We start from the raw sequence: 50,957 nt of genomic DNA, 5'->3' as shown, positions 1-50,957 counted from the left end.
AGCGGGAAGATGGCAGGAAATGTGATAGCATCCTTAAAAAGCACCCAGTTCAAAGCACGTAGGATGGCGTAGAAGCAGCTAACCCTATCTGAGGGCCAGAGTCAACTTTATGTAACTCTTTGGGATTTCTCAACTGGAAGATTCCCATGAAATTTTATGTTGGATTTAGCCTGAGGGGGAAATTAAGTTGTTTTAATTACTGCTGCCATTTGGTGTTTTATGAATTTTAATTAGTTTTCGTATTTGTACTTTGGTCTGAGTCAGTTCCACCAAAGGCGCAATTTTGAAAATAATCATGATAAAGACATATCAATTTTTCTAGTAAATGTTGATTATATGTTCATCATAGAAGTGGAGAAATCTGATAGGGCCAGACCATGATACACAAAGGTCTGCCTGTTTTACGACTGTGTGAATTCAGGAAGTCTGAGCTGTCCAAGACAAGCGTTGCGTTTGTCCAGGCTTTAGACCGAGCTTGACTTTTAGGGATTTCCACACAGCCATTCGCTCTAGAACAATCGTGCACCCGAATTGGTATTTCAAGGGTTGATCTGCAATGCCAGAGTAGGGTGTGCCAAGGGGCTGGAACGTATTAGCCGGCTGGTAGGGAATGGAGGGCTGACGAGTGGAAATGAACATATAAGAAATTTCCTAAGATAAGTTCATTTGGAGAGCTGGGGCTCAGCATGGAGATGATGCACTTGCCCAAGAACAGGCTTTTCGTAAAAGACTTCCAGAAGCGTGCATTATTATTGACAAGCACGTGAGTTAGCCTCAAGCAATTTCTGCCCGGTGCTAAGGCGCTAAGGCAACAACGTAATGTGTTTGTGTACGTGAGGAAGCAGGAGCACATGGTGCCCGGGTTACTTATGGTGACAACGGCAAAGAGTATTTGAAGTCCAAGACTGTTCCAGAAACCGAGTCACCATAATCAGATTTTGAACAGATTGATTTTCCAAGTCTGAAAAAAATGTGGCATTAGGAGATCTTTCATATTCAAGACTTGAAAAATCCACAAGGGGTGTTCACAAAACACCTATTACTTGATTTTTGACAGTGAATGTGACACCCAGGCACTACTGGGGCCCCAGACTGGGGCAGCAGAGAATAATGGGAACAAATGCTCAGAGAGCTCGTTGTGCCCACGGCCTGCCCTTCACAGGGACTCGAGGTAGGTGGGCCCTGCAACGGTTCTGCTGAACAGACAGGGAAGGCTGAGTAAAGCGACTTACCCAAGATCACACGTTAGTGAGAAGCATGGTTGGTATTTAAGCTTAGAAAATGACCTAACATCCTTTTTTCTCTATTATGATAGTTTTTTTCTCTTACATTAAGCTTTCTTTTTGCTATTTCCCTTTTCCTCTGCCCCTCACCGCTGTTCGCTCCTCCTCTATTTTTTCTCTTCCTACTTCTTTGAGGATCTTCTCTGGTTTCCCTCTCTACCTTTGCTTCTTTTCTCTGTCCTTGTTTTCTGTTTCCTCCCTTACTTCCTTTTTTTACCTGGAGTTTGTCCCCACCCTCACTCCAGTCTCTATTTATGTTTTTCTCTCCTTTAATTGGCTTTGCCACTACATATTCCTGGGCTTGCCTTCGGCTTCTATGTCCCTAATATTCCTCTTCTGTAAAATAAGGTGGAGGGGAGGGCAGATATACATATATGTATATACATATATGTGGTATATACACTAAATACTACATTATATGGATATAGTATTCTTTGATTTGATTTAATTTAATTTAATTTAATTTAATTTAATTTAAATGAGGCACCACAAATGTCTTATATTGTTTAAAAAAATACTGCTATTAAGGATTACTATATGATACTTCATAGTTATATTACCCTCCTATTTTTTTTCCCTGTTTTCCTTTAAAAGGGAAAGAAAAAGAAAAGAATTCTCATTCATGAACTAGAATTGATTTAGAAATCTGAGTATGGGTTTTATTTGACAACAGAGGATTTCTCCCTGAGATGGGAATGGAATATGTGCCTTTTACAAGAGTGGAGAGCCACTGCTGCCCAGGAGGGAAAAAAAAGCATAAGTGTTTTCAGAGGATTTGTATGATCAGGTAACCTTGAAAAGCTCCCGTAAATCTGAGGTTCTGTGAATCTAAGCAAAACAACCTAGTGTAGGAACATCAACATTTAGCTAGACTTGCCCAGAAATGCTTCCCACATAGACTGGTTCTAAATAAACCTGCCTACCTCGGTCCTGAAAGGCAGCCGGAGAGACGGTCATCCTTATCTATTCCCTCGGCCTCAAATCCATTTCCCAGGGGCATTCTCAAGGGCAGGCTACAGGGAGGAAGTGGGTTAAACCCTGCGGGGACTGGAGAAGGAGCCCAGATCCCTGCCACAGAAGAGCTCGAGGGTCAGGGCACAGATAGATCCCTGAGGTCCCCCCCACCCCCCAGGGAGAGACAGTGAGGCTACATTGCCTGCTGAGCTGTCCACCCCGCAATTACAGGGGCATGAGAAGCCTGCACGTTGACAACCGCAAGAAAGTCATCACCGTGAGTCATCTACAAATATATCCAACTTTATGTCAGCATCTTGCTTCAGCAGGTGGATCATTTATATTTTCCCTGGAAGCCATCTGCTGGTCTGAATGTTGGGTTGATTTGTTTTTCTGTTGAGGGAGGAAGGTGGCTTTCCCAGAAGTTACCAGAGGATGCCTGGACTCTGGCAGAGGTCCAGGAACAAGGAGAAGGATAGGGAACTTTTGAAATCTTCTCTCTTCTACTGTAGGCAAACTTTCTTGGCCAGCTAAAGGCCTCCACATCTTCCAAACATTCCAACCCTGAGAGAAATGGGCAGCTCACAGTGGAATCACCACATGGGCAACTCTATTGGCTGGGCAAGTACAAGGGCTGCCCACCTTTTCTTGCCTTGTACCCTGGCCCAGGACGGCTTTGGGGCAGTAGCTCCCAGCTCCTGTACAGAGTTTGTGTCCCCAGATCCCTGTCCTGGTGTCCCCAACCCCACCCTCATCACTTCTGCTGCTGGCTGTCAGTGGAAATCAGAATGTAGCTAAGCAAGGTGGATTCACAACACACCTGACCTTTTCTCTCCCATCTAATGTTTAATTGGAAAGCATCTAAACCTTTTTGAAAGAGAAGAGTAGAAACTATTGACCATTGATTGCCATGCATGTCTTAGTCTGGGAAAGAGAGATTCTGGTACGGCAAATCAAAGGAAATAAAAGTTTGAAAATGTAAATATAAGGGTAGGGAGGCTTAAGGGCAGGTGTCCTTTATCTAATTGAACACAAATGTTCCAGTGCTATGTCAAAATGGGATTTCTCATATATCTATTCACTTTCCTTTAGAGCTGAAGTCAGATTTTCCTGGAAAGTTCTATGGAATCTGGGTGTAATGAAAGAATAATTAATATCACAGTGGGCTTTAAAGTCATAAATATAAAGGAAACCTAATTTTCTTGTTAATGATGACATCGATTAGACTAGCAATGATGCTATACTATTTTCTCAGATGCCAAAATACATTTTTGAAAGGAAAAAAGGAATCATCTTGGCAGAGTGATTACCTACCTCAAATAACATTTACTCCCAGGTTGCGATTGCAAGGCTTGGCAAATTCAGACTTTCAATATCTGGCAACCGTTTTCACTGAGGCAAGAGGACAAAGTAGCTGGCCGTAAATCAAGCCTCACATGATCCTGCAGGCTGGAGCTATAGGAAATAAGCCTACCCCCTACTGCCTTCTGGAGGTCCTTAAGATGTTTGTAAGCAGCTGGTTATCAGTCCTGCACTCTTTCTTCTCCAGGCACAACTTCCTGAAATGCTCATGCAGCTCGGCCTTTCCTGGAACATCATTTTCAGTTTGGTCTTGACATCGACACTTTTGTTTGGCATCATGCAATGCAAGCTGCCAGCAAACCCAAAATTTGTGAAGTCTTCTGGACTTCGGGAATAGGAGATGGGGTAGGAGGAATGGAGCACCCCACTGAGTGGCTGCAGAAGAGATAGCAGGCTCCTCCCTGGTGAAGAGCGTGTATGCTTTATTTCTGTGGCCAGCAGTGGGAGGAATTCCAATTCCTCTCGGCCAGCCTTGATTTATAACCAGCCTTTTCTGCATTTTGCTTCAGTGAAAGTGGCTCCCAGGTCGTAAACCTCTGACTTGGGCCGAGTTTTCAGATAAAGGCCCACTTTCAAGAGTCTGCCCAGCTCTTGGCACGGTTCTAAGAGCTGACTTTTCATGTTCCTTTCTCTTACGTATTTGCTTGTTATGCTATGAGCGGCAGACACGCAAGAAAAGGAACCATCAAATATGGGTTTATCCAACATTTAAGGGTAAATCTCTGGTCTGTCTGTGGACTGGAGGAACAAACACTGACCATGTGCATGAGACGGGCCTTTGCTCCCCAGGATCTTGCCCATGCTTCTTAACCCTTCCTGGGACTGGCCAGCAGCTAAACACCAATCAGACTAAATGTCAGCTCATAAATATCTAACTGGGCTGGCCTCTTTCTGAGACTCTAGGTACAAGTGCTTCTATTACTCACCAGATATAGCTGCTGCAATTTAGGAAAATGCTTTTCTTTTCCAGAACTCGAGAAGTCATAACTCATGTCCAAAGGCCTCTTGTGGCCAGATGAAGTGGGATCCAAGCTGCAAAGCCCCTCCACGGATGCCCCCACTGTCCAATCAGCATCTGAATGAGTATACTCACACGCGTAAAGCTGATTGTAAAATAGAGGCTCTTGGTGTTGTTTTGTTTTATGACAAAGGAAACCAAAAACGTCCCGTATCAGTGTGTTTCCTGTGGGTACAATTGGTAAGTGGGAAATGGGGAGCTTTAGCATAAAAATGTGAGCACAGTACTCTTAAAAGTTACACATCTATGATTTTATTCAAATATAGGTTTTGAGTCCCATTCTAGAACTGATTTAATCCCTCCCATTCTGAACCCCTTTCCCAGTGTTGGGAAAGTCACAGAAGTCAGAAGTAATCTCTACCAGGGCAGTGGTTTTGAAGAACTACTGCAGTATCTTGGTTGTATATAAGGAGACCACAAGGATAAAGACTTTATGTCCCACAGCCAGTGTGAGCTGAGTGAGGGAAGTAGAAAGGGGCCCTGGTGTGCAAAGATGTCAGGGTTGGCACTTCTGCTTTGATTATGGCAAACGTGGGGGGAGTTTGGGCTCTGTCCCAGTTTTGCTGCCTCTGACTTGCTTTATTATTTTGTATTCATCCTGTGAGTTCTCTGGGCCTCATAATTGTTCATCGTAGGGCTGCATAAGCCAGGTATTGTGACAGAAAAACTGCACAGTAACTTTGCATATTTGAGGGTTTATTCTCTGTGGACCTTAGGCTGACATGTGGGGAAAAAAAGGATGGCCACATTTCTCTTTTCTCTTCTTTTCCTTTTCTTCCACCAGAGACACTTCTACTTGCTGTAGTTGCAGGAGAGGTCATCTAGGAAACAATGGATCTTCTCAGCCTTCTGAAACCCTCTGTTTAGTCTTCAGAAATACTGGGGCATGTTTTCCTGAGCCTGCTTTCTCTCAAAAAGGGGCACCAAAGGAGCCTACATGCCCTGGTGGAGACCATACCACTGGGTGTACGTGAGGGACTATTTCCTTGTGGGCAGGTCTGCGTACTTTGCTCAACCAACACGAGCCTCCTCTTTCCTTATGTCACCATCTCCCCTCTTCCCTTGTGCCCCACCAATACCAACCTTCTTTCTCCTCCTTGGGAAAAGCTCCTCCTGGTTTTAAAATCTTCAGTTAATGGGGTTATATCTGCCAGGAATGCTCCTTCTCACTAATTTTCACCCAGGAAAGTCCTACTTACCTTCAAGCCTTGATCTGAGGCCCACTTCCTTAAGGATACTTTCCACGGCACCCCACCAGCCACAGTCCCAGGTTAGGGACTCTATGACAGACTCTTTACAGTGCGTATTGCAAACATAATGGTATGGTCTTGTATGTGTGTGTGATCACTTATTTATTTAAAGTCTGTTTATCCCGGACTATTCCGTGATAGAAGGACTACACCTACTGTATTTGGTATAATTTCCCAACACTTAGCAAAATGTTTGCCACAAAGAAGGTATTTAATCAATATTAATTACATGGATTTTTAATTTATTTTCCAGCAAATTTCTAGACCAGTCACTATCTGATGTATATATGATATAAGCCATAAAGATGAGTCACATACATAATTTAAAATTCTTAATAGAAGTCATACTAAATAAGGTAAAAAGAATAGGTGGAGGGTCCTCGTTCTGAGTGAGATGAAATAAGCACATCCTACCCTTTCTGTCCAAGTGATTACAGCTATAAAACCAGGACAAGACACGTGGGCCAGCTTTCTAAGGACCCTGAAAAGAAAATTGCAGTGGAAAGATTGGGAAAGAGCCCAAATTTGAAGTACCATTGATTTGGCAGTGAGCTTACTGGTTTTTCCTCCAGTATCTCCTGACCCATACTCAACACATCTCAAACCCTGAAAGCTGACTTTAAGGGATAGCCAGAAGAGGAGCCTCATAGCTCTGGCTCAAGGAGCATGAACTTCTAATGCACAGAGGGGAAAACTCATTTTATTTGTTTTTCTTTCTTTTCTCTATTTCATCCTAATACAGCCCCCAAACAATCCTGTGGTGGCTGGGAAATGGCTGTTTACAAGAAGCTGAAAGAGCCAAAACTCTGAGGAAGTGTAATTTGCAATTATTGTGAGTATTTCTTTCTTATTTTGTTATGAATGTTTTGTTATGAATTATTGTGGGTATTTCTTACTTTGTTATGAATGTGTATGAATGTCTTGTTTTGTTATGAAGAAAATAAGGTATTTTCTTCTTTCCTCTATCCTTTTATTACATAACATAAGGTATGTTGGCTTTACATTAGAGAACTTATTAATGTTACATTGTAAGATTTAAGTTATGGGATATCAAGAGTGACCATCACCCACGTACTTTGTATCCTCCTCTGGAGAAAGGGTTAGCATGTTCTCAGTTTTATGGAGGGTAGCTGTACCATGTAGGGAGGAGTATTATTTTGTTATTTCATTAGATTATTAAGTGTGGCTTAAAAAGATGTGTGTGGATGTCAAGTTGACAAGGGATGGACTTATGATGGTTAATTTTATTAACACAACCACACTACCCAGGCATTTGGTCAAATATCACTCTGGATGTCACTGTAATGGTAATTTCTAGATGAGATTAACATGTAAATCCGTTGACTTTGAGTAAAACAGATTACCCTTCATCCTGTGGGTGAGCCTCACCAATCAGTTGAAGGACTTAAAAGAAAATAGTCTGATGCCCCCCAGGAAGAGGGATTTCACCTTTCAGAGGGAATATTCCCTTCAGATTTGAACTGTCACATTAACTTCCCTGGCTTTCTAACCTGCTGGCCTGCCTTACAGATTTTAGACTTGCCAGTCTCCACAGTCACATGAGGCACTTCTTGAAAATAAAGCAATCTCTTTCTCTGTTTCTATGTACATGTGTGTGTACGTGTGTGTGTGTGTGTGTGTGTATGTGTGTGTGTCTCCCTTTATCCCTCTCTCTGTTTCTTTGGAGGACCCTGACTAATACCAGATAAAAACCTACCTCTCCATTCAGTGGAGGAACAGTTCCAGTAGTGAGATGCAGATTCCCATTGCTTTTCCCCCTTTCTGTCCTCCCATTGCTTGGCCATTTTTTGGTAGAATCATGGAAGTGTGTACAGAATAGGGTATAACTAGAACTCCAAATTCCTGCCTACAAGAGTGAAAACAAGAGCCTCTTGGAAACTGAATGTACTAAAGAGACCATCATGAAGGAGGAGCTCAGGAAAGCTGTCCATAAAGTTGTTTAGGAACCCCTGAGCTGCACATATGTGAATCCAGTTCTAATTCTGATACCAAATACCTTGAGAATTAAGCTGACAGACCACTACCCATGCCACAGGTTGGCCATTGGGTGGCCTACACTGTGATAGATCTAGAGAACTGTACAGAGGCTTCAAAAACTGAACTGACATTGGAACCACAACAACAAAAGATGGGTTGGAATTTGTAGCCTGAACTTAGGCCATTCAGTTACTGTCTATAACTAAAATAACATTTCCCATGAAACTGAAGCAAAATCAAGAGTCTCACAAGTTAATATCAAATGTCCAGGATATAAAATTACTCAGCACATAATGAATGATGAAGACTAAAACTCATGTAGACAATGACAATCTACAGAAGCAAACGCTACGATTACTCAGATGTTGGAAAATAAAGTTATTATAAATATGTTCACATTGATATTTGCAAACACTTGAAAAAATATTAAAATTGAAACTCAAAACCATGAAGATACAAAGAAGAACCACATGAAAATTTTAGAACGGAAAAATATAAGTAAAAAACTCAATGATGGGTTCAAAAACAGTAGGATATAACAAAGGAAAGAATCCATAAACATGAAAAGAGGCCAACAGAAATGATCCAATCTGAGCAACAAGTGCAAAAACCCTGAAGACAATTGAAGAGAACTTCAGGGGGCAATAACAAAAGGTCTAACATACTTATCTAAATTTCAAGGTAAGAAGAGAAAGAATGTGATGCTGAAAGGATGTATTAAGGTATAATGGCTAAAAACTCCAAGTTTGCTGAAAGACTCAAACCTACAATTTTTTTTTTTAATTAAAAGAAATGCTTTCAGTTATATTGAAGTATGACTGATAAAAATTGCCTCTCTTTGGGTTGTAGGATGAGATTTTTTTGAAAGCTTAGAACGTGATGGTTTAATATATGTACACATTGTGGAATTGACACTATAATCGAGTTAATTAACACATCTATCACTTCATATGCTTAAAATCTTTTTGAGTGTGGCGAGAACACTTTAGCAAACTTCATGTATATATTGCATTATTATTAACTATGATCACCCCCCCATACATCAGATACCCAGAATTTATTCATATTATAACAGCAAGTTTGTATCCTTTGGCAAACATCCCCATTTCTCCTAACCCCCGTCCCTGGGCAATCACCCTTCCTCTCCATTATCTGTGAGTCCAAGTTTTTTAGATTCCACATACATAAGTTAGATCAGATAGTGCTTGTCTTTCTGTATTTGACTTATTTCATTTAGCTTTAATGTCCTCCAGGTTCACCCATGTTGTCCCAATGGCAAGATTTCCTTCTCTTTATGGCTGAATAATATTCCATTGTATGCATATACCTTATTCTCTTTACCTATTCATCTGTCAGTGGGCACATATCTTGGCTATTATGAATAATGCTGCAATGAACATAAGAGTACGGGTAACTCTTGAGATCCTGACTTTATTTCCTATGGATATATATCAAGGAGTTGGATTGTTGCATCTTACAGTAGTTCTATTTTTAATTTTTTTGAGGAAGCTCCATATTGCTTCCCATAATGACTACACCAGTTTACATTCCTACCAACAGTGTACAAGGGGTCCCCTTTCTCCAAATCCTTGCTTACACTTGTTATCTCTTGTCTTTTTGATATCAGCTATCTTAATAGATGTAAGGTGATACCTCATTGTAGTTTTGATTTATGTTTCCCTGCTGCTTAGTGATGTTGAATATTTTTTCATATACCTATTGGCCACTTGTATGTCTTCTTTGGAAAAAAAGGTTTGTTCAGATCCTTTGCCCATTTTTTTAATTGAGTTAATTATTGTTTTGTTATTGAGTCATAGGAGTTCCTTACACATTTTGGATATTAACTCCTTCTCTGATATATGGTTTGCAAATATTTTTTCCTGTTCCATAGGTTTCCTTCTCATTTTGCTGATTATTTATTTTGCTGTAAAGAAGTTTTTACCTTTGACATAGTCCCACTGGTTTTGTTTTATTGCCAATACGAACATGGGATATCTTTCCATTTATGTGTGACTTGCTCAATTTATTTAATCATTGTTTTATAGTTTTCAAGGCCAGATCTTCTGCCTTCCTGGCTAAATTTATTCCTAAGTGTTAAAAATTTCTTGATGCTATTGTATATGGGATTGTTTCTTAAGTCCTTTTACAGATAGTTTGTTGTTGATGTACAGATATGCCACTGATTTTTGTACATTGATTTTGTATCCTGAAACTTTACTGAGGTTTTTTTTTTTATTAGTTCTAAAGTTTTTTGGTAGAGTCTTTAGGCTTTTCTATATATAAGATTATGTCATCTGAAATGTAGACAGTTTTAATTCTTCTTTTCTGATTTGGATATCTTGTATTTCTTTTTCTTCTCTGATTTCTCAAGCTAGGATTTCCAATAAAATGTTGAATAGAGATGGTGAGAGTGAAAAACCTTGTCTCATACCTGATCTTAGAGGAAAAAGTTTCAACATTTTCACCATTGGATGGGATGTTAGCTGTGGGCTTATCAAATATGGCCACTATTATGTTGAGGTACATCTATACTTTATTTGTCAAATTTTTTTATCATGAAAGGTTGTTGAATTTTGCCAAACACTTTTTATATGGTTATATTATATGGTCTTTAGCCTTTGTTTTTTATTTTTCTTTATTTTGTTAATGTGGTGAATCACATTTATTGTTTTGAATCATCCTCGCATCCCAGGCATAAATCTCAACTGATGATGGTCTATGGTCCTGTTAATGCACTGCTGAATCTGGATTGCTAGTATTTTTGGAGTATATTTGCATGTATGTTCATCAGAGATATTGACCTATAATTTTATTTTCTTTTTTTAAAATTTTATTTTCTTATAGTGTTTTTAATCTAGCTTTATTATGAGGGTGATTTGTGCCTTGTAAAAGGAGTTTGAGAATATTTCCTCTTCTTCATTTTTTTGAGGAGTTTGAGAAAGATTGGTATTCTTCTTTAAATATTTGATAGAATTATTCTGTAAAGCCATCTGCTTCTGAAATTTTTAATCTACTCAACCACTCTGTTCTAGATTGGAAAAATTAATCCATTTGCATTTAAAGCAATTATTTCATAGAAAAAGGCTTACTATTGCCATATTATTAGTTATTCAGTCTCAACTTACCTATTCAGCATTGTCTAATTGTGTTAGAGCTATAAGGCAAAAAAGAAGAAAATAAGGGGGAAAAAAGGCATACAGATGGGAAAAAGGAATAAATCTATCCCTATTCACAGATAACATGAATGTCTTTATAGACAATCCTAAGGAATAGGAGAAAAAAGCCTTCTAGAATAAAAGTGAGTTTAGCAAGGTTGTAGGTTGTAAGCACAATACACAAAAAGCTGTACTGTATTATATAGAAATGTATTTCTATACATTAGCAAGATACAGGCAAATCAAAAATTTAAATAAATAAATATATATATATACATATATATATAATAGGGTCAGAAATGAAATATTTAGAGAAATTTAATGAAACATATACAGATTCTGAAATCTGAAAACTATAAAGTGCTAATGAAAGAAATCAAATAAGACCAAAATAATTGGAGATAACATAACATGTTTATGAATTGACTCAACATAGTAAAGTTGTCAATTCTCACAAAATTGATTCAATACGTTCCCAATTAAAATCCCAGTAGTGTTTTCTTTTTCGCAGATCTAGGCAAACTAATTCCAAAATTTATGTAGAAGCAAAGGAACTTAGAATAGCTAAAGCAATTTTTAAAAAGAAGATAAAGTTCAAGAGATTATAATATTTTAAGATTTTACTGTAAAACTACAAGAATCAAGATAGTGTGATATTGGCAAAGATATTGCCTCATAATGAATCATCCCACTAGCTCTGGGGTGGCCATGATTAATAAGCCTGCTGGTTTGCCAATTGACATTTCCTTTTGTTTGAGGTGGTCCTCATGAATGAACATTTTGCTGTAAAAGCATTTCCTTAGGTGGGTGGTGCACTTTGTCTTTCACAGGATCCAAATCTAAGTTAATTCTAGAAACTCAAAGTGGAGAAAAAGAACTAGTGGATCAGCTCTGGAATAACAAGTTGGCTCTGGGATCTATAGCTTCTGGAGCTGGTGAGGCAAATATTCTAAATCCAGCACGTGGAGATCTGAGCCATTTGACATATATTCTGCAGCCCTCCAGATTTTCTTAAGAAGTGAAGTGAAGCTGAGCATTGTGCAGTGATTCTCAAACTTGATCATGCATCAAAGTCGTCTAAAACACCATAAGTTTCTGATTTAGTGTATCAGGTGGGAGATAAGAATCTGCCTTTCTAACAAGTGCCTAAGTGACACTGATGCTTCTGGTCCAGAAACCACACTTGGAGAACCACTGGAGTAGTGTGTACTAGTAAATCCATATGTGAAAATGTACAGAATGCAAAGATAAATAAAATGAAGCTAATTATCAGTAAAATGAGAATGCCTGTAACATTCACTTCTTAGGATTATTATAAAGCCCACAGGCATAGATAATGCACGTGCACTTGTACAAATTATCAAGTGCTGTACAAATATAAAATATTTTATATTACCTTCAAAATACAGGACTCTTTTGAATAGCGCTGTACCACAGTCCTTCATCTTAAAGAATGAAGTAACATTTGTCCATGTAAATCATTCCATTTAGGAAGTACAGCTAAGCAAGGAGTAGTTGGCATCTAGGATTAATAAAAGGTGTATTTTGTGGTGGAATGGATGATGTATTTGATCTTGTCTCAGTTTCTAGGCTACAGCAATATCATGAAACTTCTGCGACTGACGTTGGAAGAGTCTCAGATTTACGATTCAGCTGTTCAGTATTGACTGCCTGGAGCCTCACATTCATGCGGAATGGCAGCCCTGTACGGTGCCTTCTTGCATTTACTTCTATTTCAGAGCTGCTACTCTGAAGATGTGGCTCTTCCCGTACTCTGCTTCTTTACTCAGCATCTCTTTGAAGCTCCCACTGCTGGTTTCAGTATCTTTTGGGAAAAAGCCTGGACAGCAGCCTTTAACTGCTGCCTTGTCAAGAGACTTCGCTGGGGCCTCTTACCTGCAACTACTTGGGAATCTGGCTCCCCTTTCCCTCTCCCCAATTCCCACCCTCCCATTTCTTTCTTAGAAAATGGAAACCATCCTAGGTAGTTAACAATCCCAGAGATAGCCTCATGCTGTTATTTTTGAAGCCTCTGTCTGCACAGTAGTGAAAGCTACTTCCCCAGTTGCCTACTAGCTAGGCTCCAACCATTCTGCTCCTTTTAAGCCACTTCCTACGAGGCTTAGTTTCTTTTCATTTAGAAGACTTAGTATGTAGAGTAATGAGAATTCCTCCCTCCTTAGGACTACCTGGGACAGACTGATCCTTAGTGATGTCTGCCCTCGGTTCTTTTAGTCTCAACTCTAGGCTTTAGCCAAGGTGAAGGAGGAAGGCTTGACCCAATGTTCCCATCCAGGAAACCCAGCCATCGCTGGTCAGTGAGGGTTTCGAGCCCTAGTAGCTCCAGTATGGAGATAGGTAGGGTAAGTCTGCACCCCTTCCCTCCCTTATCTCCACCATCAAGCAGGTGAGAACAGAGTTATTTGCTCTCTCCAATGTTTCAGGAGGCCCCCTGAGCACACTTTTCCTCTGTTAAGAACCATATTGTTGATAGGGCTTTTTCATCAGTGACATGGACAGATTGTAGATTGATTCATAAATATCCTGAAGGCAACCCTTTTTAATTTCACATCCATTACGTTTACTGAAATGTATGGTCTTATACAAGTATTAGCCTCTTGAGGCCGCATTTCTCAAACAGAAATTAAGGGACTAGGATAAATATTTTTTAAAAATGTACCCGACTCTTCAGAAATTTCCAATGAGAAAAATAATGCATGTATTTGAGCTTCATATCACTGATTCTTGACCCAATTTCATTTTATTTGTTTTAATTATATAGTTTATAATGGGATATTTATCAGATTGAATCATATGAAATTGGGTTTTGTAGGTCAAAAATGGTTGAATACTTGCTATGGCTCAACTTAATATAGTCTAGTAAAGATAATAAATGGACTTAATATTTTTTACTGAATACCATGGGATCAGGTTCTAACTAGGCACGATCAGTTAGGATCTAAGAAATTTTTTACACTCCAATTTAACATCAAAGAAATCTCTTTGTCCTACTTCTTTTTCTTCCTTTCCATCCTTCTTCACTTCTGGGAAACCAGCTCCTGGCTCCTCTACCTTGAGCTGTTAGCTTGAAAGATCTGCTAAGCCTGGGGATCTCAGTCAGTACCTGGCTTACAGGTGCATGGAACTTTATCAGACTTTTTTTTTTTTGCATGAAAGTTCAACCAATGGAAGTACTCATAATTTTCTTTTTCCAGAATTTGTACCACTATAGCACAAAAAATCAGGAACTGACCAAAAATTGTTTTTATTTCTTTACTTATTTATTAGAGGGAGAGAGCAGGCTTGAGAGACCACAAGGGAGGGGGGAGGGACAGATGGAGAGGGAGAAGCAGGCTTCCCTCCAAGCAGGGAGCCCAACATATGACTTGATCACAGGACCCCAGGATCATGCCACATGACCTGAGCTGAAGGCAGATGCTTAACCGACTAGGCCACCCAGGCGCCCCATGGAACTGACCAAAAATTGTAATAGCATTGGGCTCAGCTTTCTCCTTTGCTAGCCATCTGTTTCTCCCTCTCCTCGTGTCTTCACCAGGACATTGTGCCCTGGTGAGTTGAGGTGCATTCATGGCAGCCATCCAGCCAACTCATGTTCACTTTGGCTCCTTTGGCTTCATCTCCTTCTGCCGGAAAGACTTGTTTTGAAGTTTGTTGTGCTTTTTTTTAAAAAAGGAGAAAGTAAGGGCTATCGTATAAGGTGTGGTGATGAATACCTGATATAACTATCAAAGGATATAAGGTGTCAAAGCCAAGTGGGACTCACAGTTTGAGACACTGGAAAAGATACAATCTGTGTTTTTCAGGGATTCCTTTTGGAGTCATTCCTCAGGTACAGATTTTAAGGAATGTCTCACGCTGATTTATTACTATCTCAACTTTATTGGCATTTGAAGAGGAATAGTGTGACATCCTTGGAATATTTCAACCGGAAATCTCAACTCTTATATTGCTCAAGTCGGTTCCAAATGGTTTTTTAAAAAAATGGAATTTTGAGAGTAATCGTCTATTACTGGTTTCTTTTTGGTTCCTGCCACATCTTGTGTACTCTAGTTTCTGGACCAGTGCTTATTGAAAGGGTTGATTTTAAACAAGAATTATTTCCCTAGCAACTAAAAAGAGTTCATTACTTTGGGGAATAACACCAGCTGAAATCATACACAGCAAAACAGGTGCCCACACAGAGCCAGGGCCCTCACTCAGAAGAAAGGCATAAAAAGATGGGCTGCCACCTGAAAGGCAATGCTCAGAGCCTTGGAGCCTGGACTATCACTCTGCCTCTTTGGTTGGTTGCACCCTCACATGTCCAGCCCCAAGCAGCCCACAGCTCCTTCCTCACTTCATCTTCTCCAGGGACCTGTGTTTCTTCTCATTCCACAGCCTGCAGCCCCATCCCGCTTCCCTTTCCAAGTGGGAAAAAGCACTAATGGGCCTCCCAGGAATAAACACTCCTGTGGATGTTTCATCATCTCACTACTTCTATTCTTTTGTTTTGTTGTTTCTTCACACTTTGCCAGCTTGGGTCGTCCCTATTCTTATTCTAGACTCCATGTCTTCTGTCCTACTCCATCTCTTACAGAAGAGAATATTTTAACTCACCGAGGTCCCATTCCCAAGTCTCCAATCACAATCTGCATCTCCTGCCCTCCCCTGATGTAGAGAATGGATGACCCCCGTCTGGCCCCTTTTGCATGTCAGCATCCAACTGTTCCACTTATCCATCAAGAATCTGGGGCACACGGACCTCTCTGTTTAGAGATGAATACCTACTTCCAGAACAATTCAGGAAATGGACCTCACAGTGCTCCTGCCAGAAATATTGCAGAAACTGCTATTGGTTAGTAGAAGTCATTTAAGACTTATACCCTCCCTTTGTTTTTGCAAGTTCTCTACCCTCTGGTAAGTTAAGTCACCCAAAACTGGCAGACTTACTTAGCTGCTCTCTCAAGAAGGCTTTCTCAAAAACAAACAAACAAACAAACAAACAAACAAAAACAGTATTATATTTGCATTCAACTGAAGAACTCTGTGAGATCAATATTTGAAGAATGTGCCTGGGAATCCTACAAACGTGCAGCTAAAGATAATGCTCACTGTCCTCCACATCTGTTACGGAGCGAGTGTGTTGGACAACTTTCTGCTGCACACGTTTTCTGTATGAGAAGTGCTGCTGACTCTGATTTGGCTTCTTCCACGTACTTTTACTCATTTATTCTTCACCTACTTCTCACCTAATTACCTTGCTGTACTTTTTTTTTTTTTTTAAGATTTATTTATTTCAGACAGTAGGTGTGCACAAGCATGAGAGTGGAGAGGGAGGGAGAGTGGAGAGGGTGAGAGGATCTTAAGCCCAGCAGAGTCCAAGGTGGGGCTCTATCTCTCCACGCTGAGATCATGACATGAACTGAAATCAAGAGTTGAACGCTTAACCAACTGAGCCACCCAGGCACCCCTAACTTGTACACTTTAAATATTATTGCAAATCATCTTAAATTCTTTCTGAAAAATGGTAGGTTACTGGTAAGTACTCCAGACTGACTGTAGGCTAAGAATGTGGAGAGGCAGCGAGGCCTCAGATGTCACAACATGCTCACATAGCACGATCACAGCTGACGCCTCCAGGACTCAGCGCCACCCTTGATGCCCTGAGCCTTCAGGCCTAACGCTCAGGGGTGTGTATGTCCTGTTTTGTCCACAGCTTCCACGTGGAACCTGTACTGCCCTCAAATTCCTTGTTTGTTTCCGCCTCTGTGGTTAACTTCATTTTCAAATCAGATGCTTTCCAAATTGGCCCCTCAATTCAGGCACTTCAGGGTATTTGAACCATCCAAACTAGCCTTCTGGAGAAAGGCCTTTCCCCAGTACAGTACTTTTCAGATTTCAGTTCGCTGCATTCTTCTGCACACCTGCACCATTATTTTGCTCAGAATCTTCCTTTCAATGCTCTCGTTTTTCCTGTTGGACCTCAAATGCATGGAACTGAGTTCATCATAGTATTTGGTTGCTGATAGCCTCTCGCCATTGACCCTGTCACGGCTTCTTTTTCCTCTTTTTGTTAGTTACTTAATTCCTTTGAATAGTGTAACAAGTGTCTGTAACCTACCACCCTCAGTGAAAGCCAGGAGGTGACAATCACCTAAAAGGCAGCTGTGTGATCCCTTCCGCAAACTATCTTCCTGCATCGTGCCACCTCAGAATCATCTTGAAGCTTCTGTTTATTATGTTGCTTCCTTTTCTATTTTTTTAAAGATTTTTTTATTTATTTGATAAAGAGAGCACAACAGTGGGGAGCCACAGAGGGAAATGGATAAGCAGACTCCTTGCTGAACAGGGAGCCAACTCAGGGTTTGATCCCAGGACCCTGGGACCATGACTTAAGCCGAAGGCAGACACTTATCTGAATGAGCCACCAAGGTGCCCCTGTTGCTTCCTTTTCTAAACAGTCTCATTTCATCAATATGTATATCTAAAAATGTGCATTTTTACTTCAGTTGCTCTCAACCTTAAGAAGAGAATCTATGTGTGATATTTTGAGTCTTACTTTTTCCACTTTACATTACACTTTATTGGTTTCTTTGTTTTTTATTTATTTATTTATTTATTTATTTATTTATTTATTTATTTATTTATGAGAGAGAAAGAGCATGAACAGGGAGCAGAGGGAGAAGCAGACCCCCTGCTAAGCAGGGACCCCCCCCCCCAATGTGGGGCTCAATCCCAGGACCCCAGGACCATGACCTGAGCCAAAGGCAGACACTTAACTGACTGAGCCACCCAGGTGCCCCATACACTTTATAGAACTTAGATTTATCCTTGTTCTGCATGGCTATAGTTCACTCATTTTGACGATTGTGTAATATTCCATTATGTGAATTTATCAGTTTTTTCATCCACTCTTCTACCTACATTGGGGATGGGGTGATTTCCATAATTTTGCTATTGTTCAGAGGGCTCCTATGAACCTTTTTCTGCATCTGGCCTGTTACTCAAGTATAAAAATGTATGTCGGGCATGGACACACCAGTGGTTCGTGGGGGCAAGCAGATGTTCAATTGTTTTCCAAAGTGGTCACACCAGTTTACTCTGCCTCCAGTCACATTAAGGTATCTCACGGACCCATACCCTCCTCGACCATTGCTAATGTTAGATTTCTGAATTTAGACCACTAGGATTACTAATCTCACTGGAAAAAAAATAAATTTATTTTAGAGAGAAATACCTAAAAACTAGTCTCACTTGTTAGAAATAGAAGGAAACCATGAAAACAAATAAATAAAACCACATTTTAAACTGTCACTGAGATTCTCTCACCTACAGAAGGCATTTAGCTGCAGGTCATTGTTCCCTTTGTTAGAATGGAAAGCTAGCAGATTTGGAGAGTATTAGAGCCAAGGACTTAGATCTGAGATATTCTGACCACTGAAAAGGAAGTGACTTTCTCACTCTGTGATTAACTGGATGTGATTTCACATATTCTTAATTCTTAAAAATCATCCGCACTGCCACCCACACCTTTGTCCTAAATCAGATCTCAGGGGACTTCCTCAAATAATCTCTGTTACTTACAGTCAATTCCTGGGTGACCTTCGGAGGCTCTGATGCATATGTATCTATTTGAATAAATTCTTTTTATATTTCATATCTGGAAAGAGTGCATTTCTCAAGTGGAACTAAAGAGGATAGCCAAGTCCATTTGGATCTTACACTTTGCTTCAATATTTAGAGGTTCCTGCTGTATCTAAGGCTCCTGGCTGAATGTCCTCATTTATCCGAAGTGTTTCTGGCCTTCCGGTCTTACTTTAAATGTTTTGTGTCACCCAGGTTTTAACATTAAGCTCCCTTAATTGCTTTGGAAGTGTGTTTTAATAAATTATGCTTTAGGAAAATGAGCTTTCGTTGACTGTAAATGACAGAAGGAATAAATAATTGGAGGCCATGTTCAATACAACTTTGCATGGTTATTAAACTTGTACATGGGTCCCTCCTGTCTTTCCATCTAGATCACCAGCTTCTAGAATACAGGAATTACCCTACATTTCATGTGTATATTTGTTGGTCCTCAGCAAAATGTTGAATGGTGGGCATTGAATGAATACTCGCAAGGGAGTATCACTTTAGTGATGGCAGGAAAATTGGAAGTGATGATGAGCTCAGTACGGTTTGCCAACTTTTGCTTAGGTCTCAAAACTGAAACTCAAGACTCTATGTAAGGTAAAGGAGATAACTGTGTCGTCAAGGGGGGAACCTGGGTTCTAGTTCAACTCTGCCAATCATCAATTGTGCAACCTTGAGTGTGTTCCTTAGTTTTCCTGTTTTGAGTGGTTACTCTGTAAAATGTGATCCATGATTCCTTCCAGCTTTATTTAGGTTTAATAAAGGCAAGGCATGGACCACAGAGCAGATGCCTAAATGTTGCTAATTCCCCTCCCCAACTTCTCCGAAGGTGGTGTTCTCCATGTGGAATTGAAACTCACTTAGAGCTTCTGCTCATACATAATAATTAGCATTAATTTTAGCTACAGCTAGATTACATACAATGGATTCGTGTGTGTTGAGTTTCCATTGCCTTGATATATGACATTAGGCAAGTATTGTCTTATGTCAGCTATCCTTAAATGACATCTGAGTTATCTGTCATTCTCCTGAGATCATTCCTGTAAAACAGAATGGGAGAGCCTCTCTAAAATCATGTTGCCTTCCCATGCGGTAGACTACTATAATACTGTTTTTCTTTATAAAACCGGTCTGATGGGTTGATGAGTGATAATTCTGCTTCAGCTCTGAGCACTAAACGTTCTCTCACCTCATACATAATCAAAAGGAAAGATATTCAGGGTTTTGTAGACACTATATCTCTCCCAAAGGATTTTACTGACCCTAAAGAGTATGTGCTAGAAATGAGGGATAACATTTGGGTTTCATGTGGGATAGGGCCTTGCATACTCCAAGACACTGGAGGGAGAAGGCTGGAGAATGTTATTCACAGGAGGCCAGCATCAGATTCTGGGCAAATCAACAGGGGTGCTTGTAATATATGAATCACGTCCATTATCTGGCCCACACTTAAGATTCTGAGTCTGTCAATGAAGTTGGTCAAAATTGGCAAAAATGTTCATTCTAGTCTCCATGAACACTGGAGAGCTATAAAATTGCTCTGAGTGGAAAATTCAACTCTAGCAGAAATTACAAGTCTGCAGCCAACACCACCAAGCAAACTGAAAACCAACCAGAATATTAAAAAAACAAATGACCACAAACCATACAAAATGTTCAAGTCAGTGGTATAAAGAAAAACACTCCAAGGACTCCAAAGGTCTGATTTATTAAAGACCTGAGTTCTTGCAAATGCATAAAATTGCACAATTACTCATAGAAAATCAGTCCTCAATGCATTTTGCACCAGGTAGAAGATATATGAAGAAAAACCCCATTTATATAAGGAGCCCAAGATCACTATGATTTATTAGGCAATTTCCCCACGTGCAATTCTGTGTGAGCACCAGGCCCAGCATGGAACCCTAACCAGGAGAAGAAATCAAGATGTGGCCAGAGGGCCCAGAAAACGTCTGGATTAAAGGGCGTGTTTGTGTGCAACTTGGCAGTAATGGGATCAAGTAGGGAGGCTGGAAATCTTAAAGAAAGAAAAACATATCCCTTGGGCTCCAGCAACTAACTAAAGAAGGAAGGTTTTCCCCAAGGAGAGTCTTTCACTCCCAGCTCACTCTCCTCTCTTCCCAGGACAAGGAAGGCCTGACCAGAGCCCCCATTCCTCTTTCCAGAAGGCAAGGGTGGCCAGATCACTGTAGACCGGCTCCCACCCCCCTCTTCCCTGAGGGCTCCTTCTATTGTGCTCATCCAGAAGGTTAAATTTTGCACTGAGCTGGACAGAATTATTATGCCTCAGGGATGCAAAGGCAGGGAAGAGGATACTGGACGGTAATCGTGAAGTCATGTTTGTTGCTGAGAACAAAGTGTATATTTTACTCTAAAAATGCCTAAAATTGCTCTCTCTGTGATCCTGGCTGCTACATCTAAAACAGATTGTTTGGGATGCTGGAAGTCTTAGGGAAAGTTCACCTAAACAGATGACTAGGAATAACGCTGAATCTCTTCCCTGCTTCCATCTCATGAATTCCCTCAGGTAGTTTCATGGAATATTGCCATGTGGCGCATTTCCATCTTCAGGCACTCACAGAATATTTAAATTACACAGCTGGAACTCAACATGAGATTATATTAAAAAGTTTAATTAGAAAATACATGTACATATATCAACCCAGGCGTACGTGGAATATATATATAGAGAGATGTGTGGGTGTACTCACACATACGTATTTTTAATATATATACATATTCCACAGACAGAATTCCAGGAAAACTTTGGTCTGGAAAACCCATTCCCTTTCTTTTAAGAAAGCTCGAGGTATATGCAGCCTTCTTTCAGGCAGTTTGAGTGTGGTGGATTGCAGTCTAACGTGTGTACCCCACCTGCAGAAGGTGGTGGGCTTCCGTGTCTCTTCCTGCACTGAGTGTTGGCGCGGAAGCTGCCGTCACACCATCCTCTCTTCTCTCCAACTAGATATTTTCTTCTGCAGAAGGTTTTTTTTTTTTTTTTTTTTTTTTCTGCAGAAGGTTTTTACCTGGTTTCTTGGGTTCTCTTTCCCCCACCCCCCCAGTTTCCTTACTTGGCTCTCTGACTGCATTAAGGAAAACAAACAAGCAAACAGCTAACTTATCAAAGCATCCCTTTTCAAAGCCACCATGCAAATTCAGAGAGATGCAGGTTCTAATCTTGGCTTCACAATTTGCCAACATCTGTCTGCACCTCTGTTTCCTTCCTTACCAAATGAGGAGACTGATTAACCAACTCAAAATGTAAGCTAGGGCCTGAGCCATGCAAAGTGCTTAATAAAAGGTTAAAATCATCATCATTAATATTAACAGCTGCTTGATGATGTCAATAAATCATTAGCAGTTCAAACTCAGATTTTTTTTCATATATACGTGCTTGTGTAGATATCCCAGATGTAGCCTTGGGTGTCCTCAGAAGTCTATCCAGGATGTTGACATGGAAAATCCACTAATTGAGCCCTTCCCTGCTGAATCAGTTATTATTCCATTGTCTTTACTTAGCCTCTTGCTTATACATCAAATGTATGCATTATTTTTTATTCTTGCACTTGCTCAATGTTTCTGTAGTTCTACGTGTGCTGTAACTCTTTGCAGCATGATTTTTTTATCCTGCTTCATGAACAAACCAAAGGTCATGGCCGTGTCCTCACACACTTGGTATGGCACTTGCTCTCTATAAATGTTGTAGGTAATCCTGAATACAGTGGGTTCATCACATTTTAAGAGCTTTTCTGTAAATTTGGTTGTTGGTGATGTTCATGTTGCTCTTTCACGTAAGTCCGCCTCCAGTCAACACTGTCTTGAGAAGCAAACCCTTTGCAAACTGCATGGTTTTTAGGAGGAAACTCACAAAAGGGAAATTTAAGTTAAACATACTATTCATATATTTTGACCCAGGACATGACCAAAAATGTAAAGGCAACCATGTATCTTGTTAAAGATACTTTAAAATAGATCATAAAAAATAGATCAGAGCATCAAAAATGAATAAGTAAGTAAATAAATTAAATAGATCAGAGAGGGCGACTGTTCTGATGTCAGAATGTGGTTAGGATGATGGTAGTAAAAGCACACTTGACCAGTACTTTGGCCAGCCTACCAGGATACACAGGTCATCGATTCAAGCAGAATCGATGTTTCTACGGAAGCCTGAGTGATGCCAGGATGTTATCACCATCCTCAAAGCAAAGATGTCTGCTTTTCAGTTTCCCAACCGATGACAACTTACCAGCGATGACTATCAATGGACCACGTTAGGCATTGTGTTTATCACTCCGCATTTTCAGAGCCTTGTGAAGCTCAATTGTCAAAAGGTAAATATATAAAGTTCCACGGTTAAATGCAAAAAAAAAACCGTATCTCAGCTTGAAAATAAACCTATATTTGGGGACTGGCTCAAGTGTTATATTTTAAGGAGATAAATTGAATAATTACTGCAGTTGATGAAGTGGCTAGGGGTATTAAACGCCTTGCTCCCATGCTTTTTTGAGTGAGCCTACCAAATACAGCCCTTGGCATTCGTAAGGATGGGAAAGAGAATTTCACGTTAAAAAATCCTCAAGGGGTACCCCCCAAATAAATTTGTGTCCCACTTGGTTTTACCAATGAAAGTTTTAGTGACTAAGTGGTTAATTGCAGGGTAGATAGAATATTCTACTCATTTTATTTTTTTCAGTGAACTAAATGATGGAAAAGAAGTATAAAGTGTAAGGATTGATGGATTTATGGCCTAAAGTGAGTGGAACCATGCAGAAGTTTTGTGTGTGTGTGTGTGTGTGTGTGTGTGTGTGTGTTTTGTCTTGTTTTGGGGCCCATCCTGATTCACTATGAATATGTTTTTAAAAATCAAGGAGGAACTTGTCCAAACCTCAGTTCATAGGAATGGAATTAATATTGCTGTAAAAACAAGAGTGGGGGGGAATAAGCTCTGGAACTCTGGCTAATAGGAACCACTGAGCTCAGCAGCCATGTGGACGGTGTGACTCATTCCGGGAAAGAGCTCCCCTCGGCTGCTCTCTGATGGGCACCCCACCACTTCCAGCAGCCATGAGCTCAGCTCTGTAAATGAAGCTTATTACGACCCAAAGTTGCCTAAAAACGATGTGTGCGATGCATCATCAATGTACTTGAAGACACTGACCAGGATTGTGAGAGATGAGATGTGCGGATTTTTCCCCCTTTTTATGGCCTTTCTTGTAAAGTGAAAAAAAAAAAAAAAAAAAAGAGTTGGAAAAATAAAGTTTTGCAGAAAAATGTCAGAGTCTTGTTCAAATGAAAAACATTACGGGGAATTATTTATTTGTTTGTTTATTTTACCCCGATTGGTCCTGTTTTCAAAAAACACGACACATGCCATTTAAAAACTTCAAGATGGGAGCAGAGAAGTCATACGCTTCCACTTAAAGTAGGTTCTTCTAGTCTCCCCAAGAGTATTTAAATTGTCCAGGGAAGCCTGAGGAATAAATGCAGTTTTCGGCTTTTTCAGACGGGGGTTGCTGCTTTATCTTCCCAACCCCTGCCTGCGGTCTGGCCTTGAACAAATTTCCCAATTAGCTCAGAGGAGAAAGACTACTTACCACCTGGTTGAAACAAACTTCTACTTCACATATTTTATCAGATTATGCTGCAGTGATGAGACTTCACAGCTCAGTGGCAAATGCACCATGGTCTCTTCCTCCATGACACTACGCAACTACCTATCTGTGGGGACTTGGTGACCGGCTGCTGAGAGTTGCACCAGGTGGAAGAGAGCTCTAGAAGGTCTTGTCTTAGCAATTCAGGGCTTAGCTCAGAATAGACCCTCACCAGCTTTGACCAGAACTAATTCCATGATGCCAGGACAATCTTCCTGTGTGCCAGATATATTGGATGGGCCACATGAAACACAGCCACACATGGAATTGCACATCAATGTTAATCATTTGGAGCTGGGCCTCCAATTATTCCTTCTTGGCATGGAGGTGTCTATGAATTCCAGAATGACTGCAACTCATGTATTGTAAGTTGTCCCGTCTCTTTCTGCCTACCTCCTTTCTCTTGTGAGCTGATATCAGAGTAGGTGAAACGCATTGACCATTTTGAGTTTAGATATCATCAAGCTAGACATTGAGCATATATTTACCTTAAAGTGCCCGTATTTTCATAAGCCACATAATTCATCAATTGTTACCCAATTGAGAATTTATTTGTGTTCTCTTCTTCATTAATATCAGACTTTACATTTTTCTATTACAACACAGTAGAGAAATCACTAATTGGAAACTGCTTCCCCTCCAGGAATCCAAAAACTATGACTCAGCTTTCTGATTAGGAAAACAGTGCTGTTTTCAAAAATTAATTTCAATAGTTGCCATTCAATGACTATTTTGAAGATAGCTCGAGGATTTTGCAGCTATCTTGGAAAGCCCATCAAATATATTAATAATAATTGTATGATTATGATTAACTCTATTTGCAGTGTTACCATCTAGTATGTGAAGACATCTGGCAAATGCTTTGGAATTATATTGTTTTGAGTCCCTAAATAAAAGACATTAATCATGAGAAATTGAGAAGCTGCTATAATGAGATACTACCCTTGGAAAAATAATAAATTAAGGGAGTTAAATAATTAATAATTAAGGGAGTTAAAGAATTCTGAGGTGAAAGATCGAATGGTCCTGAAACGTTTCACTCCTCCAAATAAAATTTTACTCCAGACTTTAAAATATTGGAAAGGAAAGAGCAGGTTTGCTTTTCTGGACACAGAGAATGCAATGGGCAGCGCGGAGGCTGCTCTGTGGTAGAGGGCTTTCTGCCCCCTGATGGGTCTTTTCCTTGCTCCCCTCTACTTATGATGGTTTTGGGGCACTTTCAGAAATCTCTGGGGCTCCAGGAAGCACAAGCTCAAACCTGCTTACCTACCCCAGCTACTTACTTCACAGACGGTGCACTGGAGGTACAGGGAGATCAACCATAAACTTAAGGGACCTTGAAAATTGAAAAGCTGGATGTCTAGAAATAAAGACTGAGGTTTGGGGCTCTTAGAGTATTCTATGACTTTTTTAAGAATGATTTTATTTATTTATTCATGAGAGACACAGAGAGAAGCAGAGGCATAGGCAGGGGGAGAAGCAGGTGTCTGATGGGGAGCCCGATGCGGGATTTGATCCTAGGACCTGGTGATCACAACCTGAACTAAAGGCAGACGCTCAACCACTGAGCCACCCAGGGGCCCCTCTTACAGTATTTTATTAGCAGACTCCAAACCTGAAACAAATTTGAACAACACTTGCTAAATAGACATATAACACCTCAATTGGCATGCATTTATTACGTCTCTGCTTATTACTGGCATGGGCAAGATACCCTAGGTGCCAGGGGATTTAAAAAAAAAAAAAAAGTCCCATCTCTCACCCCCAAGGAACTTGTCTAGTTGAAGCAGAAAATTTTTTTAAATCGATTTTTTCTGAACCTAGCAGCCATCCATCTCTGCATTCCACGAGCACTCACTCAATAAATATTTAACAAGCATCTTAGTTATCAGACATCCACGATGTCGGCTTCCACCTGCCTCCGTTACCTCTTCTGTGCTACCCTCTCCCGCTTCACGGCCCATCCCTTTTCCCCTCCTGATTTCTGATTTCTTGCTCCTTTTCTCTCTCCTCGTCACCACCACCATCTACAACATCGCTGTAAGCTAGTGAAAGTCTGGAATTTCTTTCAGCCTAGAAAATCGCCTTTCATTCCACACTGGAAGATAAAAGGATTAAATGCAAATGAAGGGTTGAGAGCACAGGTGATACTTGTGCGACTGGATTTCAGTTAAAGTGCAATTAATCAATCCATCATCAAGCATAAGTGACTGATAAGGAGGCTCTTTCCTGTTTTCAGAGGTGCGGCGGGTGGGAGGGGGGCGGGAGGGCGGGCAGAGGCATGGGCCTGCAGCAGCCAGGAGCCAGGGGGCCCGGGGCTCCCAAAGTCTGGGCACTTTGGCCCGGGACCCCCAGAGAAGCATTCCCCCGAAGTACCTGTGGAGTGCAGCTGCGACACCACCGCCGCTCTGCGTGATTTATGAAAGGGTTCGCATGATTTATGAAGACTTAAAAAAACATCAGCACACAGCTGACTTTCTCTAAAGGAGCTCCTTTCCCCGGGGATTCAGGGAGCTCGGAATTTAATGAGGGAAACGGAATCTACAATGAGAGACGATAAGGAAATGGGCCTGTTTCTCACACCGACATACCAGAATTTATGTGTCCTGATCGTCGGGCCTCACAGGCCTCAGCCCAGGCCGCCTACTCCTTGTCCGCCCGTTGGAACCCATCCACTCTGCCCGTGGCCCTGACACTCCTTCTACCGTGCTCGCCCCCAGAGGATTGTCCCAGAACCTTAGTTGGCTGATGGCTGCCAACTAAGCCACCGCCCTGCTGCGGTGGCAGTCCTGCCCGTCCTTTACCTCCAATCCCAATGTCACCTGGGACCTCTCCCACCTCCGAACTTGTATGGCACTCTGTCTCAACCACAGCGTGTGGTACATTTTACTTTGCTCTTGTCAAACATATTTTTCAGCTGCATCCCAGCAAGCATTCCCATCGCCTGGCCTTGGGCAGAGCAGGGACCAGTGCTGTGGCGAGGCCTGGGCAGGACCCCTTACTTGACTCTCATTTGCATGGACACAATGATTGATCTAAGACACTGGCAGGTGTCTCAAGTCCAGCTAATGAGAATTTTTGCCCAGGATCTCTTCATCTGAAATGAGATGAAGAGCACTTTGGGCTCTGACTTGGGGCTGCTGGTATTTGTCAGATAGACTCATGAACATGGAAGAGATGGAGGAAGAGAGGCCAGTTCCAATCCCCCAAGCTTATGGTTCCTCAGGTCTTTTGTCTCTGTGTATTTCCTATCTTCTTTTTGGTTAGCTCATTTAAGTTGGGTTTCTATCGATTCCAACCAAATAACTTTGCTACAGTGATCTCAATGAAAAGAAGTGACCTTAAGACCCAAATGGGTAGGGGCTCTTGGATGGCTCAGTGGTTGACCACCTGCCTTTGGCTCAGGTGGTGATTCTGGGGTCCTGGGATCGAGTTCTGCATCAGGCTCCCAATGAGGAGCCTGCTTCTCCCTTTGCCTGTGTCTCTGCCTCTCTCTGTATCTTTCATGAATAAATAAATAAAATCTTAAAAAACAATGAAAGACTCAAATGGGTAGAGGAGTGAAATAAAAAAAAAAAACCATCAAAATATAGTCACTTAGTGGGTACGTGATTCTAATAGAACATCTTGTTTTATAAAAATCGCTTTTATGACCTGGTCTCAGTCCAGACACCTATTGTCGATGCTCAAAGAGGAAAAACAAGAGAAAGAAGAGGCATAGATACTTGCAGAGATAGGTACAATATTCAAAAAAGGAAAAAAGGAAAGGGTATGGTGGAGATGGCCAGCTACCCACCAAAGTTTATGACCCCCTTGCATAGGTAGTTTAGAGTTCAGCTGGAGAGAAGCTGAAACAAACTTCCATTTGACAGAGCGCAAGTCTGCCTAAGAGGCAGGTGTGCCTTCTCCACCTCCTCTTTTCCTTCCAAAGGCTTCGGGATGACAGAGCCATGAGTAATTAAGTCCTGAAACCATGATCTGGAAGTTGTAAGAATCGTGAACTCCGAGACTCTCACCGCATTAATCCCACTACAACTGGGGGCTTACCTGGTATAGGAGGGAGCGGTACCCTACCAGTACAGAGGGGCTTCTCAAGCTCAGGCCATGGAGCAGCTGCTACGTCCTAAAAAAAAAAAAACCTGGTGCCAAATCTTGTATGTTAGAAAGGGAGACTAGCACCCAAGAACAAGTTGGGTTAGACTCACTTCAGGTCCTGCTGAAACAACTGCTAAATGAGAACCGCAGAGAGACATGTTAGCTCCCCTGGTGTACGTGAACGTAAGCAAGATCGTCGACACGACTTTCTTGATATCCTTAAGCGTGAGGCAAATTTATGAACTGAACCAGGGGAGTTGTCCTGCACTGATTATTAGATTGAGATTATCTGGCGGATGGCTCTAGAAAGTAGGGAAGTACGTCATAGGACCTTATGCTATCCTTAACCCTGTCCTGGTCTATGTACATTTTTTTGAGATTTTGTAAAAGATGTAAAATGTCATCCTTCTCAGATTGGAGCCCCTGTGAAAAAGGGATGGGTTAGTTAGTCTATGTTCAACAACAGAATTAAAATTCAGACCAGGGTTTGGCAAGCTTTCCTGTCAATGGCCACACCGTAAACGTTTCAGGCTTGGCAGGCCAAGAGGTAAGTTGAGGACGGTATGTAAATACCTTCACGTAATTTTCATGCACAATTAACATATTTTCGTTTTGATATTTTCCAATGACTTACAAATATGGACAATTCTTAGCTGTGGTAGACAGTCCTAAAGGAGGTGTCGGGCCGGGTTTGACCCAGAGGCTCCATTTGTCAACCCCTGTCCTGGAATGAAATATTGGAGTGAGTATAAAAAGATGAAAGTTATTATAGATTAGAAACAAGATGATAATACTAGACCTAAAGAATCAGCCTTCCACATGTAGGGTGAGAGACGGGGCTTAGGCGTAGGTTGCGTTCTGGTGGCTTTACAACATTCTTCCATGGACCACACCTCGGAGGACTCTAGAGATCTTATAAAGAAGGACAGAGGACTTCAGGTTTGGGATATTCAATTAGCTGCTCCCTGGAAAAGGAATCGAAGCCTTCAGGGCATGGGGAGTCCCAGGGGTGCTTGTCCTGAGCTCTAACTCTGCCCGATAAGGAGACAATCGAGGACACCCGGGCTCCCAGGGCTGGCTGGCCTGCATGACCCTTCATCCCTTTGCAGTTCCGAGAGTCTGTTTTCCTTCTCTTACCATCAGGCTTCTTAAAGACACGGGAGGTATCTGTTTCATGATTCTATCTCTCACCGTAAATGTTCCATGAATATTTACTAGTGAGTGAACCTACTAGAATTTGCAAATCACTTTGATATGTGAGACAAAGAAAAATAAATTCTCTAAGCAGAGGGAGGTGGGCTGCCTGAGTGTGGGGCTCTGTGGTATGAAAGACTCAGGGGTTCCTGGACTCAATGCAAAGTTTGGCTTCAGTTCTCTCTAACCCTGGCCTTGAGGAGCAGATAGCAGCGCTGGGGTTTTCTTCCCATTCTCGGGCTGCATTACATTAGTGCTTTCAACACCAGAACAAACGCTCGTCCGGCTTTCAGGCCAAGCTAATCCCGGATGCCCTCCAACACCCACCCACACATTGCAGGCGGGAATCTTCCCCAGGAAAGGCTGACTTTTCCAGCTTGGCTCATAAACAGGCAGTACACAAGTCCTCGGAAACCCATTTAACGAGTGTCATCCAGGACTTACAAGCTGGCTGCAAAAATAGAGAGAGAGCTCAGTAAAACACCCAGTGGTTGCAGAGCTCCTGGAAACCGAGTGCAGGGGCAGGCACAGGGGATCTTTCAGGGGAAGTAATTTCCAGAGCTCAAGGCCAGCGCCTGGCACTTTGATAAGCATTCAGAAGGGGTCCTATTACCACTGCAAATTAAAGGGCAACTGCCTCGGCTGGGGTTTGCCCCAAGGAGGGGGGTGTCAGCAGAAGGTCACCCCAGCCAACTGCTGAGACCAGGGTGGGTGGGGGGCCTGGGGTGCAGCCAGGCTTGGGTGCCAAGGTGAGCAGGTTAGTTCCGGGATGAAAGGCCTTGCCCGCTAGCTGCCTCCCGGTGAGGGTAGGCCGGAGCCTGAACCAGCAGGCCGCACGTCCCACCTCCTAGGGCCTCACTGAAACACAAGCTGGGTAGGTGGCTCTTTCTTTCTGTGTATCAAGTCTCGCCCTCTTTAAACGGACGCTGACGAGCTTGCTGTTTTAAGGAGAAGTTTGCTTAAGAGACAAAGCCCACCTGTCCCTCCCGCTCCCACGGGACGGCTCCTTTGCTGCTCGGTTACTTCTCCGGGAAGGAAAGTCGGGAAGGCCCAGATTCAGCCAGGGTTGGCACTCAGCCCCTGGGGTGCTGGGCCGGCCACCCGGAGGGCAGCACCCGGGAGGCTCAGCGCAGAGGCCTCTGCTCTGCTCTGGGCCCTGGGATGGGGCTATTCCAGTAGGGGTTCCAGGCCCTGGCTCTGTGTGTTGGAAACCCCGAGGAGACCTGGACAGTGCCATAGGCATGGGGGAGATTTGGCAAAGAGGGAAAAATAGACATATTCCTGGGTCATTCCCTGTGGCCTTTGGTGAGTTCTGGGCATCACAGATGTCCCTCCCCTAAGACAGGTAGAAGTGAAGGACGCTCCGTGGACTGACACTCTGTTACTTGGGAGGCCCCAAGAGCAAAGGGGTAGATGAGAGATGAGATAGAGGATGTTCACAAAACAAGGGGCCCTGGACTCTACTGCCATCTGGACTTCAGGGCAAGACGGGGCACGATGGCTCTCTGTGCTCCCTGCCCCCCAACCACTGCGACAAAGCCTGTTCCCCAGCCGGCTCTGTGGGGCGGGTGGCCCTGCTACAGGCTGACAAACACTCCAGACCTCCTCTGGCACTGCTCTGAGGCTCACCTCTGCTTTGATCATGCGGTGATTCAAAACTCTTCTGGGGGAAGCATACAGTTCTCACAGTGGTGCCCAGGGCCTTTCTGGGCCTCCCACCTGTCCTGCAGCACCTGCAGATGCCCTGTGCCCTCAGCCTGTCCCACTGCTCTGCGCCACCAAGCTGCCTCCAGGTGCCCCTCTTCACGCTGTCTCCCCCCAGCTCCAACACACCAGGCACACATGTACACCATCTGGCCAGCGCCTCTTCACCCTTTACAAATGAGCATTGATGGCACGTCACCACCCTTAGGAAGCCCTCCCTGATGTTACCCCCCACCAACATGGGTCAGACATCTTCCTAAGTCCCTTCTAAACCCTGGTTCTTATCTGTAGTCCAATGGTCACGCCATCATGCCTGCGTCACTCATTAGACGGGAGTTCCGTGAAGGCAGGGCCATACCTGTTTTGTTTTGTTTAGTTTCCAGAGCCCAGAACTTAGTAGAAGCACCGTGAAAACTGGTTCATTAAGTGAAAGAAAAGAAGGAAGGAATGTGTTTTCCCATTGCTTTGTTTCATGGGTTGGCCAAGATTATTACATCATAGCCTCTGCACCTGCTACCTGTCTAGTCCCAGGGATGCGAGGGTGCCATGAACAGGCAGCTACACTAGACTTCCTCCTACATGGTCAACCGGCTCCAACAGAACACCTCCCCCCTTTCTCCTGGGGAGCCCTGACACCAGGTGCTGGCCTCTCCTAATCTGCTCCCTTTGGTTACAGTTGACTAGACCTTTCCATGTGGTGCCTGTAGACCCAACAAGTGGAGCTGGATAGAGATGCGACTTAGTATCCATATGTCAAGAAGCAGCCTGAGAATTTAGGTTGCCAGCACATTCCGTGTGGTCTGCCGTGGAGCCGCAGGGGAAGCCAGTGCTGGCAGACTGCATTTCCCCCACTACTGTCCTGATAATGGGATGCAGTGGCCTAACCTAAGGCACAGGCGTCCTACCAAACCCATAGACCCAAATTCAATTCATCCAGGAAAATGGACAGATTTAATTTGGGAGAGAAACAAGAGCAGCGAGGAAAGATTTTAGAGGCCAAGTTGGAGGTGGAGAGGAGAGAGGAAACGATACGCGACAGCTCTTTACAAATACTTGAAGCCTGTCACCTAAAAGACAAAGTAGGTCCTCTGAGGGTCAGGAATGTGCCTTGTTGGAAGGGGCCTGGTCCATGAACTCCATGAATTTAGAAGTAAAACCGAAACTGTATGTACATTTTTCTTCCTGGAGAGAAAGTCCATAGTTTTATTGTTTCTCTTTGAGATCCCCAAAACATTAAAACCCAAAATAGGATTGAAAACCAAAAACGTATTGAAGCCACTGAAATACATTCTCAAGCAGGACTGGAGACCAGGTAAAGGCATGGGCAAGTAAGAAATGGGGGCGAAAGAAAGGCCAGGATGGAAAGTAGAACTCCACGCTGGTTACGACAAGTGTTTATGACAACGCCCTTGAGGTAAGGTTTCCAGATGAAGTTTTGCTCAAGTCTGACCACTCCGCTCTGTGGTTTCCCTCCGCTGATCTTAAAGGTGATATTTTCTAGCATCTGATGCCTTTAATATAGTACAGACCTTTAGTATGATTATGTGGGGTTTTTTCCTAGAATTCCTCTAGTGGTGTGCAGTTGTTGGACGGTGCTAGAGAGAAATCAGCCCCAGAGATAGCTCCTGAAACAGTCTTGGTTGGGATGCTCTCTGTGTAATCCTCTAGAATCTTCCATACACCTCCCTGCACCCCAAGAAGCAGGCAGCACAGGTGTGTGATTCCCCAGCAGTAGGTGCGAAAGGCTTTAGGCTTCCCTCCTGGGGTGGAGTCTGGATGGGAATCAGGGTGAGGGTCTCACTCTCACTCCCCAAGGCTGCAAGAGGGGCCCCGCTTCCAGGAGCATGACAGAGTGGAGTATTAATTACTTGCTGGATTTCATGCCGAATAAAACCACATGTGTCTTTCAGCTGTGGTTTGGAAACATTTCCACCCTGGATATTATCTGTGAAAATTGGATGGGATTACATCACCTTGCTGCTGGTTTATGCATGTTCAGATTTCATGTCAGCGGGGAAGAGAAGGCGCTTCTGTGGGCTTCTCCTGGAGTGCTTCTCAGAGGGCCAGCAGAATGACTGCGGCAGGCAGAGCTGTCTCTGCCATCTCGGGAGCCTGGAGATGACTCTGCAGGCAATACAGACCCATGAAAGGTTTATAAAAAACAGACAAAAACCAAAACAAAACAAACAAACAAAAACAACTGAGTGTTGTGTTCCTATTAGGCCAACATCAGCATGGAGTAGGGAGGGCGTGAGAAAAGAAGCAGGGAGAAAAGTTAGGGATCCAGGGGCCTGAGAATACAAGATATGAAAGAGGAGAAGCATTTTGCAAAATATGTAGGGTAGAAAGTCACTCTGCTGATTCATGGAACACTGGACAGTGGGAGGATGCAGACTCCCAAGATGAATTCCATCTTCTGGCCTAAGTGACTATGGCGTGGCGAAGCCATGGTAAACCAAGGTAAAGATGACAAGGGACAGGTTTTAGAGGAAAATAATGTGTCAGGCTGGGCCCCTTGAGCTGTGAGCTGGGTATGTGATAACCAGCTGTGCGCATTTCAGGGAACAAGGAGATATAGGGATTTGATGTGTCCCTGAAAGGTTAAGGTGATGGTTTGGGGTCACTGTCCCACAGGGGCAGATGACCGGCCGCAGGGGTGGGCTTGCCCTGGGACAGCGGTCAAGTGAAGACCATTGTAAGCCATGTTGGTGGGAATCCTGGGAGCACCAATGTTCCCATGAAGGAGACTGGAAAGCAATGCTCAGATTTGGGAAAGACATATGAGGTAGGGGTAAAGGGGGAGGAGAAGGAGTGGGCTTGGAGGGATAAGAAAAATCAGGAGGTGGTGGTTACAGGAATCCAGGCACGTACGGAGTCCCAAGAAATGTGATAGTAAGTGTATCAAATAATGCAGAAGATTGAGGAAACAACAGCAAAAATAAGTTTTCTTGGAATGTCAATAGGGCCATATATATAAATATATATAAAAATATATTTAAATATATTTATATATTTATTATATATTAATTATATAATATATAATAAATATATATTTATATAATATAATTATATTATATAAATATATATATATATTTTTTGTCTGGAGCGATTTCAAGGGGAGTAGTGAAGATAGAAGCTACACGATGAGGCTTTGAGATGAGAATGGGGGTATGAACACATTTAGAGAAAAATGCTCCTTTTTCAGGATCCTGGACGTGTAAGAAGAGGGGTTAGTCCAAGTGAAGAGGTGTGAGGAACACTCCTATGGGAGGGAAGGCTTGCGACAAGGGAGGGGGCGACTGCTGGTTCTTTCTGCTAGAACCAGGCAATAAAGCGAGAACCCCACTCCCTGAGCTTGTACCTCCTCGACGCCAAGATGAGATTATGACCAAAGCTCAAGTTCGAAAGAAGTGCATCCCCCCTGCCCAAACTACTTTAATGCAAGTCGTGCTACTACTACTACATTGTTAGAAAAAAAAAAAAAATTCCAGGACAAACAGGATTCCAAGATAACGAACATAAACCCGGACTCTTGAGGCAGTTCAGAAAGCCTGGTCCCCCGAGGTGGACAGAAGAGCACCCCCCCCCCCGCCCCCCAGAGAAGAATGCAAGGAACACAACATCTGCAGGCGCAGCTGGGGAGCGTGCCCAGGCCCGGCTCCGGGCAGCTTTCCCCGAGCTGGTCTCCCACTGGACCAGTAGGGTCCCCTCCCCCAGGGCCAGCTGCAGATGCAGGCGTTGCCAGGCTGTGCTGAGGCTGCTGGGGAGGCCCGGCAGGGTCTGGGTGTCCCCATCACGGCCTCTGCTGGGGTTGACTTCTTGCTCCTTGCAGTGGCAGCGGCTCAGAAAGATTTTTCTGCTGGGAAGATTAGCTTTCATCTTTGAATTGTGGTTTCTGGTTTGGAGGCCACAGGGATAAAGCTCAAAAGTCTCCTTCCTGCTGTCAGAAGTCCCCTTGCTCAGAAGAAACAAAGCCTCCCAGTGCACGGGGCCTGGGCTCTGCTCCCCCCCAGGCAAAGGAGGGTGGTGCTCACCTGGCATCATGTAAGACACCCACCCCGAACCTCTCCCAGGGTATCACCACCTTGGCCGAACGCTGCCCTTGCAAACTGTAGACAGGCTCTGGAAATCTAGAATAATCCCCTTTTTTTTTCACAATGTACCATGAATCATTTTATCAGACTCCTTTTCATGGTACATGGAGAAATCTGGACTAAGCAGGGTGCGGGGGTGAGAGCTATGGATCAAAAGGACAAACAGGTGAATGTGTGCGTGCGAGGGGGGCGAGGGCTGGTAAGAGCCAGGGACCGGTCACGAGCCTCATAACTTTGTCGGGAGCAGATCTAGTGGAGGGAATCTGGCTGAGCAAGCACATCTTTGTTTTTGCTTTTTGAATTTTGGTCTTATAAACAGACTTTAGGTGAACCCACTTGACAGAGTCCGTATCCGTTATCCCTGTGTCTGGTGCGGACTTGGCAGCTAACGTCGAGAGAGTGGGGTGTTTGAGGAATGACTTTCATTCCAGCCTCTCTGGAAATATTTAATGTCTAAAATATTTAGATAGTTAGGATTTACAACTTTATGGGACCTGCAAAGAGTCACAGCAACTACCTAACTACTGAATCTGATCTCTCAAAGTTTTATTTTCATTTGTTTTATCGTGAAATAAAACAGATGCACAGAAAAGTACATAAAATGCATAGATGTACCATTTAAAAATAATAACGCAGGGAATGAAGCAACTATTTACGCATGCAACAACACGGGTCATTCTCACAAACAAAATATTGAGGAAAAGCAACCAGATTTTAAACAAACAAACGGCAAAAGAATGCATGCCCTGTAATTCCATTTTTATAAACTTCAAAACAGGCAAAACTGACTGAGCGTGCTGGAAGCCAGAATAGAGTTCCCTTTGAGAAGAGGTTAGTGACTTGCCATTCCTTATTCTGTGTACTTTTGCTTTTTTTTTTTTTATTTTCCAATTAGGATAGCAAGTGATTTGGATGTAGTGGAGTTTTGGGGCTGGTGTGCTGTAAACTTTAGCTTCTTTCATTGAACCGTACTCTGGCTTCTGCATTTTTGTGTATGTATTTTATATCGAAATGGTTTGCTAAAAATAACGCAGAAAAATACCCAAGAATTCAACACTCATGTAAAGAAATAGACTGTGCTGGGATGACTGGGTGGCTCAGTGGTTGAGCGTTTGGCTTCGGCTCAGGGCATGATCCTGGGGTCCCCGCAGGGAGCCTGTTTCTCCCTCTACCTATGTCTCCTAGGTCTCTGCCTCTCACTCTGTGTCTTTCATGAATAAATAAATAATATATTTTTTTAAAAAAAGGAAAAAGAAAAAGACTGTGCCATTTTCTTAGATACCCACTCTGGGCCTCCTCCCCTCTTCCCCCACCAAGCGTAAGCAGTATCCAGGCTTCGGTGATAATCATCACTGTGCTGTCCTTTATGATTGGAAGACTTTTGAACATATCCAACTAAAGTATTGCTGAGTTTGATCTGTTTCTAGAACTTTTGCAAATGGAATCACATTGCATGTACTTTCTCTGACTGGATACCTTTGCTCATGTTTTTGTGGTTCTTCGATGTGGATTTTTGAAGCTGTGGTTCATTAATTTTCACTGCTCCATAGTTGTCCATTGCATTAACACACTATAAATTCCTTGGCCATTGATAGATTTCTTTTCAAACGTATGCCATAAAATTTAAATCACATATATATTCTTATCAACTAAAACTAGCTTATAGCAGACTCCACGCAGGAGGGTTCGACCTTGTTTTCCAGAAGGGCCGTCTGCGGAAGAGGCATGGGGCCGGGCACCACCCCGTTCTTTCTGGCCACAGCAGTGCAGCTTCACGGCTCCTCTAGCACCACCGTGTTCCCTGGTGCATAGTTATTGACCACCGCTGTGCCTCACTGGTAAATGCAGTGACTTGTAATTTGAAATTAACTTCTTTCCAGGAAATCTTTTTTTTTTTTTTTAAGATTTTATTTATTTATTCATGAGAGACACAGAGAGTGAGAGAGGCAGAGACACAGGCAGAGGGAGAAGCAGGCTCCATGCAGAGAGCCTGACACGGGACTCGATCCCGGGACTCCAGGATCACACCCTGGACTTAAGGTGGCCCTAACCTGCTGATCCACCCAGGGGTCCCAACCAGCATTTTAATTGAATTATTTTGTCTCTTTACATTTGCTGTAGTGTCTATTATACTGTATTTTGATTTGTATCTATTGTCTTTTTTTTTTGGTTGTCTCCTCTGCACTTAGTTTTTCATTTTTGGACTTTTGGGGATTTGTTTTTTATCCATCTTTTTCCTCCTGTACTTTGGATATTATACATTTACTTTCTTTCTTTCTTTTTTGGTGTTTATCTAAAACATTATAGCATGCACATTTATCAATATTAAATTTCATTAACATCTTTATCCTCTTCCCAGAAATATAAGGATCTTAGAATACCTTGGCTCCATTCACCTCCTTCCCAAACTGTATGCTATTTTTATGGTGTGTATTATTTCTCATTATGTCAGAAGAGTTATTATAGACTCATTCTGTCAATAGTCATTAGATATTACCCAATATTATTATTTTGTTTGCTCTTTATTTTTCCTGGCATTCCAAATCTTTACGTGGAAATTACTTTCCTTTGAACCAAAGGACATACTTTAGAATTTCCCTTTGAGAGTTCTGTGGGCAACAAAACCTATCAATTCTTGTTTCTCTAAAAATACCCAACCTCATTTCTGAAAAAAATATTTTTCTTGGGCATAGGCTCCTAGGTTGAATAGTTCCTGTGTTTAGTTGTTTGTTTGCTTGTTTTTCCTCTTAAAACAATGAAAATTCCACTGCCCTGTCTTCTAGTTTCCACGTGGCTTTTGAGAAGTCGGCTGTCAGTCTGACACACTTTTGAAGGCAAATTGCCTCTCATCTCTTGCTTCCTTTAGTACCTCTGCTTTGGCATTCGTGTTTCCCACTGTTAAAATGATGTATGATCATATTTCAAGTCTTGAATCTTTTGCTCTGATAATTCTCATAATTTTCTCTTCCAACATTTCCCTTGCCACATTCTTTCTCTCTCGTACTTCTGGAACTGCCACTAAGAATAAGTTAGATCTTTTCACTCTGTCCTTCGTGTCTCTTACCCATCTTATAATTACTATTTCTTCGTCTTTTTGTTTTTTTGCACTATATTCTTCATAAATCCTACAGCTCAACCTTCCAATTTGATCTCCAGCTTGGTCAAATCTATTTTCAAAAACACACATTGAGTTTTTAAATTTTCATCATTAGATGTTTCCTTTCTAATAGCATCAATTCTTCTTTCAAAACCGCTTTATTTTTTTTACAATATTTTGTTCTCTGCCTATGCAAACTTGTATATTCTATTTACATAAACTTTGCAAATGTAGCTGTTTTGTTTCTGTGTCCAAGTTTCACATAGAGTGTTCAACCCTGCTGTTTCTCACTCAAAGATACCTTGTTTCTTCATCTGCTTAGTCATTAACAATGTGAGCTGCTAATTTTCCTCTGTGACTTGTGTGTGTGCATGTGTGTGTGTGTGTGTGTGTGTGTGTGTAAATCTTGTAAGAACTGAGACAAAGGTAGATACTTTTGAAAGGGATTATTGCTTTCCTCTGCCAGGTGGAATCCAATCTAGGATTATTTAAACAATTCCATCTGAAGTTTTTGGAGCCATCCAGATGCTATGAAATTAGGGCAGCAAATCCACATGAAAGCTACCTTATAAATATAATTTCTCAGTCTTGTCTCCCCTTCCACTCAGTGCCAAGATTTGAGACAAGCAATGTTCTTTCTTTTTCTCCTTTTTTTTTTTCTTTCCTTTTTTGCCATTTGCTGGTAGGAAGGTGGGGAAGAGTTGATTTCTAGTTTACTCTCACACTGAAGATATAGCCTCTTGGTGTTCTCACTTTATGGGGGTAGATTTCCCATTCGACTCCTACTTGGAAGGGACCTGTGCTTTACTTTCTGGCCTCTGCACCACACAGGATCATAAAAACTTAAATGGTCAGCTTCTGCAAATCTTTTCAAGGTACAAATACTGGATGAACTGCTGTGCTTGCCTCTCTAGGTTCTCATGTTCACTTAGATTTTGGCGCAAGTATTCATTATTTCCTTGCTGGCTCACCGAAGCCATCACTCAACACTTAGTTATGGAGTGCCTGCGATATGCCAGCAACCTTCCTATGTGCTGGGGATGCACCGGTGTAAGAAACAGACAACAGTTTCCTCCCCTCGAGGCATTTATAGCCTGACCATTGAGTGGTTGTTTTAATAAGATTTTTAAAAAAATATTTCATCTAGCTTTTTTGTTTATTTTCAGTGCATTGATCTAGGTACTACGTAGTCTGACATCTATCAAAATCAGGCCTTATAGGATCGTAATGGTTCTCAAGATCCTTGGTCTCTCTCTTTTTAGCTGCCTTGAATTTAGTGCTTTGAAATGAGCACAGCACTGAGAAACAGGAAGACTAGATAATAGTCCCGTTTTACATCTTAGCAAGTACAGATATGAGACCTGAATTTTCTTCCTGGGTTCAATGGGTTGCTCGTGTCTCGACCATAAGGGTAATCAGGAGGCACGAATGATACAATGTAAGTGAAGGCACACTACAGAGATTACTATTCAGAGGCTAATGTTGTATTGTTTTTGAACTAGAGAAATAGTCCTAAAAGAGTGAAGAATCATGTCCAAAGTCATATGTAATAGTGTACTGTTCAAACCAAGTCGGTCTCCTAGAGCGAGGGTAAGGTAAGAGTGGGAGAGAATAGTTCTCTCAATGAATAAGGTTCACTCCCAATAATAGACTTAATTTTTCCGGCTTTTAGGGAAAAACAACTCTCCTAAGTTCACAGGACCACCCCATTATGCCTTACCTACGAAAGGGGGTGTAAGCCGCAGCAGTGTGGTCACCCCGAAGAGCAATAAGAAGGCTACATACTGTACGTTCTTGAGAGCAGAAGGAGAGAGACGATGGAGGATGTGTGGGGTGGGGACACAACCTCTCTTTAAAGTCCTATTTTCTAGCGTCCAAGCCCCTTAAAGGACTTTCTCATCTGGGCCTACTTTATTCCCCTGATATCGGGAGACACCCACACTGAGGCGGCTGCAACTGTGTGGCAGGCCTCTTCTGGGTTCTGATGACTAGTGAAATGCAGGTTTCTCAGGAGCTCCAAGGGCCTCCGCTCCACTCGGCTGTGATGCATGTCAGGAAACTCAAGAGAATGTTCCAAGGCTCTGTAGTGCAGCTGGATCAGCTGCTCCCGAGGATGAGGCAAAAGCCTGCAGTGTACCAGCTAATTATGTGCTCCTTTATCTGTGTTCACTGATGGATTCTAGAGAGATTCAGAACACACTTTGTGCTTCTGGCCCAATGCTCAAGTTGCTCTGGAAACACAAGTCCACGGACTAATGGAATTCACAATCATACCCGGACAAAGTGTTTATTTATAATAAAAAGAGAATTTTTCTAATAAAGAGAGGCAGATGTTAACCATCTTGATTCATTTCAAATGTGCTTGGACTAATTCGACGAGCTTCAAATGGAGGATCAGAGGGCAAGCCCTGTTTTCCTTATATCCTTCAGGGTCACATTAAATCCATGTTGTGCTTTCTGACAGATTAGAACCAGGCCACTGAAGGCACTCCACAGTTTCGAGATGCAACTTTTCTACATAGAATATAAAACCCCTCAGTTTGGCTTTCATGGTTATGATTAAGAGTTGTTATTTATGCTAAATACCCTTTTATTCAAGATCTCAGAGATGCAGGGAGGCTGCTTCAAAGCTGATCGTTTTCACACTCTCTGTTTAAACTATCTCTATTCATCTTTAAGCGCCAAATGGTACCAAGGGAAGCAAACCTCAAGGAATGTTAGGGGACACATTCCTAATTTTCTAACAATAAAAATATATGCTTCTCAAGCAGAAAAGACCATGCTCGGGGAATAAGGCTCCCCCGATCCAAGGGATGATGCTGAATTCTGTTTGAGAAGTTTACTCTCACCCTAAAGCAAAGTGAAACTAGTAAATATTAAGCCCCGTTGCAGACCCACTGGTTAACCAGTTGCTTTAGTGCAAACAGAGAGGCTCAAATATTTTGACTTTCCCATTTTTCACTGAAGTCTTTCTCTAAACCTGACCACAGCTGTCCTTGAGGCCAGATGTTCGCTGTAAAACTCAGTGAATTTAATATACCATGCAAGCTCCCTGCCTTTTTAGACAGGCTGAAGCCCACAGCGTCTGCGTGCATTAGCCTTACACAGCTCTGGTGGCGGGGTCCAGGTGCCTGTTATCCTGGGTGGGGGGTGGGGGGGGGCAGTGGCTCAGATCGCTGCCGAGCTTGTGCACAACCACCGCATCCAGAACCTTCTGCCTCTATTGAGGTGAAGGGACCCCACGAATGCACTTGATACCGGCAGCTCCTGAAAGTGCTGGGCCCAAGTCAAACACCTTCCCTCTTGGTGGCTGCTCGGCAGCCCAAGCCCGGGGGGCAGGCCTGGGGCCTCCCGGGAGAGCCAGCCGTCTGCACGCTGCAGAGTTCCCCTGGCCGCTCCTCTCCCCCACGACCGCCAGTGCATTTTCTGGTCTGTTAATTAGGAGCTCAGGACTGTGCAAATGCCTGTCTGCAGCTCCTCGGGGCGAAGTCCCAAAGCCTGGAGAGCAGTGATGCAATGGAAAGAGCGCAGCTTTCAGAATTGGAAAGGCCCGGGCTTAAATCAAGCAACAGCGCTGAATTCCCTGAATGCCCCTTGATTCCCGCCTAAGCCCTGCTCCTCCCCGCGGAAGGCAGTGATTTGCAAGCCAGGGCCAGGACTGCTTTGGGCCCAGACTGCTGAGCGCCTTTTTAAAGGACACATTAAACGCTCTGAATGCAATTGTGATTGGAGAGCGCAGACACTGCAAGGTGTCGGTACCCAGGCCGCTCCGTCCTCCCTGGCCCTCGCCTCCGGGTCCTCAGCTTGGCCTCCCGCAGGCCGCTTTCCTCTGCGCTGAGACTTGCAATCACAGGTGACATTGCAGGTGGACCCCCCTGAGGCCAGGCTCAGGCCCTTCCTGGAGCCTCCGGGCTGCGCACCTGGCAGGTGCTTGACGGCCAGGCCTCTCTCCCTTCAGGCCTTCAGAGCCTGAAAACTGTTGGGGGCATGGGGCAGGTTTGGGGGAGCTCAGCCTCCGGGGAACTGGGGGTGGGGGGCGCCCTTTCCAGCAGAGGGAGCAGCCCTGGAGGCCTCGCATTTAAAGGTTGCAACCTGGGACACCTGGGGGGCTCCGTGGTTGAGCATCTGCCTTTGGCCCAGGGCATGACCCCCCGGGGGTCCCAGGATCCATTCCCGCCTGGGGCTCTCTGCATGGAGCCTGCTTCTCCCTCAGCCTGTGTCTCTGCTTCTCTCTCTCTCCCTCTCTGTGTCTCTCAGGAATAAATAAATAAAATCTTAAAAAAAAAATGGAAGTTGCAACTTGCTGGGCATGACTGGCTGGAACATGCAGAGGAAAAAAGGATGGATCCATGCAGAAAAATAAGCGGCGCACCAAGGATGCGGGCTTTTGTATGGCATGCACATGTGTTTGGATTTTTTCCAGTAAGATCTGAGTAAGCCTGGAAGTCTATATATATGTAGTTTATATAGACCTACATATATGGACTCGGCACACACAGTGTTACATTAGTTTCACATGAACAATGTGGTGATTTGACCACGCTTCACATTCTGCTATGCTCATGAGGGTGGCTAATTTTTTTTTTAAGATTTTATTAGTTGATGTTCTCTTGTTTTGGAGCTGGAGAAAGGGAGAGAGAGTGGGTGAAGGGCAGAGGAAGAAGGAGAGAAGCCCAAGCAGGGCTCGAGGTGGGGCTAGATTTCATGTCTCCGAGATTAGGACCTGAGCTGAAACCAAGAGTAGGATGCTTGCCTGACTGAGCCACCCACATGCGCCAAGGGTGGCTAATTTTCTCTTAAAAGAAACTCCTGCATGTCTCTTAAGAGTTTCCTGATGGTGAGGTGACTCTTCCCTTTTTCAGCTCAGGTAGCTAAATCATATAGTATGTGTCAACCGCCCCCCCCCCCCCCCCCCCCGCCCCAACAAATAGGTCAAACCTGTTTAGGTTTTGACTACTCCTTGTCACTTCCTAGTGTGACTTTGGCCAAGCCCTTAAACATCTGAATGGAGTTTCCTACAACTGGCACCATTTCCGTGGGTGCAAATTTTGGCTCACAGTAAGGGAAAACCTCATTTTGCACATGTTCTCTCTTCCCAAGACACTCTCCTACTCCTCTGCACCCAGGAAACTTCTTTATCTTAGCACAGTTGTGCTCTACCCAGACTGGTCTTTACCCAGTTACTCGGACTGGATCAGGGCCCTGAGATACTTTCCAGAAGCACCTTGGACTGGCCTGTAACAGTTATCTCACTCGTAGTGATTTGCAATTGTTTACCTCTTCTTTTAAAGAAATTACCTTAGATGCTATAGCCTCTGGGCTCTTGCGTACATGAAAAAGCCCATCAACCATCTTCATAAAAGCACTAAGTAAATAAAATAAAGTTATATGGTGATGGAGAATTCTGAGGTTAGCTTGATTTCGTCTCCCACCTTTCTTAGTACTTGTTTTTTATGCTTGGATGACTGAATAACTAATATTTAGAGTTTTATTGAAGTATAATTTACATAAAATAAAATGTACATGATTATAGTTTACAATTTGATAAGTTTCAAAATGTGTATTACCATGAAATAATCACCACGATCAAGATAATAAATGTATTCACCATCTCCAAATGTATCCGTGTGCCTCTTAATAATCATTTCATCCTGTTCCCATCTCCCCTCTCTAGGCAACTGCTGACCTGCTTGTGTCAACTGCACACTAGCTTGCATTTTCCAGAGTTATATATAAATGGAATTATACAATATGTACCCCCTCTTTTTTGGCCTGACTTATTTTACTGAATGTAATTACTCTGAGATGCATCCAAGTTGTTGAATATGTGAATAGTTCATTCAGATATTTATATAGTTCATTACCGAATAGTAGTACACCACCGTATGAGTCCGCCAAAATTTATTTATCCATTCACCTATTGATAGCATTTGCATTATTTCCAGGTTTTTGCTATTGCAAATAAAGCAGCTATGAACATTTGTGTGTGTGTGTGTGTGTCAATACATTGGAATTTATCAAAATAACACTGTTTGGTGAATGAAAATACAAACCACACACCAGGAAAAAACATTTGCAAACCACATGTCTGAAAAGGTCTTGTAACTAGAATATGTGTATTTTATATTCGAAAGTTGCTAAGAGAGCAGATCTTAAGAGTTCTCATCACAAAAAAAAAAAAAATGAAGCTATGTGAATTGACAGATGTTAACTGATCATTTTGTGATATATATAACATATATATTCACACCAAATTATAATGTTGTATGCTTTAATACAATGTTATATTTCAATTATATCTCAATAAAACTAGAAAAATATATAAAGAACTGTTAAGATTCAAGGATAGACAACAAAAAAATCCAACTGAAAAAAATGGGCAGAAGATTTGGTCAGACATGTCACCAAAGGAATTATTTAGAAACATTAAACACATTGAGAACATTTGGGTTGCGTCCAAGCTCTGTTAGGCTGGCCCAGAGCCCATTTGGTCTAGAGCTAATTCTTTCCTATGATTGAGGCATCTGAGCACTGTCCCCCAAGGCCCATGATTTCTGAGGTTTTCCAACCTGCCTCTTGGGTACAGAACAATTTCTGGCCCTGTATGAACATCAGAAATTATTTTCCTGAATCCTTTCCGTGGCTCTCAGCTAGCTGACCCTGGAGGGGGATCCCTCGCTGATTTCCGGAGTCCCTCGGGGCAGCTGTCCCCTCTCCAACCCTCTGCCCTGTGTACCCCAGGGAAGCCCATCTCCATCTCCTCGACTCAGAGAAACCACTGGCTCTGTCTGGGTTCCCTTCCTCTACATTATGGCATAGAAACTTTCCCTAGGAAGAAAAAATAGGCAGTTGTAGAGCACATCTGATTTGTTTCTGGTCTCTCAGGTATCACTGTGGTTTGTTGCCCGGGAAGAGAAGGGTGCATCTAAAGTCTTGAAAATCCTTGTTGCATAGAGTTGGTCTGATGGTTTAGTTTCAGGAGGGAGAGTAAATCCAGTTGCTGCTACTCCATGTCAGCCAGGGTGGAACTCTGAAGGATTTTTTTTCACCAAACAGCTATTGAGCAGCCTTCCTGACAGTTCCTGAATCCTCACGAAAACCCTCTGAGATATAGACATTTTGACCCCACAGAGAGGGAGCATGGATTGTGGGTAAGAACGCAGATGATAACTAAAAGGATTGTGATCTGAACTCTGGCAGTCTTGTTGCCAGCTCCTCATGCTTAAATAATATACTATATAGCCTATTTTTGAAATGTGGTGACTTAATCAGCATTTCCTCCATGTCAGGAGGAAATTTTTTTTTCTGGAACAGAGTATACCTTATTAAGTGAATTTTTGCCCTTACAACTTGAATACATTTTCAAGAACCCATTCTTTGAACTTTTCTTTATTCAAGTACATCTGTCACTTGTGTGTTGGGTTATCTTTGAAACAAAGACTCATCAATGGCAGAAGGACTTGGTGCCACATTTTCTTACCAGGCGATAGCAGTCACAATTACATGATGCTGTGTTATGTTGTATTACCGAGACATGAGATGGAGAAAAACACAGACATCAACAACCCCGAATTGAAAAGTGATTGAGGACAATTGGACACAATGCGAGAAACTAGGAATGTCTTAACTAATTTATCTAGTTATAAATCTTGATAATGTATCCTTTTCGTAGGTGCCAGAACCATATGTGATATAAAACAAATCTGTGTCTATGATTAAATGAGCTCCATCAGTAAATACAAAAATGCTAAGAAATAAGACAGCATTGGGTCATGGTGTAATTATTGGCAGTGCTTTTTCCCTTTTTGAGTGGTACATAAAATAACGATGTGTCTTACAGTTGATGGTAGCTTTGATTTAATGAAATATGGTGTCATCTATCTAAATGTTCCGGGTTTTTCTTTCTATTTCCCCTCTGCACCAACCCTTACCTAAAGCTTTTATTTCAATAATTAAATTTCAGACATCGTGTTTGGTTTATTATAGTGTCTAATATATGTGTTTCCAGTGCTGCTGTTTTGTCCCTTATTTTGTTTCTTTAACTGCAAATCTCCATTTTTTTCCCCAATTCATTCCATTGTTTTTACTATTCCTTTCTCTGAGCTCTTTCTTTGAAAATGAGTTTTTATTAAGTTCTGTGGTGGTAAGGGAATTTCTTTCATTTCCTTGGACTGAGTTCTTGCCTATGGAATTAATTTCCCAGAAGGACTTTCTCACTTTATTTTTTCTACTTAAGCTTCAGCCAGATTGCCCCCCATCCATCCCTTCCTTCCTCCTGTGGGGTCCTGCCCTGGCCTGCCCCTGCCACTTCAGCCTGTCAGATTCTCACTCATTCTTCAATGTCTGTCTCAACGACTTGGTTAATAATGCTCTTCATGATTTTGTGGGACGATGAGACTCCCTTCCTTCTTCCACCCCCTCATAGCACCTTTGTCATCTCTTGTAGATCTTATCAGATTCTCCCTCAGAGTTTCATTATTAGGATCACTGTGCAATAGGTTTTTGTTTTGTGTTTAGCAGAACTTTGTCTTCCCCAGTCAGAGGAAGGTGACTGTATATAATAGATTCTTGACAGATATTGGTTGAACTAAATCGATATACCTAAATTATATGGAAAATCTTCATCATATGAACTGGTAATTTCCTAACATGATTTTAAAATCCTTGAAGAGTTCTTAATACATCTCAAAGAGTGATTCCCTACCTTTAGGACATGTGAGAATCACCTGTGTTAGTAGGTTTTGTTAGTTTTGAACAGCAGTCCTTGTTTCCGGCCAAATCTACTAAAACTGTCATCATTGAAAATGAGCCCCCAGAAAGGATTTTAAAAGCTCTACAGAAGGCTCAGTAGGTTAAGTGTCTGCTTTTGGTTCAGATCATGATCTCAGGGTCCTGGGATTGAACCCTGCATGGGGTTCTCTGCTTAGTGGGAGGCTGCTTCTTCCTCTCGGCTGCTCCCCCTGCTTGTGCTCTCCTCTCTTCCTCAAATAAGTAAATAGAATCTTTTAAAAAGTAAAAAAAAAAAAAAAAAAAAAAAAAAACAATAAAAGCTCTACAGAAAACGTTAAAATACTGGTCATAAAAGGTTAAAATATTGGTTTTAGGAAGTCAAAGCATTTTCTTCTGAGCCATATGTAGATTTAGGGGATATTTCTTAGATCTCCTAAACTGAGCATGTGTCCTAATTAAGGAAAATGGTGCATGTACCACAATAGCCAATAATCTATTTTTCCCAAGAAAGAAAAACGGTAGAACAAATAAAATATGGGGCTACTATAAGCCATTTCTTCGCAGATTCAATACATATATGGATGTAAAAATAATCTAGCCCTGACTATTTCTTCTTCCATAAATACCGTGGCATAAAAGAGAGAAACACACATTATAATTACCTTGTGTGTCTGCAGTAACAGAAGCTCCAATGCAAGAGTATACATTCTGTTGACTAAGAATAAAGCAATTTTCTTTCTTTCTTTCTTTTCCTTTTTCATTCCTTCTTTCTTTTCTTTTTTTTTTCCTTTTCTTTCTTTCTTTCTTTCTTTTTTTTTTCCTTTGGCAGTGTCTGCTTTATTTTGTGTAAAGAGTCTGGAAACACGATTTTCAGCATGGCTTGCAAAGCATGTATGGGCAAGTTTTAAGAGCATATTTGTACACCACCCCAGGTAAGTCATCAATCAGGTAATTTGTGCAGTTCTCTACTCTGTACTGAGTAACCCAGTGTTAATCATCCTAAAGCATTAGAGTCTTTATTAAGAATTAATGTGTTTATGTTAGTGTCTGTGCAAATTTCAAAGTAGCCTCTAGGGTTCCCGTCCTCCAGAAATTTAGAACCTTATGTGGATGAAAGAATGTGGATATAAATGAATTTATTTAAGTGACACAGAATTGATAGGATAAGTATTTTTTCCTTCCATTGGTTGTAAATAGGCATGTCTTTATGGATCCACGACTAATAATGAATTTGCACACACCATGCAGCAGAGACGCTATGAATCTTCTATAAAGATACAGACATTTGAAATGCCAAGCTTTGGAAACAACAGGATTACAACCTTTGAAGAAAGAGAATGGGTCTGGACTTAAGTCATCCATTGTGGCATCAGATATCGGATCACTAGGACATAAACCTGTGGCTTACCTGTGAGAAGTCCAGAGTCAATCAATGTTCACACATAGAGAATTCCTTCTGCATTACTTGAGTTAGACGAAGATACTACACTCAGTGCTAGCTGCTTTTTGAAACCCTAAAACATATTCCTTTTGGCAGCAAAGTCCGGGGAAGATGTTTTCGTGTGATCTGTTACTAGAATGTAAGGTTCTAGAGAGCAGAAATGCATTTATACCCTGGTGCAGTCCTAACACCAAGAACAGTGCATGATACATAGTATATGCTCAGTAAATATTCTATGCAATGCCTTCAATTTAAAATTTTCTGTTTTTATTTTAACACTTAGTTCCTGCTTATAAATCAGTTCATTAGAGAAATTTGGAAAAATTTTGAAACCTAAAGCAGGATATAAACATTATTGATGATACCACTAACTAGAGGTAATCATTATAAACTTTTTTGGTGGTTAATGTGTGAATGTTTTTATAAAAATGGTTTGGTGCGTGTGTTTGTGCATGTGTGTGCAAGCGTGTGCATATGTGTGTACACACGAGAATCACTGAATTTGTATGCATAAAGTTTTTGGCAACATATCATGAGTATTTCTCATATGTTTAAATTCTTTGGAATCATCATTGTTAGTGGTTATATAATTTTCAAGCCTGTAGCCTTATCATAATTTGTTGGGCACATGCTCTATTTGGGACAATTCAGGTTGCCTTATTTAGTCACTTTTGGTAAAAATAAATAATACAATTATAGATGTCCTTATATGTTAGTCTTTTGACATCACTAATTATTCCCTTAGCATAACTTCTCTTTGAAATGGTTATAGAAGTTTATAGTGAAACAAAAATTTTTGGGAATTTCATTCTACTTCACTCTTGATAACATCAATTATTCTTTTCCAGTTTCCAACTCTATAAAAAATAATATCTCATTATGTGTGAATTTGAACTTTATTTTTCATTTGTATGTAGCAACATGTTTTCACAAATGGATATTTTAATTAATTGATTATATACGTTATTTATATGTTTTGGGTAGTCTTTTTCTTAGTGACTTATAAGAGCACTTTACATATTATAGATAGGAAGCATTTATCTTTTGCACAAATTCTTCCCCTTTGCCATTTCACCTTAAATGTTCTTAATGCTTTTGATGCACAGATTTACATTTTTGTATATTCCAACACATTAAATTGTGATTTATTTTCTAGCTTTCATTCCTACAATGGTCTTTGTTAACTGGCATCACCTATGATCATTTCATTTTAGTCCATTTGTGGCTTTATATTTCAGGTAGGCTGAATTTTTTAAATCAATTTATAATTTATTTCAATGTAATTTCAGAAACTGAATTTTATCTTTTACCAGTCGTCTTGTTATAATTTATCCAATAATGGCTTCTGTCCTCAATTATTTTGTATACAAATTTGATGATATATTAAATTTTGTCCTTGATTTCTTCAGTTAGAATATCCACCTCTTCGTACTTAACATGTACCAAAGCTTGATAATACCTTATATGTGGTAGAATAAATCTCTTCTCTTTATTCTTAATTTTTTTCTTGAATATCAAGGCAATCTCCAGTAATTTTAAATTTCAGGTAAACGTTAGAGTCCTATTAACAAGTACAAAATGGGGGAAAGTTAAGATTTCTGTGAAAAGTATATAACTAACATTTTAAAATAACTTGGGAAGAAATCTGTTTACAATATTGAATCCTCCAAAACATTATGCACCCACACAGCACAAAATTACGTTTACACAAATACACAGTTCCTATTTTTCAATAAAATAAAATCTTCTTTTCTGTCTGTCATCAAAGTTGTAACATTTTCTTCAAAATAGCATAAGTGTATTTCATGTCATATTTATCCATGTGTATTTTAATATTTTGGGGGGGATGTTTAACAGTTGTTGGACATATGAGTTGTTTTCACTTTTTGTTATGTTTACTGCTTCTAGGAACATTTGTGTGGAAGTTTTTGTGTAGACATAGGTCTTCATTTGCCTTGGGTAGATACCTAAGACTGGAAGCGCTGGGTCGCATGGTCACTCTACACTTGACCCTTTGAGTAACCGCAGGATTGTCTTTCACCCCAGCTGTAACATTTTGCATTTTTACCAGTAGCATAGGGGGATTCTAATTTCTCCATCCTTGTCAACACTTGTTATTATCTGCTTCTTTTATTCTAGCAATCCTAGTGGGTGTGAACTGGTATCTCACTGTAGTTATAAATTAAGATTTTTATGATTCCTTTAAACTTGTTTTTGCTGTTATAAAATAAAGCTATAGGAACTCTCAGAACAGATTTTCCTAAGACCTCTTCCCTCTGTGCCTCTGTCAGACATCCTG

General features: G+C 41.8%; 1 long non-coding RNA gene across 2 annotated transcripts; it reads left to right on the top strand.

The window, feature by feature from the left end:
* The first annotated feature begins 4,575 nt into the window (after nucleotides 1-4,575).
* LOC140613163 (uncharacterized) lies at nucleotides 4,576-50,089 on the top strand. Of its 2 annotated transcripts, XR_012014324.1 has the most exons (4): nucleotides 4,576-4,797; nucleotides 6,610-6,699; nucleotides 48,047-48,149; nucleotides 48,415-50,089. It is a non-coding gene; the product is annotated as an uncharacterized lncRNA (long non-coding RNA). The 2 variants fall into 2 exon arrangements; XR_012014325.1 differs by lacking the exons at nucleotides 48,047-48,149; nucleotides 48,415-50,089 and adding an exon at nucleotides 40,160-40,826.
* Nucleotides 50,090-50,957: the final 868 nt, after the last annotated feature.

Source organism: Canis lupus, chromosome 21 (genome assembly GCF_048164855.1).
Source record: "Canis lupus baileyi chromosome 21, mCanLup2.hap1, whole genome shotgun sequence".
Classification (NCBI taxonomy): Eukaryota; Metazoa; Chordata; class Mammalia; order Carnivora; family Canidae; genus Canis; species Canis lupus.
The sequence above is the reverse complement of the archived record's forward strand: the minus strand, read 5'-3'. Positions and strand labels throughout refer to the sequence as shown.